General features: G+C 55.5%; 1 protein-coding gene across 1 annotated transcript; it reads right to left on the reverse strand.

The window, feature by feature from the left end:
- Positions 1–10,007: 10,007 nt before the first annotated feature.
- Positions 10,008–16,982, reverse strand: ASF1B (anti-silencing function 1B histone chaperone). The gene is made up of 4 exons (XM_032781417.2): positions 16,787–16,982; positions 13,255–13,370; positions 12,281–12,457; positions 10,008–11,616 (listed from the first exon to the last, which is right to left on the reverse strand). The coding sequence occupies exons 1-4, from the start codon at positions 16,893–16,895 to the stop codon at positions 11,419–11,421; spliced, it is 600 nt and encodes a 199-aa protein (XP_032637308.1). The 5' UTR covers positions 16,896–16,982; the 3' UTR covers positions 10,008–11,418.
- Positions 16,983–66,459: the final 49,477 nt, after the last annotated feature.

Below are 66,459 nucleotides of genomic sequence, written 5' to 3' on the forward strand. Positions count from 1 at the left end.
CGCCGCCGCCGCCAGCCGCCCGCGCGATCCCGGCGCCCATTGGCCGAGCAGGGCACCCCGCCCCACCATTGGCCGATTGCTGTGACGCGCGACGCTCCCCGCTGCTCCCTCGACGTAGCCCCGGCCATGACTGGGCCCGTTCGCCTCGGCCGGCCGCTTTCATTGGCCGACGGCCACGTTTAGCTCCGCCCCTCACCGCTGATTGGCCTCAGAGGGCTGAGGTCGCAGCGTTCTATATTTAGAACGTCGGGCGAGCCAGCGTTCGAAAGAATGTTCAACGTGAGGGGCGGGGCCGTGGGAGGAAAGGGGCGGGGCCTGGGAGCTAAACGGGAGGAGGGCAATGAGAGAGGGACAGAGATATAGACCCATAGGATGGCATGGGGCCAGGGGAAAGGGTCTAGGAACTACCTTGGGGTGGCATGGGGATGGGCAGCGGGTCAGGACGCATCCTGGGGTGGTATGGGGACAGGGAAGTGGGGCTAGGAGGCAGCGGGGGGGGTCATGAGGCCAGGGAGTGTAGGCGTGACAGAGCCATGTAAGACTGACAGGGAGCCAGCAGAGGAGAGGTCCACGGGGTGACCCATTTGTGGGGGTTGCCCAGGGGCACCCTGCTGGCCCCGCCTCCTTCACTCAGCCTTTCTTGGCGGGGGGTGAGCAGCTGACACCTTAGGTCTGGGAAGAGGAACTGCTGTTAGCTTTACCTGGCCTGCTGAGATCTGCTGCCCCTGGGATGTGCCTCCATGACCCTGCTGTTTTATTAAGCATCATTCCTCAAAGGACACACAACTGGGGGCCAGTCAGCATCTGGGCTTCTGCTGTGGTGCAGCCCCAGGATGAAGGGGGGGGCAAGGTTCTCCTCCCTGGACCTGTTTCCCCACCCTGTCTATTCAGGCTGTGAGCCCCTCACAGCAGCACCCAGCACACTGGGGCCCCAGTCTTGTCAGGGGCCCATAGATGCTATTCTAGTACAAATAAATAGTTTGGTGGGGCCTCAGTCCCAGACTCAGAGCCTCTACAATGTCTAAGTCTAAGTCCCACTAGGTGGGAGCTGCAACAGATTCTAACGCTCTGAGGATTGGATGCGGGGCAGGGGGAGAACCAACACCAGGAGTGGCTCCAGGCCCCAGCATGCCAAGCACGTGCTTGGGGCGGCAAGCCACGGGGGTGCTCTGCTGGCGCCGCGAGGGTAGCAGGCAGGCTGCCTTCAGTGGCTTGCCTGCCAAGGATCCGCTAGTCCCGCAGCTTCAGAGGACCTACCACAAAGATCCGCTGAAGCCGCGGGACCAGCAGACCCTCCGCAGGCAAGCCACTGAAGGCAGCCTACCTGCCGTGCTTGGGGCAGCAAAATGCCTAGAGCTGCCCCTGCCCAACACATAGAAAAGAGGGGCTCTCCATCCACACACCACAATGCACCATCAGGGTGATGATCTGGGGGGGCGGGGCAGGAGGAGGGGGAGATTTCCCTAGCCCTGTTCTCCCCGCCTGACTCTCAAATATGTCTACTGAGCAATTTGTCTGTCTTTCACATGATGTGGATGGCATCCACTGCCAGGTATTTCCCAGGGCAGGCTCACCCCCTTTGCCCAAATCCCCATTTCAGATCACACTAGACATATGCCCCCTATCCCATGAACCAAATATAAACTTAATTAACTTCATCAAGGAGCTTTTGCCCAGGAGCTGCTGCCACCTGTCTGTTTTGAGAAAGCATCTGTTTAAACAGAAATAGGATTTCCCGCTCTTGGACTCCCTGCCCCATCTTTGCAGTACACCCTCCCTGGCATGGAGATTTAACACACCCAAAGGAAAGAACACTTGTGAGATTCCCTTGATAAGACATTGGCAACATAGCAAATTGCTGGTCAAGCCACATAGATTTCACTGAGGTCAGAAATTTGCCCTGCTGATCCTGATCCAGCAAGCTGATGGCATGGGCAGAGCCTTACAGAGCAGCTGCTACAACTGAGATTGGGGCCCCATTGTGCCAGGTGCTGTACTTCCACATACACTCCAGAAAGCTCTATACAGGCTGCTGCTGGGAGCCACAATAGAATCCAGCTCCCCCTTTCCATCAAGAAAGGCTGATCCCATAGTTAAAACACTGGGCAGGGACTGTATGTTTCTCAGTGCCAGTGCAGCACCCCTGTTGATTCCAGCTGCAGCCGCTACTGCCATATTAAATTAATTGCTTAAGCTGTACTATTTTAGTGTCACCAACTCTTGTAATTTTAGCATGACAAGTGTAATTGATGTTTAAAGCCCCTGCTCATGGACTCATGGGATTATGCAAAAAGATCAGCGTTTAATTTCTAGCCTCCATTGCTGCACAGAGAAGGTTGAAAAACATGACCTCTAAAGCCTCAAAAAAAAAAAAAAAAAAAAAACAGTAGGAAAAATAATAAACATCACACTTTTTTTTAACGAAGCTCATGGTGGTAGTTGTTTTTTTAATGCTTGCAGTTAGCAATACTTTCCCCTTGACATTGCTTAGTGGTCCAGGCTTTCCTAAAAGCAACTCCTCCATTTAATAGAAGCTGCATCTTCCCAATCAGGGGGCTGGTCACTCTCCCACTCAGGAGAAAGGAAAGAGACAGGCACAAAATAATAATTGAAAAGCAAAGTCAGACCACCAAAACATTGTTCTTGATGGTAGACAGGACCTGCAGCCGGCAGCCGTGGTGAAGTTATGTCCACGTGGCTCTCTCCCTCACTCCTTCCCCTGCTCGGAGCCTGGGAAAACCGTGCCCTGATCTAAAGTAAAATTGATTGCACACAGAATGACCTACAAGGCAAATCGACTCTTAGATCAAGATAACAAACCGGAGCAGCTGCTGTAAGGCTGCATAGGTCCATTGACTTCAGCAGAGCTGCAGCAGTTGAAGATGTAAAAGTTACTGGTAGCCCCCCTTAATAGCTTACAAGCAGCCAGTAGGGGGAAGCAGAACAAAGATCTGGTCCAAAGGTTCCAGTGGAGCCATGTCTGATTTACAGCAGCCTGGGATTTGGCCCAGACTTTAATAGGAAATGAAGGTCGAAATTAGGTAGTTTAACCTCAAAAGGGGATTTTGCAAAAGCTCTGAATTGATTCAGTTTTGAAACATTAGATGGGTTTTTAGGAAGTCTGCTGGACTGAAAGCAAACTGGCTGGTTTCAGCTTATCCCTGCAGCCAAACAGCCTGGGCAGGGGGAAGGAAGCGAAACTGACAAGAAAGGGTGACCTTGTGGGGTAGGTCAAGGGACAAAAGAGTGTAGCAAACAGCACCACCTCTGAGAAGAAAGTTTGCTCTAAGAGACACAGGTGCGATTAGCTGAGGGCAAACCAGGAGGGTTTTAAAAAGAGGTGGGCTGCAGCACTTGAGGTACGTATTGGTTTTGCTTCGGGGCCCTAAATCTCCCTCTTCAACAGAGCTCTTCCCATCATTACCTGTAGTGGGGTAATGCCTAGGAGATTAGACACAAAAGACCATCCCTACCACTTGCAGCTTAGTCTAGTATTACCATCATACAAAATGACAACATTGATCCCCTTCTGCAAAAAAACAAAACAAAAACAATACAACAAATCACCTCCAAACAACCCCCTAGTCCTGAGTTTTGCCCCCACACTGGAGAACTAGAGCTCCCATGAAACCCACTAGGGACTTTACATGGAAGATGCTCAGAGCTTACGGGACTGGGTGGCTGTTTATGTGGTGAAAGATAGAGACGGTAATTTCCTGCAGTATCCTTGAGAAGTGTGTCTATTATTGTAGGCTGGGGTTGTATATAACCTCTCTGGGAACAGATGGGACAGAGATGAGACTGGGGAGTTCAAAGGACTATTAAAAATATGCCAGACAAATATGGACTGTTGGGACAATACATTTAAAGTGGATTTCCTGGAGAATCCCTAGAAGGGAACGTTAATGCAAATTTCCCCAACTCCAGTTACTCAAAAACCCAGCTTTGTATGGAAAAGGGCAGCGTCTGCTGATTACCTGTCAGAAGACCAAGAGCAAAGGCCAAAGCTGTGTAAAAAAATCAGCTCATCAGCCCACCCTGGGTTCCTGATCTAAGATGGATGAAGTTGTAACCACTGGAAAAAAAACTGTTGTGGGGCTTTGAAGGACTAAAACTTGCCAGAGCCCCATGGTAGAGTTGGGGAGACCTCTGGTGAGCTTTTTAGCATGTGTTTAGATGCTTTTATTGTTTTCTCTGTAATGCTTTTCTCTTAAGATTAAACATGCTTGCTTAGAAGGAGGTGAGTGGCAACTTGCACCTATGGGCAAGGCACTCATCTCAGACCTCAGAAAGCAAAGCAGAGGCACTGGCCATCTTGGGCTGTCTGTGTTGCTGAGGACCTCACAGCATAAGCAAGGGAGCTGTGAAGCCTTGAAACCTTGGGTCAGAAGGGAGATTGATGTGGGTGTCCTCCAAAGAGAGGTGATAGCTGGGAGCCAGAAACATAAAGCAGGGACCCTTGGTGGGCCATGAAGAGGGAATACAGGCGCAGTTGCCCTGAAACTATGACTTTGGTGTATGGAGGACTTGTTGGAATTACAAGCTGTCATTTTAATGGGGTGGGGTTCCTGGTCCTGCCTGCAGGGTTTAAGGCTCCAAAGGGAAGTGTGCAAGCAGTCAGTCTAGAATGAAGCAGCCTAGAACGAGGTGGGGTGAGTTATGCCTTGCTGCCTTGGGGAGCAGCCTGCTTCATCTCTCTGTTTGTAGAGTTCTGAATTCTAAGTCATGTTATGTTAGAACCTGGTTGCAAGACAATTTAGGTTTTTATCTAATCTGTGGGTAAGATAGGAACATAAATGTAAAACTTCAAAGGTAGATTCAGACATCTATCACCTAAATAAAATACCACCATCTAACTCTTATATAGCACCTTTCAGCCATACAGCTCAAAGCACTTTGCAAAGGAAGTTTTCCCCATTGTACAGATGGGAAAACTGAGACAGAGAAAGGCAGTGACTTGCCCAAGGTCACCCAGACAGCCAGCAGCAGTGCTGAGAATGGTAGCCAGATCTCCTGTGTGGTCAGAGCACCACCACACTGCTGGCTAAGAAGCAAGTCAGTTTCCATTATTCCTAAAATAAGATAGTCTGACACTGCAAGGTGATCTGTCATCAGGCTCACAGCACCCGCACAGCAGTGTCTGATTTTTGCAGGGCTGGAGCTGCTCAGTGTTTTCAGATTGATTCACTAACAGCGAGCTGCCTACCAGAAAGAGTGGGGTGCTCTTTCTTTACAATGGAGGAGGAAGTCTGAAAAGTTGGGATACCCAGACCCTGTTAAATGAGGGAGTTTTCCTGCTTGATTTTCTTCTTGGGAATATCATTAGTGATCCGGCAGGAACAGCTTGAGGCCTCAGCTGAGATCAGCACCTCATTGTGGTAGGTGCTGCGCATGCACCTAGTGAGGGAGAATCCGTCCCCAAAAGCTTCCCATCTAAATAGAAAGGGTAGAGGGCTGGTGGGGAACCAGGAACACAGAAATGACGTGACCAAGATCACACAACAAATCAGTATCAGAGCTGGGAACAATCCCCAGCTCTCCCCTTCTAGTGGCTGCTTGCTACTGCTGAGATAAGTTCTCCAGCGTGAGCATGGTGATTTCACAGCCTTTAATGGAACTGTGTATCGAATTCTAACAGAGACGTCTTTTTCTCCCAAGTGTCCATACGGCCATAGAATCAAAGAGGCATTACAAAGCAAGTGGGGAAAAGTCACTTCCTCTTCTAACTTGTCTGGTTGCCCTAGCATGGCTTCTGCTATCTGACATTCTTGGCAGTTCTCTAGTTGCCCATACAGCCTTTCAGGGAAAATACGTTAGAGAAAACCCACATTCCTCATGTAAAGAGAAAAAGATCCTTCTGGCTGTCTGATGATCAGGAAGCAAAAACAAAGTAGAAATAGAAGAGCCAGTAAACCCATTCACCCCTGCTGTATGGTTCACCTTTCGTGCAGCAAAGGGTGAGATTAAAACACCATGTTCTGTAGTACTGAAAGGGTGATAAGTTCAGAACTGATCAAAGGAAATACTCCATTCCTACCCACATGATCTGGGGAACTTACTGCCACCGGCTACTGAGCACAAGAGCTTAGCAGGATTATTATTACTTTAAAAATCAGACATTTATGTGACTAATGAGACCATCCAGAACAAGAACAAAAGAAGATTTAAGCAGCAAACAAGAGATTAAATCCTCCCAGGGTCATGAGCTAGCCTCTAAGTCTTGCAACTTCAGAGGATGCTTTGGTTCTGCCATCAGTGCAGGGTACGTCCACCTTCCTCTTAAACAGCTTGATGCTGGCCTGTCAAACAGGAAAATGGGCTGTATAGACCATGGGTCTGATCCCAAAAATGGAGTCAGGGAAGGAAGATATGGAAGCAGAGATCTTGCCAAGAAGGGGAAATGCACTTTCCCTGCCTTGCTGGGATTTCCTGGCTGCTGCTTGCCTGCCAAGGCACAGACAAAGGAAATTGCAGTGTTGGGGACTAGGCTTAGATTGGTAAATAAGCATCTGATTAAGGGCTCCGGCCACTCCTCCTGCGCTGGAGGGCTGGTTCGGCGCCACCGGCGTGATTCCCATTAGACAAGATCAAAACAAACCGCAAACACAACAAAAGGCAGCAATTTTCCTCCTCTGTCAGGGCTTGGTAGCTCCTGGCGGCTGCTCACTGAAGGCCTGATGCAAAACACAGTGGAGGGTGTTTGCTCCCCATGCTGCCATGAACTCGGGCCCTTTCTTCATTCGTGAACGTTCTAGGGGCCCGGCTCAAGTGAATGATTGGTGCAGGAGGGAGGGAGACAGAGATCGGTGAGTAGGGCAGGGTGCCCTGCCAGCCTACATCCCTCACAATCATGTGAAGCGAACCAAGCAGAGATTGGTGGCAAAGGATTTGCAGGCAGAGGCAGCCCGGCCACCTAGATCGGTGGTCCCCAACCTTTTTGTCTGGCATGAGCCAGACGAAGGACCTTGGCTGCAGTCGAGCATCTGCCAAAATGCTGCCGAATTTTGGCAGCACTGTCTCTGGCTGACGCCGCTTGTCAGCAGTGAGTGGCATCATCCAGAGGCGTCGCCGCCGAATTTCGGCAGCATTCTGGCAGATGCTCGACTGCCGGACAGGACGCGGGTGCATTTAGATGCCCCCGCAGGCACCACGTTGGAGACCCCTGACCTAGATCATCCCCCAACCTCAGCTGGGAGAACGACAGCCCAAGTTGCAGTCTCCCGAGCCATCAGCGTTCAAGTCTCCACTGGCCTTGGCAGAGTCCTCTGGCAAAGCAAGGAGCTGCTGTTTCACATTCCCGCCCCCACTCCCAGGGAACAAGAGGACAGGGGTATAATATGGTGCCTCCAGCAGAGAGGGCCTGTTAATACTTGCTTTCTCCTTTGCGATTCACCTTTCACTGTAAACTACACTGTGCCACGCTCAAAACTAGCTAGGAAGGAGGGTAGCCCCGTCCAGTGTCTTAACTGTTAGTCTATCCTTCCTCACTCCCCACACACACTTCCCTAGGACACCATCTGGGCAGGAGAATGCATACGTAGGATCAAGGCCTTCTTTTGGTTCACAGCAACTGTTTGTCATTAGCCAGAGTGATTTGTTAGTTCCTATAGTAGAGTAGATAATTAAGCCCATCTCAGCTCCTGCTGTGATATCAGATGCTTCAGAGGAAGCCGACTAACCTTTTTAATACACTCAGCTAGTGGTCTGTTGTTGCGTAGATGGTGGTATCAGTCCTCTCCCTTGCTGGAAAACAAGCTTGTTAATTGCAACAGGAAATCCCTGGGGGTGGGGGTGATTGGAAAGATGTGCAAGGAAAAAAAAAAAAAAAAAAAAAAAAAAAAAAAAGAATGGGAAAAATGGATGCTTGTCCCTAAATCCTCCCTTGGGCACCCAAAAACAGTTTCTTGTACAGCTTTGGGGCTAAAGCAAAGCATCAGAGAAAGTTCCAAAAATCCTCAAGCACAGAGTTTAGTCACGTTTACTGGACTCAGCCACAGCTTTAATACAAAGGTGACCTTGAAAGGATTCATATAAAATCAGGCGCATTTCTTTTTTTGATGGAGAAATCAGGCTTGAAAAGTTGGAAGTTTTACTGCTTGTTTTTTTTTTTTAAGCCTTAGAAATAATCAGAAACACTCAGCTGGGGCTTTCCCCTGTTTTGACTGAAGATTAGAGGAAAGTTTGTGACGGAGCCCCTTGAGGAGGCTTTAAAGAAGAATGCTTCCTCACTGGACGTGTCATTGATGTTCAGTAGGTGTTTACAAAACACCAAAAGGATCTGACACAGTTTAAGGTTTTGTCTAGGCTGGGATCATATATCCAGGATGGGCTGTTGTCTGACCATGCACTAGAAAGCTGCAGCTGTTTACTGCTCAATTGTGCCTGGTGCTGTACAAACACTGAACAAGATTTTAAGATGTTCAGACACAGACCATCTAGATTTAAAAGTGATCTGGTTAAACTGATGCAAACTCCTACTGTAGACAGGCTTAAATCAGTTTAAGCCTCACTCAGACAGATTTAGCCTACGCCGGAACGTTGGCAAATTAAGCCATGTGTTTCCATTAGGGGTATGCCCTGGTTTAACAAGAGTTCAAATCTCATTAAGCTGGTGCACCTTTCTAGCATGCACCTGGCAGTCATGTACATCAGCGTGAGCTGGGGACGGTCACTGCCATTTAGTGAGATAAGGTAAGTAGGTGAAGTAATATCTTGTAGTGGACCAACTTCTGTTAGAGAGACAAGCTTTCGAGCCACCGAGCTCTAGATGCCATGAGGCTCAAAGGCTTGTCTCTCTCACCAACAGTAGTTGATCTAATAAAATATATTACCACACCCACCTTGTCTCTCTGGTGTCCCTAGCCTCTGTTTGTCAGAGGATGGAGATGGATGGCAGGAGAGATGACTCGATCATTGCCTGTTAGGTTCACTTCCTCTGGGGCACCTGGCATTGACCACTGTTGGCAGACAGGATACCAGGCTAGATGGACCTTTGGTCTGACCCGGTGCAGCCGTTCTTATGTTCTAATATCCCAGGACCAATATGGCTATGCCACCACTGCATGTTAATTTAGTAGCATTTTTACACTCCCCGTGCACTAGCGACTGCACAAAGCACAGCTTTAAGGGAGAATCCACCCCCCCGCCCCGACATGATTTGCACAATGGCTTTAAACCCCTGGACTTGAGGTTTGCCCCGGTGGCAGCAACACCAGTGTGGACACAACTTGCCAGCTCACTGTTCTCTCTTGTGATGAGCCTTTCACCAGTTCTCCCACCTAGGCAGGACCTGAAACGTAACCTAGGAGACACAGGCAGAACACGCTTGGGAGCTGATGGCTAAAGCATCTAAGAGGGCACATGCCCAGGCCTCTTCAGGCTGCATTATTGAGGAGCCTCCAAGTCTCAACTGAGAGGCTGCACAGAGTGTGTGTGACAGCCCCTGCCCCATAGTGCTCACAGTCTAAATAGACAAAGAGTGGGAGGGGAAACTGAGGCACAGAGGGGTAAGGGACTTGCCGAAGTTTACAGAGTCAGTGGCAGGACTAGAAATAGACCCCGGGACTCGTGTCCCATCCACTACACCCATTTCTCAAACTTTGCAGGTTGGCAACCCCTTACCTGAAGTCAAAAATGTTCATGACTCCCTCCCTCTCTCATGTTGACTATAAAGAATAAAAAAGCTCTGGTGATGATAATGCTAAGCCTGCATGTGCGTGGAGAGGCTGGCAGGATACTCACCTTGAAGAGGACAAGTACACAGGTTGTCAGAGGGTGAGATTTTCTTTGCTTTAGATGGCAGTAAGATTTTTCAGTCTCAGGACCCCCACCCTCACGGTCACGACTCACTGGCTGACAAACCCATATCGGACCATGCTGCCTCTGAAGAACTGTCTGGGGGTTGTGCCAGCAGCGAAGCACCGTGACTATGAAGGAAGCGGGTGAGGCTGTGCTGCCAGGCCCCGCGCTGATGCCATGCAGTTTGCTCCAATGCACGAGACAGCAAATCGTTCCAAGAGCTTTATTCCTACGTTGACTTAAGACACTTTCAATAGTTAAAATAAAAAACAAACAAACAAAAAAACCATGTATGCAAAGAAGACTCCTACTACATCAGAGAAGGAAATGGACAAGGTCAGAACAGGGCACTTCAGAACAGAACTGAACTAGTGATTCCCCCAAATAATCTCTTTTCCCCCCATGGAGGCTGGTGGAGGGCTCAAGATCCCAGCTGGGTTTGTAACTGGCCATTTACTCTAGAGAGTGAATAGGATCTCCATCCCACAGCCGGCTAAGCAGGGGCATGCTCCATTCCGGATCAGGCTGCAGACGCTGCTCTAAGAGTGATGGATCGGTCTAGTAGAACAGAAGCAGGTTTCCTAGTGCAACACACCAGACCCAGTAGGCGTTGTCAGAGACTCTTCTTGAGGGTGAAGGAAAGAAGTGGATCCATCAGGAGGCTCTGATTCTAATGCACCCTAGTGCACATCAGACCCAGCTCTTTGCCACGCGGGGTGCACACCTCCACCCCTGAGGTCGAGCTATGTGATCACAAGGGCTCTGTACGTTGGTTCCCCTTCACCCCAGGAAGGGCTGTATATAGGAGAGGCCAGGAGAGAAGCTGGAGCAAGTCATACCCCAGAGGAGCTGGTAGAATCATGATGTGCCATAGCTAGGATGAAACGCTGTCTGATGCCCCCCGGAGGCGGGGGGGAGGGGAGGGCAGGGATACAATCCTCCAGCTGGAGGGAGCTGCTCTAGAGTTATTCAGATGTTCCCAGGAAGAGGACTCCCAGGCAGCAGCGCTGCAAAGCCAACGTGGGCAGCATGGGATGGAGGGGAGAGCATACGACTGCCCAGCTAGAGACAGCGAAGGAGGGGTCTGACGGGGAGTCTGGGATCCCAGGCAGGTGCATGCCATGGCTGCAGCAGCCCTGGAAGGAGCAGAACTGGGTCACCGCAGGGGTGGGGATGGTTCCCAAGGGAGCTGGCTCACATTCCCGGCAAGCCACCCAAGCCCCAGGGGCTCCCTGAGCTGATGGCCTCATGCAGGGTGGGTGGGACTAAGTGCTTGTCTAGGGTGATTCCTACGGAGCCAGCAGTGATTGGTGCAGAGACAGAGAAAGTGGGGGAGGAGCCAGCAGACCTACAGCTCCCATTGCTCCCTAGCCCAGCTGCAAAGCAGGTGCCCCCAGTCGCAGGCTAAAGGGAAGGGCCATAGTCAGACACCCCCTTGGTTAGGGAGAGGGATTAACCCTTTAGTTACCCCACTAGAACATGTCCAGGTTTCCCTGCTGATACTTGGTACCACTTTCCTGTAGTACTTGGATGCAGCCCCCGTGAAGCCAGTCAGATCCCCTTCCCCACGCAATGGCTGTATCCTTAGGTTCCCGTGTCCAGATCTGGCCGTGCCCTGGATCACATGCAGTCCATGGAGTTCTCAGGTAGGATGCCGAGGGCAGTGCCCGGCCCCTTGGCTGAGGTGCAGCTGGCAGACAGCACACCCTCAGGCTCCGGGTCCACGTTCTCAATGTCCTCCATCTGGTCGCTGGGGCCGTCCCAGTTGATGTGGAAGCGGGTGACGCGGGGGTTGGAGGCCAGAATGTTCCTCTGCAGCTAAGCAGGGGGAGGAGGAGTCAGACAGCTGCAGGGCTTGTTATACAGCAATCTGGGGCCTAGAGACACCTAGCAGACCCCAACCTGGGTAGGAGAAACCTATGGGGAGAGAGACGCTGGAGAATTTCCAGTCAACCAGCTGGATGCAGTGGCCCTTGCTGGGATTTCATGTTAAGGGGTAAGAAGTGGGGCCTTCCCCCACAGGGTGTAGGGGAGGGTAGGACAGCACTGGGATATAACCAGGAGTCAAGGCTTTTCTTCCTTAGCTTAGTAAAGGTCTAAAGTACCAGCAGCCTCGCTCTACAGAGGGGAAAACTGAGGCACAGCATAGCAGGGAAGAGACTTGGGCAAGAGCATACAAGTAAATCAGTGGCAGAGCCAGGAAGGGAACCCAGGTGCCCTGACTCCCAGTCCCCTAGCCAGGGACCTCGAGCCTCACCTTTTCCCTAGCCAGGCATGGACCAAGAGTTTGTAGTGCCGCTCTAGGGCTCAGAGTGTCAGAGAGCTCCCTGATCCCAGCCCCCCGACCCCGTGAGGAGCTGGGTCAGACCAGGGCTCTGCAGTGGTAAGAGCCTCCTTGCCCAGAAGGCCCGACTTGCCCCTTACAAAGACCCCATGGACAAGGCAGGGCGTGAGTCAAGAACCCCCTGTCAACCGCTCGTACCTGGGAGAAGTCTGGCTTGAGTGGGGGGTTCTCCCGCAGCTCAGGGTCCGTGTACTCGTTGTTGACGTAGTAGCCCACACGGATGAACTCCTGGCCCAGGTAGGTGCAGGTGATGAGCACCACAGTCACCCCCACTGCGTCGCTCTCAGGGATCAGGCTGGGGTTGGGGGCTTCGGCCTGGAAAGGAAGCGACATCCCCACCCCGAGGATAGATCAGAGAGCACGTCAGAGGGGGACCAGAGCCAGTCACATCAGTGAGTTTTTAAGGCCAGAAGGGACGACCAGATCACCCTGTATGACCTTCTCTCCATCACCAAGCCCAACTGCCCGGATCAGACCAAACTATGGGAGACCCAATGGTTGAAAGCCACAGGAAGAGAACAGGAGGGCCTGAGATGCCGGCGATGCCACGGCCCCTGCAATGACCAGGAACTGATTTAGTGAGATCTAACCAGATGACCTGAGGAGGGACCCCTGCTCCGCACTGAAGAGGAAGGCGAATAACCACCAAGGTCCCTGCCAATCTGCTGGGTGGGGAAGAGAGATTTCTTCCCAACCCCAAACTTGAAGATCAGTGCGACCCTGAGCATGGGAGCAAGACCGACCAGCCGAGCATCTGAGAAAGTGTTCTCTGTACCCTCTCAGCGTACCAGCCCACGCTGTCCACAGTCTGTCTCCAGCTGTGGTCAATCCCCGATGCTTAAGACAAATGGACAAAAATAACCCTGAATACTATGGGGAAAAAAATTTGCTTCCTGATTCCCACAGGTTAGCATTGCTCTCTGCAGATATCACACTCGGAAGGGTCTTCACCACCATAAGGTGTTGCCCATTTCCCCTGCCTCCCCACCCAAAAATACTGCCGCAGATTAAGGGTCCCCAGCTGCTTTGGTTGCATTTCATCCATCCAGTCACTTCCTAGCCCCAGACCAGGCCCTCTAGCCCCGCCCATGTCTCCTGCAGCTGCCTCTTACCTCAAACACAAACATGTGCCTCCCAGCTGGGACAGGCCCCACCAGAACAGAGTCGAGCACCTGGTCATACTCCTCGCTCTCCGCAGATCCCACGTAGATGATCTTCCACTCCAAGTCTGAAAGGGAAAGGAAGCACAGTGAGAATCAGCAGCAGCCCTTGAGTAATGCTGGGGAACTGATTCTGCTCTGGATTTATGCCAGCATAACTGAGCACAACACCCACATTTACACCGACATGATTGTCTGACCCCGACTCGTGTGTTCCCCATCGGTTCCCCATCCAGAACTTAATTATCAGTGTCCCACAACCACCTACGAACCCCAACCTCTTTGTGCTGGGCACTGCCCAGATACGATAGGACACCACCACAAAGCAGACAAGACAAAGGAAAGGTTATTATGACCTTTTACAGGGACACTGAGGCACAGTAAGCTTAAGTGACATGCCCAAGATCCAACAGTCTCTGTGGCATGGCCCAGAACCAAATTCTGATCTCCTAAATCCCCAGCAAACACCTCAAACATGAAACCATTCAGTGAGCTGCAAGCTCCTTCCCTTCCTTCTACCAACCCTTTTCTTCGAGAGATAGGGATCACAGGGTTAGATTCTGTAGATCACCAACAAGAAATGGGAGACCGTTTGGCAAGAGGTGAGACCAAAGCACCGACCAGCATCTTGGACAGGTGCAGCCCCACTGGGAAGGGAGCCAGACTCTGCTACGAAGAGCAGACTTTGCTCTTTAAAGTTTTAAAGCTCTTTAAAGCTCATGAGAGATTTCCTGATTATGACCCAAGGCATCTTCTTAAGTATTGTCTGCACTCAAGGCTGCACCAGTTATGGCCAGAATGGTTTCATTACAAGCCCCCATCTGCCTGTCCAGTCCATCTGCTGTTCCTTGTCCGATACTTAGATCGGAAGCTCTTTGGGGCTGGGGCTTCTTTTTTGTTGTTTGTACAGCGCCTGCCACAATGGGGTCCTGGGGTCCTAGGTCACATTACCTCCTGTGTGCTCTTAATTTCATTTACATTAATCTCAACTCTGGTTTTAAATCAAGTTAATAATCAGTGCTCCTTTGAATACAGGCACTAGGGTTGCCAAGCTGTCCATTCAAAGGGATGAGTTTCAGCTCCAAGCAGGATCTGCCTTCTTTTGCAGAAGCCTGATCCCAAACTTAAGAGGCGCTCAGGCGTGTCTAAGCCTGAGCCAATGCCAGGCCTATGCCCCCATGCACAGACATCAAGTGTGTATGGGGGTGGGTAGTTTCCATACCCGAGGGACGCGTGCCATGTAACATGTAAATACTTCCCAAGAGACTGGATCAGGGTGGCCTTTGCCAGGCAGAGTGATGCCACACAGCAGGGAAAGCTCGGATTAAGGGGAATACATAGTTTCTCAAAACAAATCAGAAACAGCAGCTTTTCACATACAGAAGATGTGTAATTTATAAGAGAGGAAATGTGTTAGCCAGAGATTACATAATAGGCTAGAGTAGCTCACTAAGGCAGGGAAGCCTTCCTTGAGGAACAAACTGCAGCATATACCCTCAAGCCCCTATGAGCTGTAGCCCTCTTCCCAGAATAGATAGTGGTAGGGGACGATCCCACACAAGTCCCCCCCAAGAGCAAGGAATTTCAGTCTGATAGAGACCTGATCCTTCCCTTTCCCCCAGTCCATTGGAAAGCTTAGCCGATTGATTCGGCAGACAGGTTTCCCAAAGCGGCACGGCCCTTCCTGTTTGGAGAAAGATCCCCCCACAGGGCAAGCCGCAGCGTAAGGCAGGCCATGCAGCGAATGGTGCTGCCCGTTTCTGGATGATAGCCTCAGATGGACGGTCCAACAGCTCTTCAGCGCTCCCGCTGCCCCCACTCAGCGGGGCTGTGCTCAGACTCTGCAAACAGCCTATTTTCAAACCGTAAAGCCAATGAGACATGCCAGTTTCTCAGCCCCAAAGACAGCAGAGAGATTTGGCTGCCGCCATTCTACAGCTTTGACACCCCCTGAAGTTAAGAGCCTCAAAGCTTAGGCCATAAAGGGCTTTGCAAGCTATGCTTTCGTGACAATACCGCTCTGCAGTCTGACGTCTCGCATTATCCTCGCACCCTTCGGAAAGTTTCTCTTTGACCCTGGGCTCCTTTCTTCAGGGAGAGGAGCCAGATTCCCAGAGATGCCTCAGAAGCACTCAGAGCTCCTAATACAATGGTTCTAAAACTGCAATCTAAGGGCCCTTTTCCTTGATGGGCTGTTTTAAGAAGAAGGGACAGAAGGGGGTTTAGGGTCTTTGGATGGGAAATTTTAGTGGAGGAGGGCACACAAAGACCTGGAAACATCACGGCCAATATTCTACCTTTCAGCGCCATTGCTTCACTGTGTTAAGTAATGTCTCATTCACATGTTTGTCACTAGCAAATATTCAACTCAGGAACATTGGGCCAAACTAGTTCTGGCTACACCATGATCTGCAAAACGCAGATGCTTCTGCCCCTAGGAGTCTCCACCCCAGAAGGATTCTGTAGCCACAGAATCAAGCCCTGTGTGGCCTGCTTTTCAGAAATGCTGGGCACATGTGATTCTCACCCATCAGCAGCACCGCTCCTAATCAAAGCATATTGTACCATTTAAGCCTTGATGTTTACACAAACTGGCACCAAGCAAACAGAAATTTGCAAGCAGAATTCCCTGAGGCAATCAGGTAACAGTCTCATCCTCACTGGTAAGGGGCATGGCTGTGCTGGCAGGGTTAACAGGATAGTTCGGCTAAGTTATTTTAACACCAAAGGGCTCTCTGCAGCCTGCTGAGTGCGGATCAGATGCAGGACGTGAGGGGTTTCCTTCACAAGCACCTGATTTCACCTCCCACTCACTTCCCCAGAGTAGCCGAATCTACTCTCCAGGCATTTACAACTTTTGAGGCCTCTGAGGGCCTGACCCAGGCTGGAACCCAGCAGCCTCCTGCCTTTTGATAATACCCAGCGTGTCTTGGCACTTCGAATACTGCCTGCGCTTTGCAGACAATAGATAGTTAATCCCCCAGGAGGGCTGGGCAAGCACAGCTCGCTCTCTGTTCGAGCTGGGGAAGGGACGCGCCCAGGAGCGCACAGCACTTCAGTAGCAGCGACAGAACCCAGGAGTCCCGGCTCCTGAACCAGGCGTATCTACCCCCCTCCCCGGGGCAGAGAGGCAGGCACGGCCCATAGCGGGGCGAACAGCCTCAACTCCTCAGCCAGGCGCCCTGGGATCTGACCCAACCCCACAGAGCAGGTCCCCTGCCATGGACCCCATCCCGGGGGGGGGGGGCGAGGAGTAAGGGCCCGCCCGGAAATACCCCCCAGCCAGCTGGGCAGACCCTGGCCCTTCACCCCTGCTCAGCATGCGCGGGGGGGTCTCACTACAGGCCCGGGCAGAGTGGGGGTGAGGGGCAGGGGCTATGGCGGGGGCTCGCAGGCCTCAGGGCCGGACTCGGAAGGTTCCCCGGGTGCCCCGTTGTCCGGGGCTGGGGGTCGCTGGGCCGTAGCCGGGGGCTCCCGGACTCACCGCGCGGCAGCGCCTCCCCGCACTCGAACTGCACCTGGAAGCGCAGCGGGCGGCCGAACGGGCTCGGGTTCTCCAGCACCGACACTCCCAGCACCGACACGCGGGACATGCCGCCGCCGGGCCCCGAACCCGCCGCCACTCGTCACAAAGCGGCCCCGCCGCCCGCGCGCGCTTAGCGGCTGCCGCGCGCATAGGCGGCCAATGAGCGCACGTCACCCGCCTGCCTCCGCCAATCCCCACCTCCGCCCCACACCGCGCCACCAATCAGCGCACTTCGCGCCGGGACCAATGCCCGCCCGGCCCGCTCACTTCCTGCCAATCGCCACACCCCTCCCTCATTCGCCAATCGGCGTTCCCCGCTGCACCCCTGCCGGGAGCCGGATGCGACCAATCCTCGTCCGCCTAACATTCCTCCCCACCAATCAGCGGGAGCGCCAATTTTTGGGACCCAACTAGCCAATAACCAGCCAGGTCGCTTGGACGAATGAGGCGGCAGCACGAGGAAAGGACGGACGGACGGACAGGGGGGTGTCTGGGGAAGGACAGAGGGGCACGGGGGGGTGTCTGGGGAAGGACGGACAGACACAGGGAGGGAGGACGGATGGACACGGGGTGTCTGGGGAAGGAAGGACAGACACAGGGAGGACGGATGGACACGGGGTGTCTGGGGAAGGACGGACGGACACAGGGGTGTTTGGGGAAGGAAGGACAGACACAGGGAGGGAGGACGGATGGACACGGGGTGTCTGGAGAAGGACAGACGGGCACGGGGGGGGAAGGACGGACGGACACGGGGGGGAGGGGGGAGGGACGGACGGACACAGGGAGGGAGGACGGATGGACACGGGGTGTCTGGGGAAGGACGGACGGACGGACACAGAGAGGGAGGACAGATAGACACGGGGGGGAAGGACGGACGGACACGGGGTGTCTGGGGAAGGACGGACAGACACAGGGAGGGAGGACGGATGGACACGGGGTGTCTGGGGAAGGACAGACGGGCACGGGGGGGAAGGACGGACGGACACAGCGGGTGTCTGGGGAAGGACGGACAGACACAGAGGGGTGGGGGCTGAGGCCGGACAGAGCAAGGGGTGCAGTGGGGGCGGTGGATGGGACGTCTCACAGCGACGGAGCAGATGGGACCTCCCAGCCCTGAGTTGCAGGCAGGGGAATGGATCGGAGGGGCAGGGGCAGGGGCGTCGTGCCTGGCCAGCACATCAGGCTCCTGCTGCCGCCTCACACCCTGCAGGCCCCCCCCCCCCCCAGCTGCTAAGGAGCCCAGGTGTGCACCAGCTGACCCACAGCGAGAGTGAGAAGGGGGAAGCCAAGCAAGGGCTGATCAGGAGAGGGGGATGTTGGGGTGAGGATTGGGAGAGGCCTTCCCCCACCCTGCACTAGCCGAGACCGACTCGTTCCCTGCACCAGTCCCAGAGAGCTCGGCCAGGGAGGTGGGCAGTGGGGCTTGCCCTGAGCCGGAGCTATGCTGGGAAGCAGGGCAGACCCCTGGTGACCCCAGAAAGCCTGCCTGGTCCAGTCACACCCAGGGGTCAGGGGACAGGGTAGAGCGGAGGAGGGGGCTCAGGAAGGGAGGCGGGGCCATAATCCAGACACCAGGGCCCTGCCTGAGTTTGGGCCCAGCGCCATGGAGCCACTGGTGCCATGGCAAACCTGGTACTGCCTGGGTGAGGCAGAGATCCAAGCAGAGGCAGAGGAGGGGGGTCCGTTGGGAGGGGCCCAGGGAGGGGTTGTGCTAGGCTGAGGGGAGGAGACCTTTGTAGGGCGGGAGGGATCGTGGAAGGAGGGAACCACTGGGAGCAGGGAGTGGTGAGGAATCATGGGAGAAGCGAGAGAGTAATTGGACTGAGCCTGGGGTGGGGGACAGGATCGGGGGTGGTCCTGGGTTGGGTAACTCCCCCCATTGCCGACACAGGGGCACTAGCAGCGCTTGGTGGCGACAGGGCAGGGCTAGCAGGGGGCTGCAGGTTGGGATTGAGAGGTACTGGCAGAGCTGGGCGGAGGCAGGCAGGGCTGGGCTAGCAGGAGACTACGGGTTGGGATTGAGGGGCACTGGCAGAGCTGGAGGGGGGTCAGGGCTAGCAGGGGGCTGCAGGTCAGGATTGAGGGGCACTAGTAGATCTGGGGGTGGGGGACTCTGGAAATTACCCTATAAAGGTGCCCTGAACGGTATGCCAGGGAAGGGTGCTGGGAGTGGGGCTGTGAAGCCAGAGCCCAGCTCGAGGGGTCTGGGCCCCATTGGGCTCTTGGAACTGGTAGGTGACGGGGGGCGGGGGGGCTGGCTTGGCTCTGGCTCCATGGGCCATTGGCTCCCAAGGGGTGGCACGTGCTGTCTCCAGGGTGAGGAGGGAACAAGCAGCCACAGCCTCCCAGACTCCACCACCTGCCATTAACAATCTCATCTTCATTGGACACCGTTACACTGTAATTATAGCACAGCCACCCCAGCTGAACAGTGCTTAGCGCCCCCCGAAACCTGCCCACTCCCTGCCACAGCGTGGGACACTACTATTGGGAAACAGCAGGGTGCTGCGCGTCAGGATTGAGGGGCACCAGTAGAGCTGTGGAGGGAAAGAGGTGGGCGGAGGGGGGCGTTGTGCGTCGGGATTGAGGGGCAGCGGCCGAGCTGTGGAGGGATGGGGGGGGGCTGCATGTTGAGATTGAGGGGCACCAGCAGAGCTGTGGAGGGAGGCGTGGGGGGGGTTGCATGTTGGGATTGAGGGGCACTGGCAGAGTTGTGGAGGGAGGGGAGGGGGGCTGCATGTCAGGATTGATCCCAAACTTAAGAGGCGCTCAGGCGCTGTGGAGGGAGGGGTGGGCGGGGCTGCGATGTTGGGATTCTGAGGGGCAACTGGCAGAGCTGCTGGAGGGAGCGCGGCTGGGGGCTGCCAATGTTTCGGGTTGAGGGGCACTGGCCCAGAGCCTGGGAGACAGGGGGGGCCTTGCGTGTTGGGACTTGAGGGGCACTGGCAGACGCCTGTGCGAGGGAGGGAACGGGGGGGGTGCAGGTTGGGATAAGATGAGGCAACGCAGCAGAGCTGGGCGGAGACGAGGGGCAGGGCTTGGGCTAATGCAGGCGGCACTGCGTGTTGGGATTGATGCGGAACTGGCAGAGCTGTGGAGGGAGGGGAGGAGGGGTGGGGGCTGCCCATGTCGGATTGAGGTGACCACATACCGGCCAAGAGCTTGCTGGAGGGAGAAGGGGTGGCGGGGCTGGATGTTGGGATTGAGGGGCACGGCACAGAGCTGCTGTGGACGGAGGAAAGCAGGGGGGCTGCGTGAACGGAATTTGAAGGGCACCGGCAGATGCTGTGGAGAGGAGCGGGAGAGGGGCTGTGGTGTCGGGATTCGAGGGGCACACCCGCAAAAGCTGTGGAGGGAGGGGTGGGGGGCGTGGCAGTTGGGATTCCGGAAGGGGCACCAGCAGAGCTGTGAAGGGAGGGTGGGGGAGGGGGGCTGCATGTCCGGGATTGGAGGGCACCGGCAGGAGCTCGTGGCAGGGAAGGGGAGAGGGGGGTCTGCCAGTGTGGGATTGAGGGGAGTTGGCGAGCTCGTGGAGGGAGGGAGAGGGGGCGCGGTCGGATGAGTAGGCAGACCGACAAAGCTGTGGAGGGAGGGCATGGGGCGTGCTTGCATGGCTTGGATTGGCGGGCACCGCACAGCTGTGGACAGGAGGGGGAGAGGGGGGCGCCGTGACGGGATTGAGGGCCCGCAGAGCTCGTGGAGGAGCGGAGAAGGGGGCCGCATGTCAGGCACTGAGAGGCAACCTAGCAAGAGGCTGTGGAGTGAGGATGGGGGGCTGCCATGTCTGGGATTGAGAGCCTGCAAGAGCCTGTGCAGTGGAGGGGAGTTGGTGGGGCTGCATGTTTGGGATTGAGGGGCAACCGGCAGAGCTGTGGAGGGAGGGGAGAGGGGGGCTGCATGTTGGGATTGAGAGGCAACTGGGCAGAGCTGCGTGGAGGGAGGGCGGAGTTGTGGGGCTGCCCATGTTGGGATGAGGGGCCCCGGCAGAGCTGCTGGAGGGAGGCGGAAGAGGGGGGCCGCTGCATGTTGGGATTGGAGGGGCACCGGCAGAGCTTGTGGAAGGAGAGGGAGGCGGGGGCTGCGTGTCAAAGGATTCGAGAGGCACTTAGCAGAGCTGTGACGAGGAGAGGGAGTGGGGGGCTGGCATGTTGGGATTGAGAGGCACATGGCAAGAGGCTGTGGAGGGAAGGGGAGTGGCGGGGGCTGCATCGAACGGGGATTGAAGGGCACTGGGCAGAGCTGTGGGAGGGAGGGGAGCTGGGGGGCTGTATGTCGCGGATTGAGGGGCACCAGCAGAGCTGTGGAGGGAGGGGCAGAGGGGGGCTGTGTGACCGGGACTGAGGGGGCCAGAGACACGAGCTGTAGAGGGAGGGCACGTGTGGGGGCTGCGTGGTTGGGATTGAGGGGCAACTGGGCAGAGACTGTGGAGGGAGGGGAGTGGGGGGCTGCCGTGTTGGGATTGAGGGGCACGAATTCTTTATTGCGTGTGAGCCAGTGTGCGGCCGAGCTGTGGGAGGGAGGGAAGAGGGGGGGTTGCATGTTTGGGATTGAGGCGGCACCGGCAGAGGCTATGGATGGCAAGGGAAGAGGGGGTGCTTGGATGTTCGGGATTGAGGGGCAGCCGCAGAGCTGTGGAGGGAGGGAAGAGGGGGCTGCATGTTGGGATTGAGGGGCCGGAAAGCTATGGAGGAAGGAAGAGGGGGTGCTGTGACTGTCGGAGATTGAGGGCACTGGGCAGAGCCTGTGGAAGAGGGAAGATGGGCTGGATGTCGGGATTGAGGGGCACCTGGCAGAGCTGTGGAGGGAGGGAAGAGGGGGGCTGGATGTTCGGGATTGAGGGCACGCGGCAGAGCTGTGGAGGGAGGGAAGAGGGGGGGCACGGAGTTGGGATTGAGGGGCACTGGCAGAGCTGTGTGAGGGAGGCAGGGGGGGCTACATGTCGGATTGAGAGGCACTGGCAGAGCTGGGGAGGGGGGGCTGCGTGTTGGGATTGAGGGGTGAAAGCCTTGGATCCAGTTCCCTGACCTCACCAGTGCCCGAGGTTGCAGGCAGGAGCCAGGGCCGGCTCCAGGGGTTTTGCGCGCCCCAAGCAGCCGGAATAAAAAAAAAGCTGCGATTTTTGATCTGCGAGCAATCGCGGCAGTCCTTGCGCTTCGAGCCAGGGAGTGAGGGACTTCTCCACCGAATTGCTGCCAAATACCTGAAAGTGCCGCCCCGCTCCGGAGTGGGCCGCCCAAGCATGTCTGCTTGATAAGCTGGTGCCTGGAGCCGATCCTGGCAGGAGCGCTGGCTGGGGGGAGCTCCCAGCTAGTCCAGCGCTGGCCTCTCCCAGCACGGGGGCGCTGTCGGGGTCTCCAGGAGTGGCCTGGTGGCAGAGCTGAGGTGGGCCTGGGCGGTGATGAGCCAAAGGGGCTTCTCCCTGGAGCCTGCCCAGTCACAGACTCGTGTGGTTCCCGTGTGGGCTTCCCCAGCCTGCGCTGCCCCATGTCCCTCCAGGGGGCTCCCTATGTCCTAGCCTGCAGCAAGTCACGCAGTGGAGTCCCTGCCCACCACGAATGGCATCATTCAGTCTGGGATGCCCACAGTGACCCCCTGCCCCGGGTCCTGGGCAGCCCGGCCGGGTGCAGCTCCTGACTTTGTCAGCAATCGCTGCCCGTTCGTCTGACCCCGGGCCAGGAAGGAGTCCTCAGAGCCACCTGCTCACGTGGCAGTAACCATGAGAAACACGCCAGGCCGGTGGGTGGGGGGCGACCCCTGGTACATGGGAGGGAGCGGGCGGAGGGATGGGTGGGGGTTTTAGTGTGGTGGGATGGGTACTTGGGGGATGATGGGGTGTGGGGAGGAGGGATGGGGATGTGTCGTATGTGGAAGTGGATGGAGGCATCGTGGAGGCAAGGAAGAGAAGGGTGGGCAGGTGTGGGGAGTGGGCAGTGGGATTGTGAGATGGGTGGGACGGGAATTCAGGGAAGGCAGCAGAGGTGGGGTCGTGTGGAGGGGTGGATTGGAGACGGGGGGGTGGGGAGGGAGGGGATGGGCAGCTGCTGGGGAGTGGGCAGATGGGATTCGTGAGATGGGGTGGCGGGGATTCAGGGAGGCTAGAGGTGGGTGTGGAGTGGAATGGAGAGCGGGGGTGGGGAGGGTGGGATTGTGGAAATGGGGTGGGGGGGATTTGGGGAGGGAGGCAAAGATGGGGTGTGTGGAGGTGGATGGAAGCATGGGGGACAGGAAGGGAGGGATGGGCAGGTGTGGGAGTGGGCAGTAGGATTGTGAGATGGGGGGGATTTGGGGAGGCAGAGCTGGGGTGTGTGGAGCTGGATGGAGATGGGGGGTGGGAGGGAGGGATGGGCGAGTGTGGGCAGTGGGATTGTGAGATGGGGGGGATTCGGGGAGGCAGAGGTGGGGTGTGGAGCTGGATGGAGGTGTGGGGGGGAGGGAGGCAGGAATGGGGTGTGTGGAGATGTTGATAATTCCCTTCCCCCTAGTGCAGAGGACAGAGCCCAGCTCTGCCGGTGCCCCTCAATCCCGACTCGCAGCCTCCTGCTAGCCCAGTCCTGGGCTGCCCCCAGCTCTGTCGGTGCCCTCCTCTTTCTCCAAAATGTGCCATCATAGTGGTATGTGGGCTCTCCCTCCACCCCCATCCAACTCGCCATGCCAGGCGTATGGGGGGTGGGGGAGCACACCAGGCCGAGGGGCCGGGAGCTCCTGCGTTCAACACAGTGAGACTAACTGGCAGGGCTGACAAGCTGTCAGGTGCACGGGGATCCCCGGCCTCAGCCCCTGCTCCCCCCTGGCCGGCTGGGGGCCAAAGGGGAGCTGGGAAGGGAGGCTGGTGATGGATCCAATCGATTGCGGCTGCCCCGGGGCTGCTCACTCTGACAGCTCCGTGCAGCTGGGGGGGATGTGTGTGTTCCCGCCCACATCCCGCAAGGCTGCAGGGTGCCTGCCTGTCAGTGGTGTGATAAGCTCTCCTTCTGCCCCCCCCCCCCATTTGTCCGGGGTTTGTTTCTGTCTGTCCATCTGGTTTGGGCAGCAGCCTCCTTGGGGGGCTGGGCGGGGGCTGTCTGGCTGGAGTGGGGGGTCACTGACGCTGGGGCTCCCCAGGCCTGATCCAAGCCCCGGACGTTGTCCTGGTCTGGGTTAGATGATGCCTGGTAGCAAAGTGTGTGCAGCTGTCTGCCCCTTTCCACAGCCCTGTGTCCATCCCTCCATCCACAGCCCTCTATCCATCCCATCCCTCCATCCACAGTCCTGTATCCATCCCTCCACCCTCCACAGCCCTCTGTCCATCCCTCCACCCTCCACAGCCCTCCATCCACAGCCCTCTGTCCATCCCCCCATCCACAGCCCTGTATCCATCCCATCCCTCCATCCACAGTCCTGTAGCCACCGTCCATCCCTGGCATCCACAGTCCTGTCATTCCATCCCTCCACCCTCTCACAGCCTCTGTCCATACCTCACCTTCCCCAGCAGTCCCTCCATCCACAGCCCTCCTGTCGGCATCCCCATCCACAGCCTGTATCCATCCATCCCTCCATCGCATCAGCCCTGTAGCCACGATCATCCTCCATCCACAGTCCTGTATCCATCCCTATCCCTCCATCCACAGCCCTCTGTCCATCCTCCACCCTCCCAGCCCTCCATCCACAGCCCTGTATCCATCCCTCCACCCTCCTCAAGCGACCTCCATCCACAGCCCTCTGTCCTCCCCCATCCACAGCCTGTATCCATCCCATCCCTACCATCCACAGCCCTCTGTCCATCCCATCGCCTCCATCCACAGCCCTGTATCCATTCCTCCATCCACAGCCCTCTGTCCATCCCATCCCTCCATCCACAGCCCTGTATTCTCCATCCTCCATGCCACAGCCCCTGTAGCCACCATCATCCTCCTAGGGATCTACAGTTCCTGTCATCCGTACCCATCGCCTCCATTCCACAGCCCTAATAAGCACACCATCCCTCCACTCACACAGCCCTGTACCCACCATCATCCCTCCATCTACAGTCCTGTATCCATCCATCCCTCATCCAAGCTGTGTCCATCCCTCCCTCCCACAGCCCTAGTAGCCACCATCCCTCCATCCACCATCCCTCTATCATCCCCCACCCTCCCATCCCTCCATCCACAGCGCGCTCTGCATCAATCCCTGCCATTCACAGCACCTGTATCCATCCCATCCACCTCGATCCATCTCCTCCATCCACAGCGCTCTATCCATCACTCCACTCTCCATGACTCACCTCCATCAAAGGCTCCAGGGTCGCAGTCTGGGCCCCTGTGAAATGTGATGTTCTTGTATGAGTGTGAATGGCAAAACCCTCCACAGCTCGCCAGTGCACTTACTGCTGCTCTTGACACCACAAGAACCTGGTCCCTGGTCTGACTTTTCGGATGAGAATTTGAGGGCCCCTTGAAGAATTTGGGGGGGGCGTGTCCCTTTGCACCCCCCAGGAGTTCCTGTATCACACCGGCCCCATGCCAGGCCACTGAGCCCAAGTTGGGATGATCTCCAACAAAATCAAGGTCCAAAGGAAATGGCTCGGGGTCTGGTCAGGCCTGGTGCATGGCTGTGGCACTGACATCAGAGGCTTGTGACCAAGGGGGAACGTCCGTGGGACTGGCTTGTAAAATGGTGGCAGTCTCTGATCTGCTCCCATGATTGGGGGAGGGGAAAATCAGTTGGATCTATGACTGCCCAGAGCTGGGTGAACTGTCCCCCGGAAGTGAAAGATTTCTGCCCTTCGCGCCTGATAAGCAGGAGCTGTCCTGGGACAAGGGCTTGGACCCCAGCCCAGCCATGTTCATGCAGCCTTTGGGGTAGGGCTGGCTTCTCGCTCAGTCTTGAGTCCTCATACCAGCACTGAGGTAGGGTGAACCAGGGGATGATCCCCCCCCCCCTTTCCCCCCCCTTCTTCTCTTTCTCCTACTTTTGCCCCTTTTCCCCCCACCCCCCCCCCCCCGTCCCGATTTTTCACACTTGCTGTCTGGTCACCCTATGCAGCCCTGGAGAGGGCAGTGGCTGGGGAAAGACTGATTGGGGAAGCAGCCACAGCTGAGGTCGTGCCCCAATCAGGCCACAGCAGGCCCTATAAAAGGGCTGTGAGGCAGGCACTTGAGCTGCTCGCTCTCTAGCCTTTGGAGTGGGAGGGACCTGGCTGTCTGGGAAGCTGAGGTGGGGACTTGGGGAAGGGCAGAGGGACCTGGGGGGCTGCAGCTGAGCAGAGTCCCTGGCTGCAGCCCAATGGAAAGGCCCACTAGAGAGTCCTAGGGCTGCAGAGGGGCAGCCCAGATACAGGCTAGAGGCAGCTGGTCCAAACCCCCCTTGCCAGTGATGAGTGGCAGTTATGCTGCAGTCCACCCCAGTGATTGGGGGCTAGATGGTGATTGGCAGTAGCCACAGACTGAGGTGAGGTGGGGACAAGGGGTTGGGGGTTCCCTAGTGCGGGGAGACCCAGAGAGACTGTGGGGTACTGCAGAGGCAGAACCCCTTATGTAAAGGGGCATGGGGTCTGGGAGGTACCCGGGGCCCCATGGCAGGCAAGACACCAGCCTGCAGAGGGTGCTCTGGAGGTGGAGAGCTAATTCCCAGCATGAGCAACAGGAGGTGCTGTGCCACAGCCCCACACAGCCTCGCTCTCAACTCCCGTGATCCCCCGGGACAGTCGTGCTAAGCGAAACCCCTCAGTGCTGGGAATGAGCCCCCCTCTCATCAGCTCTGGGCCTAAGGGGCTGAGATCTCTCTGACCTATCCTCTCGCTTCCCTTGCAGACCCCCAAGGCCACCCCCCAGCTGTCCCAGCCCAGCGTGCGGGAAGCAACTGCAGGACTGCCAGGCAGGGAAGGAGCCAGCGTGTCTGGCATTGATCAGCTTGGAGTTCATCCGCATGGGAAGCTTTTAAATCCTTGGTCATTTCCCTGTTTCAAGCAAAGTGGGGAGGGGTGAGGTTAAGGCTGGGGGCTGACCCAAGTGTAACAGAGACCAGAGCCCTGGAGGTGCCTCGCCCTGCAAACGGGAAAGAAAGAGGCAAAGAAAAAGCATGAAAAATGAAGGGAAGAAAGAATCCAAATCTCATAGGAGATCTGATGCCTGGGTCTGTCTTTTAACCCTGCCTGTGATTAAAGCAGCTCCCTCCGTCGCTAGGGGGTGCCAGTGCTGGACCCTTGCTCTAAGTCACCTCCACTTTTTCAACCAGTGGTCCAGACCCGGCAGCATTTGGGGCACTTGCTCAAGAATCCAGTGACCTTTTGGACTCATGTTCTAGCATCTGAGACTGCGTAGCTCATTGATCTAGGCTATTGGTCCAATAGCCCTCTAGAACCTAGATCTCAACAGTATTTTGGCATTGTTCTATCCCACATCATTTTAGTGTTGATCTAGAACACGCTGCGCTATTCTGGAGCCCGAATCTAGAACACAGCAGCATTTTGTTGTTTGTGTTTACAGTGGGGTGTGGTCAGGGATCACCTGGCACAGTACATATATGCAATAAAATGACACAGGAAATGACGGCTGTAGCATTTTGGAGGTTGGCTCTAGAAAGCAGCAGGGACAATGCAGCCCGGGGGCCAGTCCTGTGACTGAGAAGCCAACGGCTCTAGTCCTGAGTCTACCAGAGCCCTGGGCTGAATAAATGCCACTCCATAGCCCAGTTATTACCGTTTCAAAGACTGTCAGACAAGGGGGTTTCCATCTAAACCATCTCTCCACTGCCAGGAAAAGGGACCAGGGCTAGTGTGGAAACAAAAACCCAGCTTAATACTTCACATCTCAAATGCAGTCACTGGTTTCCCTTCTTTTCTTTTATCTTTACACCTTAGTTCCTGGCCAATGGGAGCTGCGGGGCCGATGCTTGGGACAGGGGCAGCGTGCAGAGCCTCCTGGCTGCCCTTATGTGTAGGAACCAGAGGGGGGACATGCCGCTGCTTCTGGGAGCCATGTGGAGTGGGGCAAGCCCTGGACTCAGCTGTCTGGTGGGAGCTGAAGGGCCAGATTAAAATGTCTGGAGGGCCGGATGTGGCCCCCAGGCCATAGTTTGCCCACCCCTGCTCTAGACCGCCACCATAAATGGGCTTGTGGCTCTAGAATGCCATCCAGGCCTATTTCTGTGACCCCCAGGGCTGGTGCAACCCATTAGGTGACCTAGGGCACTAACATTTGGGGGGAAGTGGTTGTCAATGGTTGTCAATGGTTTTTTGGGCGCAGGACCATCTGCTGCCTTTGTCAGGGACGCCATTTTGTGGGTGGGACCTTCCGCTGCCCAGGGCGCCCCTGGTGACTCCCATCGCCCTTTCCTGTCTCTGCCCTACAAACAGTTCCCACCTTGATTGTTCAATCCAGATTGGATGCTGTTCTAAGAGATCTGCTCCAGGAATGATTTGGGGGAAATTCTAGGGCTTGTGTTCTCCAGGAGGTCAGACCAGATGATCCTACCGGTCCCTTGGAAGCTCGGACTCTATTCTGTCCTGTTCTTACTATGCTGGCCTGTTCCACGCCCTTCTCTCCCCACCCTGCCTGACTGGTGCCCCAGAAGCCTGACTCTCCATTCACAGACCCTGGCCTGGCATACTGGGCTCTTTGATACCAATTTTAGTTCTCTGATTTCCTTTAAAGTGCTGTACATTGCTCCGAGGGTGACTCTTGGGGGAGCGCAGCAGCCAGGGCTCTCGGAAACAGGCAAAAGGGGAGGGGGAGGAATAGCTCCATTTAGAGGAGGAAAAATAATCACAGCTTCTGACAGATGATGTGTCAGTGACAGGCAGTGTGAGCAGGAAGGGGCCCCGGCCCTTTAAAATAGGGGGGCGGGGGGATCCATTTCCTACAGATGCTGGTGAAATTCTGGGCTTGATTTTTGGTGCCTAGCTACTGACACAAGCCTGGGCTGCACACCCACACAGTGAAGGAGGTGCCTGCATCTTGTCCAAATGGTTGAATGGAGTCATTCTGGATCAAGCCCCAGCCAGGACCGATGTGGTCCAGTGGGTAGCACCTGAGGTAGGAGTCAGGAGATTGGGGTTCTGGCTGGGCCTACCCTGGGCAAGCTACCGCCTTTCAATGTGCCTCAGTTTCCCCTCCCACAGGAGATTGTAAAATCTTTGGGGACAGAGGCCGTATCTCAGTATGTTTTTCTGCAGACAATGGGGCTCTGATCTCAGCTGGGGTCTGTGCAGCACCTGACACAATGGGGCCCTCCTGTGGGGCTTTCTGTACAACACTGGGGACAAGCAAGCCCTGATTTCAGCTAGGGCCTCTAGGTTCTGGTGCGTTATTAATAACTCACAGTTTGGGAACATGCGGCAGAGGGAGAATTATTCAGATGATGGTTTGGAATCCTGATTGGCTTTCTGTGCTCTAGTTCAACCATCAGATATGGGCTGGAGGCAGGACTAGCTGGGCGGATTCTCTGATGTATATAGTGGGTCAGCCTGGAAGGCCTGAAAATCTATTCTAGGAATCTATGAAAGTTGCCAACAGAAAGAGAAGGGAAATTCCTCCAAGACATTATTTGTTGCAAACTTTTGGCCCCGTTCTAGCAAGGATGCTGTTACCCCTCCCCCCTGACCGCCCCATTTCTGTGAGCAGGGCGTCAGTTTTACGATGCATATAGAAGGCAGCACTGCTATTCCATGTTAGGGCATTGGGGTCAGTGCTGACTGAGGGGGGAGAGGGCCCCCTGCTGAGCCCACACCCTGCTCCCTGCAGCACAGTGCCCCCTACTGCTGCACTGGGGCATTGGGGTCAGCACTAACAAAGAGGAGAGCGCCCCCTGCTGACCCCTCACCTCGCAGCACAGCACCTCCTCCCCCCTTCCTTTCTCTCTCTGTGCGTCCCCTGTAACCAGGCATCCCCCTGTGAAATGGCCAATCACACGGTGCTGGTGCCGTGGCTTGTTCGGTTCCCCTCCCCCACCCTTGTTCTGTCTCATTTTCCCTCTGTTTATTCTTTTTTCCCCTTTGAGAGAAAAAACGTTGCTCTCAGCACGAGAAAAAATAAATGGCAGTGAGCAGCATCTGAGACGGATGCAGGGAGCGGGGCGGCTGCAGAACATCCAGTGGAAGAGCTTAATGATATGATGCTTCCTCACTAATGAACTTCTCCTTGTGTTCACACGCAGCCTGCTTTTCTAGCTCCCCCTCCAGCCCCCGCAGCAAACAGCCAGCCCTGCAGGTTTGCCTAGTGGCTATGGGCCTGCTTGGAGATTTGCCTTTAGCTCCCAGCTCTACTGCCACCTCCCTGTGTCTCCTCAGGCATGTCACGGCCTCCCTTTGTGCCTCAGTTTCCCCAGCTGCATCATGGGGTTAAGGAGCCTCCTTGTGTCTGCTTAGCTCTTTGGGGCCCAGCCTGTCTCCTGCTATGGCCAGGTCTGCGCTAGGCACATTTTGTGGCTACACTCTAATGGAAAACTCCCCATGACAGGGTCAACCAGCCGCTGGTGCCTCCCTGTGGCCAGGCGTGGCATGGCAGCGCTCTCTCTCTCTACCTGGGTCTCCTGCTGCTGGCTGCTTCACCTCTGTGGAGCAGCTAATCGGTGCTGGCTGGAACCGGAGTCTAATGGTTAGTGGGTTGCATTTTCCTGAATGCAGAGGCAGGGTGGCGGAGGAGCCTGGGACCCCCCTACTTCACCGGGCAGCCCTCCCTGGGCCATGTCCTTCCCCCAGTGTGGTCAGCCCTCTCCTGAGCTGTCAGTTTCCCTTTAACAGCCACTTCCACCTGTGGTGGGGCAGGGTCATCTGGGGCCGGAGCTGCTCTTTAACCCCTTCAGTCCCACTGTGGGCTTAGTCACCCTGACACACTCCGCTGCTGGAGATGCAGAGAGCTCTTGTGCTGCTCTAGCTTATGCCAGAGATCCCAGGAAAGCCTAGAGGGCCAAGTTCCAGCTCTGAATCAAGCAGAGCAAGGAGCAGACCCGAGGTGAGTGCGCCAAGCGCTGGGTTGGGAGCGGACGCCGGTTTCCTGTGCTTTTGGATGAAATATTACTAAAGAGTCCAAACCTCCAGGCTTTGTTTTGTAAAATGGAATTCTTGTTTTCCAGCCAGGGTCTGTGCAGCGCCTGGCACAAGGGGTCCCTGATCTCGGCCGGGGTCTGTGCAGCGCCCGGCACAAGGGGGTCCTGATCTCGGTTGGGGTCTGTGCAGCACCTGGCACAAGGGGCCCCTGATCTCGGTTGGGGTCTGTGCCGCTCCCGGCACAAGGGGGCCCTGATCTCGGTCGGGGTCTATGCAGCGCCCAGCACAAGGGGGGCCCTGATCTTGGTCGGGGTCTCTTGGTGTAACTGTGATACAGCGAATAAAGTGATGCTTCCTTTTATTCACAAACACTCCCCCCTCCCTGGGGAGCCAATCATCTCTTTGCTCTGCACCTGTTGGAGTCACGGCTGGCAGCGCAAAGTGAGTGCAACCTGCTCTGAAATCAGTCTGATGAGAACTGACACCTCTTGTGCACTGGTGTGAATGACAGCACAAAGGGAGGAGTGTGGGGAGCCAGGGCTGGACCCACCCACAGACACACACACTGTACGCTGGGCTCACACACACACCTCTGTACACACACTGTACTCTGTGCTAACACACACAGCTCTACACACACACACTGTATGCTGGGCTCACACAGCTCTACACACACACACACTTTACACTGGGCTCACACACACAGCTCTACACACACACACTGTATGCTGGGCTCACACACACAGCTCTACATACACACTACGCTGAGCTCACACACAGCTCTACACACACACACTGTACTCTGTGCTAACACACAGCTCTACACACACATACTGTACTCTGTGCTAACACGCACACCTCTACACACACACTGTACTCTGTGCTAACACACACAGCTCTGTACACACACACACTGTACTCTGTGCTAACACACACAGCTCTACACACACTGTACGCTGGGCTCACACACACAGCTCTGTACACACACTGTACTCTGGGCTCACACACAGCTCTACACACACACACTGTGCGCTGGGCTCACACACAGCTCTACACACACACACTGTACGCTGGGCTCACACACAGCTCTACACACACACACTGTACGCTGGGCTCACACACACAGCTCTGTACACACACTGTACTCTGTGCTAACACACACAGCTCTACACACACACACTGTACGCTGGGCTCACACACACAGCTCTGTACACACACTGTACTCTGTGCTAACACACACAGCTCTACACACACACACTGTACTCTGGGCTCACACACACAGCTCTGTACACACACTGTACTCTGTGGTAACACACACAGCTCTACGCACACACACTGTACGCTGGGCTCACACACACAGCTCTACACACACACGCTGTGCTAACACACAACCCTGCATACATACGCTGTATGCTGTGCCTCCCAGGTGTACATACACAGTGCATGCTGTGTGTCCACATACAGCTCTGCAAAGACCCACACTGAGTTTATGGTGTGCTAACACACACAGCTCTGTGCACACACACACTGCATGCTGTGCTAACATACAACCCTCGACACACACACACACAGAGTACACTGTGCTAAAATACACCACTCTACACACACACAGTTAACACACCAGCTCTGTGTATGCACACACACTGTGCGTGATGCTAACACACGACCCCCCCCCACACAAACACAGTACGCTGTGCTAAGACACACCACACTACACACACACATACTGCATACTGTGCTAACACACAACCCTACACACACACACACACGCTGTGCTAACACACACAGCTCTACACACACAGTGGACCCCTGTGCACCTTGCCCTGGCTGTATTCCCTGGGCCGATCCCGACCCCTGCGCCTCTCTCCCAGCAGTGCCCAGCCCCCCACCAGTGCCCGGGGGGTGGGGGGTGGTTGTGCTGGCGCAGGGCCCGTGAATACTTGATGCCGCTCTCCGCTCTCATTGTTTTGCAGCTGAGGTGGAATTTGTCAAAGCTGGAATTTTAATATGAAAATAATAACCTGCAACGCAGCTAATTCATCCCTAATTAGGGGCTGCGGCTGTGGGCTGCTCCTCGCTTTGGAGCGGGAAGCTGGGCTCTGGCTGGGGGGGGCAGGGAGTGAACATCCCTGTCCCCCACCTCCCAGCCTGGACTTCGCCTGCCCAAGGCTGGGACGTCCCATCTCACCGGGCAGCTCCAGGCACTGACACCCCAGATCACCCTCCCCCGCAAGCCCCTAGGTTAGGATCCAGGGCCAAACAAGGCCAAGCTCACGGATCCTTGAGGGCCAGGTTTGGGATCAGGCTGTTCTATAACTGGGGCGGGGGGGGGGCAGGAGGAGGATGGGATGGGACCCAGGAGTCCTGGTGCTGGCTGGCATTCCTATGCCGAGAGAGGGCGGCCGCGTGGCCCCATATCCTGCAGCTGCTGCAGCCCCTCCAGCTCTGCGCTCACTCTTGGGCAGTGAGGAGCCTACTGGGGGGCACATCTCAGGGTCCTCGGCACCACTAACCACCCAAAGAATCCTTTCCCAGGGGATTGTGGGAGAACTCCGCTGCACGTGGGGGATTGTGGGAAGGCACTGGAGGACCAGCAGCACGTGTGAGGCTCTAGTCTGGGTCCACATTACAGAACAGCTGGTGGGTTGACTGACCCGTAGTTCACCCCCTCAGGTTGACCCACACTGGAGCTGTGTGTAGATGAGACCCAAATTCAGGGCAACACTCTAGGTAACTCCACAGCGAATCCACGCTCAGAAAGCAGGGTCAGAACCACCAACCTACAGCTGACAAAAACCCATGTTTCCTTCCCCAAACCACTGAGCATTCGCTCCAAGCATGGAGTGAATTTTCTGAGCCTTTACGAGTAAATCGGCTAATTAGTTTAGGAGCAAAAATTAATTCAAGATGAGTCCGGTAGGAAATCTAACACCATTGGTTTTGCTCCAAATGTTCTTAATAACGGAATGACTCAACCAGTGTAACTTTCCATGGAGTTAAAACTCACAGACAGCTCAGGGAGCCAGAGAAAGCATTTTAGAATGAAATGTCAGTGCAAGTTAAGGCACCCAAACAACCTTAATTGTGCCCTAACAACCTTAACTACCTTAAATTTACTCTGACAACCATAACTGTGCCTGACAACCATAAGTGATGCATAGAGGAGGCATGCAGGGTCAAGATCCTCACACCCATTTCTGCTTGGCCTGCTTGGGGGAGGGAGAAAGGCTCTGTCTTTCTCCCACTGAGCCTGCCCCCCTGCACGTTCAGCCCATGTCCCTGGCAGCTGGGAACGTGCAGGGGGTGGAAGGGGCAGAACGGAGCTGCTTCTCCCTCTGGCTGAGGATGGCTGCTCTGGGTTGCTGCTTTCTGCAGTATGGCAGCTGCCCTGAGAACCTGGCTAGGGAGGCAGCAGCAGCGACCCACCCCCTCTGCTCTCTACCTAGGCCCGGCTGCTGGGGCCAAGGTGCCAAGCAAGCTGGAGCACCTCCCGCCCAGGCATGTTTCCAGCTTCCTCAGCCCCTGTCCCCAGCAGCGGGGCTGGGTGGGAAGCAGAGGGGGTGGGCCGGCGCCATCTCCCCAGCTGGGCTCTCTTTAAGGTAGCTGCCGTGCTGCACAAAGGCAGTGACCTGGAGCTGCCACCCTCTGCCAGAGGGAGAAGCATCTCCATCCCGCTCCCCACCCAGGCCCGGCTGCCAGGGAGAGAACCGAGTGAGCTAGACATGTGCTGGGGGGTGGTGCAGTGCGAGAAGGACACCCCCCCGGCAGGTAAATCTGGTGGGGTGGGGAAAGCGCGATGGCCACAGGCTGGGTGCTGGGCAGGGGGTCACTGGGGAAGGTTCCCTGGCCTCTACTCAGACAGAGGTTGGGGCATTGCCCACGTTCTTCACCTCCCTTGCTGAGGTGTTCATTAGCTCTGGGAAGACACTGGTGCTGTGAGTCTCTCTGGGCCAGAGCTGGCTCCAGCCAGGCCCAGAAGCACATACTTCCCGCTCCTGTGGCCCCAATCCCCAGGAGCTGGTGGGATTGCCTGCCCTGGCCCAGGGAGGTGGGGCTGGAACTTCCTCCCAAAGGCGACGTGGTCATGTGTCCTCTCCTTTCCATTGTGCCTTGCTCCCAATATCAGGAAGCACGAGTTTTCTATGCTGACAACTTTAACAAGCTTAAATTTACTCTGACAACCTTAACTGTGCCCCAACCAATCTTAAATTGGTCCTCACCAGCCTTAACTCTGGAAACATTTGACTATGGCTTTAAAAGTCATACCCAGCTACCTCGGGCCCACAACAAGGTTAAGGTTGGTGAAGGGCAATGTCTGGGTACTGTATGGCACCACTAGTGGGCAGGTGGCACTCCTTGATCTATCCTTCCCCACTTGCGACCATGCCAGCACCATCAAGGCAGCCCAGCAGTTGGAGCTGCTCAGTGCCTGCATGCAGTACAGTGGGCTGAAGCTGAGCAAAACAGAGGTGATGGTGATGGACAAAGGAAAGTATTCAGGGGAGTTTGCAGCCATGGGGCAGCCTGGGTTCCTGTCCACAACTGGGCAATTAAGCCTATAGTCCAGGAGCACTCTCAGATTCCTCGCTGGTGCAGATCTCTCACATCACAACGGTCACGGGTGATGTTTTCTGCCGTCGCCGGCTGGCTCGCACATCCCACCCTGGCGGAGGATGGCCTGGCTCCAGTTACCTGTGCCTTCAGCTTGATTCCTGCAGTGGGATTGTGGCTCTGCTCCTGTCTTTTTCCACACAGACAAACGAGCCGGAGACCTGCAGGTGAAACACCCGGTGCTTTAATGACAAAGTTCGTTGCCTTTCTAGATGGTGCAGCCTTAGCGCTGCCCCTTTGCTCTCCCTGCGTCCCGCCTGTGCCTCGCACCCTTGGTGGTGAGGGGGTTTCCCTCTCACCAGCCTCCCCTCAATCGATCGGTTCAGCCCAGCTCCCATGCCCTGGTGCGCGTGGGGTGAGGAGCTGTATGTCACGGGGTGTGGGGGAGACAAGGCCCTGCACCCCCGGCTTCCTGCGATTCACCATGACTCTCAGCCAGCCAGTAAAACAGAAGGTTTATTAGAGGACAGGAACACAGTCCAAGACAGGTCTTGCTGGTACAGACAACAGGACCCCCTTTAGTTAGGTCCATCTGGGGACCCCAGGGAGGCCACAACCCTGTTGGTCGGGTTGCCCCTCTCCATTTCCCAGCCAGCTCCAAACTGAAACTCCCTCCATCCTCTCACTCAGCCTCCCCCCGGCTCCTCCCCCAGCCTTTGTGTCCTTTGTCCAGTGTCCGGGGCAGAGGTGTTACCTGGCTTCCAACCCCCTCCTGGGTTCTCATGTTACATGCTCAGGTATCCTCCCTTCCCCAATGCAGGCAGTCCCAGCACAACTCCCCTGCAACCTTCCCAGGTCAATACTCCCCACTCAGTATTCAAAGAACACATCAAGAACATTCCCACTTCGTCAGTCACACGTAGTAGCAGCGAGCGGAGCTCAGGATCAGCTGCTGGGCTCCAGAGTTTGAGCACAGCAACCGACCTGGGCACCACCTGCCCTGGGGGAGCACCAGCCAACGCGACTGCCATGGCGTGGCTCCTCCGCAGTGCTGACTTCCCTTCATCTGCGCCCTGCGCCGGCTGCCCAGTGAATTTCACACCCAGGAGAAGGGCTTGGGCACGATCGCCAAAGCCTCCATGGGCTAAAGCTCCGGGACAAAGGCCATGATCCTTGATAACGGCCCAGTAGGAGTCGCAACGACAAGAGTAAAGCTGGTCTGGGCAGGAGACCAACTTTCTCAAGGGCGGGGCCCAGGCTGGCGAATGAACCCCATCCCTCAACAACTAAGGATCATACCAAACCTCCCTGCTTCTTGCCTCCCCCAGAGTAATGTATTTGGTAGATGTATTTCATAAATGAACAGATACAAACCCCACGAAAACACGCTGCTCCACTGCCCAACACTTCTCCCTCTGGGGGGGAGGGTGCGGGAAGAAATGCCATGCGCCCAGCTGCGCTGACATGTTGCTTGCTGCCCGGCTGGATGGTGCTCAGATGCCATGGGGAGGAGCACGATGTGAAAAACCTCAGTGGACAGGACAGGCTGGAGTCCAGACCGTGCCCGAGCTGCATTTCCATAGCAGAATCTGGCTGGGTTTCGGTTTCATCTTGATGCTGAATTCCTGGGGTTTATAACACTTGGTTTCAGGGCTCATGATGACATCCCTGTGGGTCTGTTACCCCCGGGGTGCTCACAACCTTCACTTCACGTCAACATAGTTTGTAAATTGAGACTAGAACCGAGAAGTCCTGATGCCCATCCCTTTGCTCTAACCAGTAGACCCCACTCCCCTCCCAGAGCTAGAGATAGAACCCAGGAGGCCTGATTCCCAGCCATCTGCTCTAGCCACTAGAGCCCCCTCCCCTCCCCTCCACAATCTGGAGAAAGAACCCAGGAGTCCAGATGCCCATCCCCCTGCTTTAACCACTGGACCCCAGACACAGAGCTCTCCAGCCCAGCCAGGGGCAGCTCTCTGCCTCACAACTCCATCTCAGCCCTGCAAGTAACCTGCTCCTGCTCCTTCTCCTTGGCTCGGGTGGGTTCAGCACCAGGCCTCCTGACAGCTCTGCTCACACCCTGGCTTCTGACCTGTCCTAAATGTACCCCAGGAGAGGTGGGGGAACCCAGGACAACAGCGACCCCCTCCCTTCCCCACCAATCTGGCAGGCACCGACTCAGAGGGATCAAACCGAAGATATGGGTCAATGAAAACAGGGACTGGCTGGCTCAGAGAGGCGAGGAACAGGACATGGGGTCTCTCCCCTCTAGAGGGCACTGGCTCCAATCTGGCCCCAGGCAGGGGACAGGATGGCTCACGGTGTGGGGAATGGGAAACAGAGGCTGAATCCCCTCATTTACAGATGGGGAAACTGAGGCACAGAGGGGCACTGTGACTTGCCCATGGTCACATGCAGCACGGCTGGTGCTAAAACCCAGGTGTGCTGTATCACAGCATTGCACTGTACCCATTAGGCAATGCTGCCTCGGTGCCACACCAGCACTTTATCAATAACCCAGACGTAGCGGCAACCTTTCAGGAGCCTTCCAGATAGAACAAACTGGACAGAGCAAAGCATTCTGTGTTGAGATGCAACTGCCTCTGGGGTGGAAGCTGGTTATACAGGGGTCCTTCTCCTGGTGCTGAGATGCAGCCACCTCAGGGTGGGGCACATCAGGTGTTTATACAGGGCTCCCTTGCCTAGAATTGAGCTACAGCCGACTATGGGGTGGGACATGAGGGCTGTTCATACTGCAATCCCTTGTCCAGTGCTGAGGTGCAGTTGCCTCTGGGGTGGGACATGGGCTGTTAATACACAGATTGTTGCCCCAGTGCTGAGATGCAGCCGCCTCTGGGGTGGGTCCGGCCTGCCCATTAAGGAGCCAACCACCAAGAGATAAAATGACCCCCCCGTGCTCCGCCTTGCCAGGCTCCTTCTCAGGCCCTGCTGGGAAGTGACATGAGAGCCCTTGGTGGCAGGTGGGGAGAGGGCAGCCGAGCACATCCCATGCCCCCCCCCATCCCGGCTCATCCACTCTCCGGCCCCATGGGGGCCGCTCTGAATATTTCACAACCCTCCTGAATTATTAACCGCACATCACTGACTTAATAGACCAGGGAGCAGCCGGGGCCTCTGGAGGGTTGCAAAGGAGCTAATGGGGGGGAGCCTGGGACTAGGCAGATATGCACAAATAAAGGATGACAGCATGGTGCAGCGGGATGGGGGGGCAGGCAGGATCAGAGCTATTTAAAGCCTTCTTGTGTTTATTTGGTCCATGACTGGGGGTGGGGTGTTGAATATTTGAAGGGCTGGACTGGCGGCTGGGGAGAAGCTGGAGACGTCTGTCCTCTCGTTCAACTTTTGTACCTTGGTTCACCGTGCGGTCGCGCGCAGTCGGGGGGATGCGCCGCCCAGGTTCTGCTGAAGAGCAGCCCAGCTATGCAGCCTGGCTGGCTTTGTCCGTCTCACCACGTCCGGGGGTGTGTGTGTGTGTGTGAATTAAACCCTCCCCCTCCCTGGTGCGGGGCCTTGTCAGTTCATCCTTCCCCTGGCACTGAGATGCAGCTGCCTCTGGGGTGAGACATCAGAGCCCAAGTTCCCCAGAGCCAAAGGCTCATTAGGTCATTGGGTTAAGGCACATCAGTGGCCAAGCCAACTGTGGCCGAGGGAGTGAGGTGGCCAGGCTCATGTTCGACCTCCTTTAGCAGCCCTAACCCGATTGATCAGGTCCTCACTGTGCATCTGGGTGAACTGGGGTGGGGAGGGGGGGTTCAACCCTCACCCACCCTTTGGGACTGTAGCCAAGTGCTTTAACCACTCAGTCACCGCACCACAGGCATGTGATCATTGTATATCCAGGGATCTGTTGTCCGGTGCCATGATGCAGCTGCCTCTGGGGGAGGGGGCATGGCAGCTGTTTATACAGGTATTAGCCAGCCGATGCCGAGATGCAGCCGCCTCTGGGGTCGGTTGAGGGGGCTTTTTATACAGGGATCCCTCAGCCGGTGTTGAGATGCAGCTGCCTCTGGGGTGGGGAGTAGGAGCTTTGTCTATAGGGAGCCCCTCGCCTGGTGCTGAGATGCCATTGACTGTGAGGTGCAGAATGTTAATGGAAGGATTCCTTGCCTCTCACTGCCTGTTCACGGGCCAATCACCCTGAGAAACTCCTGTGCTATGAGGAAATAGAGGCACAGTGCAGGGAAGTGACTTGGCCAAGGTCACCCGACAGGGCCAGAAAGAGAACCCAGGCCTCCTGAGTCCCAATCACGTGCTCTCTCCACTCGGACACACTGCTGGGGAGGCCACAAGCTGATCACAGCCCAGCAGCATGGCTGGAATTCAGAGTCTCCTGCTACCAAATTGCCCACCACTGGAGCTAAAGGTAGCCTCCTGTGGCAGTGCAGGGCCTATGACACACAGATGAGCCGTTCAGTAGGGTTTTTGGAGCCTCAGAGTTGCTGTAGTTAATGCTCTGCTCCTGGTAACACCTGATGGGCCCTGTGGGGGAAGGGAATAGCCACAGCACAAGCCATCCCAGCCATGCCCCCCATCCACCCTCTGTGGGCCCCGGAGGGGCAGAGACTAGCCATAACATAGGGCACTGAAACCACATCTCCAATCTATGCTGTGGGCAGGGAGCACAGAGCAACACCAGCTGGGGAGGCCCAATGAGGGCCTGGGAGGGAACATTTTTACCCCATATATGCTGCCCGAGAAGCAGGGCTGATTGAATCATCAGAACGTGCCCCAGATACGACGTGTGGGGGCGGGGTGGGGGGGAGCATGGCTGCCTTTTCCATATGGCGCCTGGTTCTTCTCCTCCTTTCTCCCACTCCTTTCTTTCTGGCCTCGGTGGCCAGCTGTGGAGCAGCGCGGTGCAAGGACTGGAAAGACAGGGGTTAATGACAAGCCATCTCAGTAGCCTCCGAACAGGGAAAATTGGGTGGTTAATATGCAATAAAGCTGCCCTGGGAAACTTCATTAAAAGCTGGTTAAGACTGCAGCCCTGCGCTGGAGCAAGAGATCTCCAGGGAGCCAGCGTTCACGCACATTCACTCCATGCGCTCGGCTCTGTCAAAGGGCCCCAGATGCCCCCTCATCTCCACTGCCTCTGGGCCCTGGGTGTCTCCAGCCTCCGCCCAACGGAGCCTGAGCCCTGTGTGGCAAAGCGCGTCATCACCTGAGAGAGACGAATTCTTCTTGTTTGTATTATTGTAGCACCTGGATAGCCTGAGATCAAGGCCCTACTGGGCACTGCCCAGACCCTGACCGAGATCAGACCCCCACTGTGCCAGGCGCTGCACAGACCCCGACCGAGATCAGAGCCCAGTGGTGCCAGGCGCTGTCCAGACCCTGACTGAGATCAGAGCCAAGTGGTGCCAGGCGCAGCACAGACACCGACTGAGATCAGGGCCCCATTGTGCCAGACACTGCACAGACCCCGACCGAGATCAGAGCCCAGTGGTGCCAGGCACTGTCCAGACCCCGACCGAGATCAGGGCCCCATTGTGCCGGGCGCTGCACAGACCCCGACCGAGATCGGAGCCTAGTGGTGCCAGGCGCTACATAGACCCCGACCGAGATCAGAGCCCCATTGTGCCAGACACTGCACAGACCCCGACCGAGATCAGAGCCCAGTGGCACTTCCCAGACCCTGACTGAGATCAGAGCCCCATTGTGCTGGGCACTGTATAGACCCCGACCGAGATCAGAGCCCAGTGGTGCCAGGCGCTGCCCAGACCCCGACTGAGACCAGGGACCCTGTTGTGCTGGTCGCTGCCCAAACCCCAACTGAGATCAGGGCCCCATTGTGCCGGACGCTGCCCAGACCCCAACTGAGATCAGGACCCTGTTGTGCTCGGTGCTGCCCAGACCCCGACCGGGATCAGGGCCCCACATTGTGCCAGGAGCTGTCCAGATCCCAGCTGAGACCAGGGCCTCCATTGCACAAGAAGATCACAAAGGGTATCAATCTGGGGCACACCCAAGGGGTCACCGAAAGCATCCTCTGCAGAGGCCCTGTGGGGGTCACTCTAACCATCACCTGAGGGCAATGCGGCTCCTTGCTGGCGATGCTGCAGGGCAAGGGAACCCTGGGGGTGGAGACAGCTGAGAAATCTGAATCTCATTCCCTGTCCTGCCAGCTGGCCGGCTCCAAGCTGCAGCAGGCACGGGGGGTCCCCCGGTGCCATGCTCAGGGCAAAGGTACTTCAAGGCCCTCCCCCCACCCCAGGTTCCTTAGGGCAGTGGGGCCAGCGTCTTTGTGAGGAGACATCGGCTGCAGGTTGTGCTTTGCATTGGCACCAGGCTACTCTAGGGCCCTCCTGGGGCAGGGCACTGGGGGTGGGCGTCTGGGTGTGTCTGTACGGTGTCGGGAACCAGGGGGGCTGTGTGGGGCTGGGGTCTGCGGATGCTACTGTTGGGAAGCCGGGGAGAGGGCTCCCAGCCAGGAGGGAAGGGCCTGGGTGGAGGCACCGGCAGGTGGCTGAGGTGAGTGATGGGGCTGCTGGTATATGGAACACCAGGGCCCTAGGGGAGACTCGGGGTGGGTGTTCAAGGGGTAGGACAGGGGTAGTCAATTATTTTTTGTCATGGTCCAAATTTCTTGGTCAAGGTATAGTCAAGGTCCAGACTCCAGAGAAAAGAATAAAAAAGTAAGAACCGTAATGATACTAACAAGTAAATAGAAAGGTTGCGGGGTCCATTCAGATGCATCCGGCTGTCCGAATTTGGCCTGCGGTTCACCTACTGACTACCCCGGTGTAGGGGATACAGAACACGTGTGGGGGCACTTGGACGGCGTGTAGACCTCGCGTGTGGCTGATCGCAGCGCAGCTGAGCATGATGCGTGAATGGGAGCATCATGCCCAGGAGCTGAACGGGTCAAAGGGCAACCCCAAGGTTTCGCCAGCAGATCCAAGCCAAGCGGAAGGCACAGTGCGGCGGCTGGATGGGTCAGGGCAAGATAGCAGGATGGGGTCTGATGGGGCGGCCAGGCTGGGTCAGGCAGGACGGCAAGGCCGGGGCTGGCGAGGCGGCATGGTTGGGCCAAGTTGGGTAGGTCTGAGTAGCAAGGACCGGGCAGCAACTTGTGTTGTTGTTGCTCAGACAAGGCCAGAAAAGAAGCAGCAGGAAGTTTATATATAGTCACCAGCCAGTCGGGGCCAGGGCCATGTGGCCAATCAGGCAGCGGGTTGCAGAACCTAGGCCCACCCACGTCTGTAAATTTCCCAGTGATTATATGTGTTGGGGGCTCCCTGGCCAAGGCTGCTTCCCAAGAACCCCAGGGGCCTGCATTCAGGCCCAGGGTCCTCATGTCACACACCCTGCGGCGTGACCTCAGCGCCCAGAGATCTGGGCGTGCCCCATGGAAGGGGCTGACTTCTTCACAGGCATGTACATGGTAAACTGGCTCCCAGGTCCACCCCTTGGATCCATCCCCCAGGAGTCTACGATTGCATGGACAAGCCTGAGCTTGATACGTTTCTGGAGGGGATGAGGAGACAGCCTACAATGGCAGGAGCTGATCCATGACTGCTACCAGCAAATATCCCCAATGGCCAGAGATGGGACACTAGGGATGTGTGGGTGTGTGTATGTGTGTGTGGCTGCTAGGTCTTGCCCGCATGCTCAGGGTCTAACTGATCACCAGATTTGGGTTTGGGAAGGAAGTTTCCCCTTGGTCAAATTGACAGAGACCCTGGGGGGTTTCGCCTTCGTCTGCAGCATGGAGCATGGGGCACGCGCCGGTTTAAACTAATGTAAATCGTGGAATCTCTATGACTTGAAGTCTTTACACCACAATTTGAGGTCATCAGTAGCTCAGCCAGAGGTTCGGGGTCTATTCCAGGAGGGGATGGGTGAGGTTCTGTGGCCTGTGATATGCAGAAGGTCAGACTAACTAGAGGATCATGATGGTCCCTTCTGGCCTTAAAGTCTATGAGTTTAGGAGTCTTCTATCCTCTTGTCCCTGAAGCTGAGTTGGCGGGGGGTGAAGGGGTGGGGGGTTTGGTTAGGGAAGGGATTGTCAGAGAAGGGTTTAAGGAGACTCACAAAAGGAACAGGATGTGCCTTGAGGGATTGGTGAAGCCAAAGCTCGAAGGTTACTGGGTTGATTTCTTTGCAGATCTATAAGGACCTATATATTAATGGTCTAGTTTGCAGCTGGATTGGCCTGTCTTGAGGAGTTTGGCTGACAGCCACGCCTTCCATCCTGCTGCATATGCGGGACCTTGCTATCAGAGGGGGTCAGCAGAATGCCTGTACGCTGCCTTGGCCACATGATAATGTGCTTCATCTCCTCTTGGGTTTATTGGATGTGATGGGTCAGATTTGGCGCCCACGGGAAGTGCAGGATGAAACTGGGGATGAAACCCGTGCTGAGAAAAAAACGGGCTGATCTGGGTGGAAGCGTGGGCCGCGCCACTGCACACTAATGCTGCGGATGGAACTACTGGGGGCCAAACACCATGGTGGAAATTTGTGAAGCTCCTGGTTCACTTGTTCTGATTGGCTGTTTGTTTGCGGACGCTCGGCGGGGGTGTGGGGGGGATGGAACAGTGCCCTCCAAAACCAGGACTGAAATGAGAGTCCCTGGTCTGCCGTGATGTGGTCTGGGAGACCGTGGAGGTGGAAAACATGGATGATGTGGAGGAGGGCGGTGTCCTCAGAGGTGAGGATTTATGCACCGGGAATGAAATGCACCATCCGCGTAAGCTGCTCCGCCACTATCAGGATGGTATGGCAACTTTCAGACTTGGGGAGCTTGACAATGAAGTCCATGGTGATCCAGGCTCAGGGTCTGCAGGTGCCTCCTTGGGTATTTGTACAGGTGCAGGTATCACATGATCTGGTATAAGCCTGACCATAGTTTTGGCCACCAGAACGATCAGCATGCCTGGTGTGTGCTGCCTGGTCGAAGTGGCTCGCCAGTGGACATTACAGCACAGGTGTAAAGCTTCCAGATGAGGGATCCCATAAATACGCCTGGGGACTGTGCGTGACGTCTGCCTAGGGTTTGTTATCAGAGGTTAGGAGTTTCTGGGCCAAAGGGGCATCTCAAAGAGCAGAACGTTGCCATTAAATCTGATAGCAATGACCCTGCAAGGAAATGATGCCACAGGGTGGCTCTATCAGGTTCCCTAGGGTCTCTGGCATAGTCTTCTTTTGTGAAGACAGCGTCTGCCTTTCCATTGTTAGAGCCAGGGTGCTGGGGACCGGTAAAACTCAAACCTTGAGAAGAAGAGAGCCCAGGGCCATTGTTGTTGATTCAAGGTTTCAGCAGAGTGCCCGTGCTCCAGATTTTTAGGATATACCTGCATGGGGCATTTTGAAAGCCTCCAGGTTTCGAAAGCCACCTTGATGGCAAGCAGCTCCTTGTCCAAAATTTCATACTCATGCTTAGCAGGGAAGAGTTTTCACAAGAAATATGGGCAGGGGCGGAGCGCCTGGTTGAGACACTCTGTTTGGGACAAAACTGCTTCGATACCAACATTGGAGGCATTGAGTTCCTAGCTGAAGGGCAGACTTGGGTTGAGGTGCATGAGGATAGGCACGGTGGTGAACGTCTCTTTCAGGCCTTCGGAAGCACATTGGGTTTTTGATGGCCAGATGAATTTGGTGAGTTTGTGAAGCCAGGAGGCAATCGGAACCAGAATTTTAGACTAACCCTGTATAAAGTGCCTGTAAAAGTTTGCAAATCCAGTGCAGAGTTGTATTTCTCAAATAATTTGCTTCTACCTTATGGGGATCCACAGGGATCCCTTTGGGGACAGTATATACCTGAGGAAATCTATGGTGGGTTGTTCAAAGATACATTTTCCTGTTGGCAAAGCCTTCCCAATATGTTGTGCACATGCTGCTTGTGTGGGGGTTGATCCTCCGAACAGATCATGTTATGTAGTTAGGCGACTGCATAGTGCTCCAACATATCCCTCAAAACATCACTGAACAGGTGCTGAAAGGGGGCGGGTGCCTTGGTAAAGCCCAACGGCATCACATGGTATTCAACATGGCCATATCGTGTACGAAACGTGGTCTTCCAGTTGTCCTCTGGCTGGATCCTGACCAGACTGTAGGCCTCCTGCCCTGAGATCCTGCACAGTGAATATCTGAGCTGTTCTTTCTCAGTCTAGGAGCTCCAGGGTAGTGGGTATCAATTTCACATGATGTTTTTGTTTAGGTCACAGTAGTCCATGCATAGCCTCAAAGATCCTTCCTTCTTGTTAAGAAAGTGGATGGGGGCCCCAGCTGGAGAGGTGGACTGTCACATGAAACCTTTTTTTAGATCTTCCTTAGTACATTCCTTAACAGCCATCAGTTCAGACTCAGACCTGCAGTATAGTCACACAAGCTGCAAGTTGATTGGACTGTCACAGTCAGGATACGGGGCAAGGTGTATGCATTCCCTTTTACGAACATGTCTGCGAACTCTTGGTACCTCATGGGGAGAGACGCAGCTGACCCTAGAAGTAAGGGAGCCCATCCTGCCGCTGGACCCTGTGCACCCCGCACGGTACCAAGCTTGGGTGTGGAGTCTGGCTGGGAACTCTGTGAATTTAGGCAAGGCAGTTGGTTCAGCCATACTCTGTGCTACACGTCATGATGGGCCACTGCCGGGAGATACCTGGGTCATGCTTGGCCAGCTAAGTATTGCAGGAAAGCATGGGGACCAGATTAGGCTGAACCAAAGGAGCTCATGGTGTTCCCCAATTACTGCTTCCAGAACCATGGTTTCCTGACCGAGGGGAGCAGAGGCAAGCACTGAGCTGTCAACTGTCTCGGCTGGGTCAGGGGTGGCCTTGGCTGTATGGGGAGACCAAGTACTTGGCATCCATGAAATTATTCCATCTCCGGAGACAGTCAAAGCCCACTGGAATGGGAACAGCTTGTCCAGAGTCCTGAAGTTGGAGATGTAGGAGAGGGGGTGATTTTGAGAAGGTGGGTGGATCCCTGGAAGGGCTTGCCCAGTGGGGTTCAACTCCCTTATGGGGGCTGGGTGTATCTGCTGCCAGGTGTCGGAAGCAGTCCACATAGGACACTGATGATCCTGGGGCCTGATGGAGCCTCCATCAGGCTGTCTCCGAGGTGCAGGCCCAACATGAGTCATCGAAAATCGTTGCAAAAGTCCCCAGGGAGGAGTCCCAGCTAGCCATTGCAGGATGAACCTGTTCTAACAGAGCAGATACCTCGTCTAGGGCTTCACCAGTGAGAGGCTATGGTCTGTCACGTAGACATGAGGCCAAAATATAAATAGGCGTCTGCACAGATCTATGAAACCACAAAACTTGCTGCAAGTACCATCATAACGCTCCCGTAAAGGCACCATGGGCTTGGATACCGAGGGAGCTGTGGGTCATGGGACTGGGGAAGGTGGCTCTGTTTGCAGTCCCATAATCCATCCCTGAAGGTTGCGGGTTTCCATCTGGAGCCTGGCCACATTGGCCAGTAGGACTTGGTTTTCCACTTGTCCGAGGTGACCTGCTCCCGGGAAGTTGCTGTTCTTGAGGGCACCAGTGATGCTGCCCCTGCAGGTTCCATGCCCACTTCCTTGGAGCAGGGGCGAGGCCAGGAGGAGACCGAAGGGTGGTCTGAGCAAACCATAATGCCCAGGAGGCAGGCGAGCCAAAGGCCAGTTCTGGTCAGTGGTCAGAGTTCACGCAAGGGGGCTGATTGCCAGGCGATGCAGCCCAAGTGGGCGGTACAGCAAGTGAGGCAGCTGAAGGGATCAGGTGGGTTTGAGCAGCCACTAGCGGACAACAGCTCATTGCTCAGACAAAGCTAGAAGCGAGCAGGACTTTTATATATAGTCTCCAGCCAATCAGGGTCAAGGCCATGTGGCCAATCAGGAAGTGGGTTCGGAACCCTGGAAGCTGGCCCAGGCTCATCCATACCTTTAGTTCCCTGGGAATCGAGGCAGTGCGACCCGAAAACCCCGGGAGCCTGTCCTGACATGTGTGCGTGTCTGTGTGTGTGTAACCCCTGGAGGAGCCTGTCCTGACTCTGTGTGTGTCTGGGTGCAGAGAGTGCATATGTGAACATGTGTGTTGGAGCAGGTGTGTTGTGTGTGTATCCCTAAGCAGGGAGAATGCATGTGGATCTGAGGAAGGGGTGTGTGTGGGTGAGTGGGTATGAGTATGAATGGATGTGTGTGTGTTTAGTCTCTTGTTAGACCCTGATACTTACAATGCCCCCAGGTACTCCATGTTCCGCCAATCCCCCCAATTACTCCAGGTGATATGTATCATTACTCAGCCCAATACTCCCAATTATTCTACATAATACTCACTGTTACTTCACACAATACTCACCATTATTCAGCCAATACCCCTAGTTACTCCATGCAATACTCATAATTATCCGGCCAATCCTCCTAGTTACTACAGGTGATACTCCGCCAGTTCCCCCAGTCATTCCAGGCGATACTCAGCCAGTACCCCCAGTTACTCTATGCAATACTGATCGTTATTCAGCCAATTCCCTCAGTTACTCCAGGTGATATGTGCCATTACTCAGCCCAATACTCCCAGTTAGTCCACATAATACTCACTGTTCCTTCACACAATACTCACCATTATTCAGCCAATACCCCCAGTTATTCCATGAAGTACTCTACTAGTCCCCCCAGTTACTCCAGGTGATACTCCACCAGTCCCCCCAGTTACTCTATTCCAGGGGTAGGCAACCTATGGCACGGGTGCCGAAGGTGGCACGTGAGCTCGTTTTCAGTGGCACTCGTATTGCCCAGGTCCTGGCCACCGGTCCTGGGGGCTCGACATTTTAATTTAATTTTAAATGAATCTTCTTAAACATTTATTTACTTTACATACAACAATGGTTTAGTTATATATTATAGACTTATCACTGGCACACAAAACCTTAAATAAGAGTGAATAAATGAAGATTCGGCACAGCACTCTGAAAGGTTGCCGACCCCTGCTCTATGCAATACTCTGCCAATCCCCGCCCCCCGCGCCCAGTGATTGCAGGTGATGCTCAACCCAATATTCCCAGTCATTCAATGTGATACTCGCTGTTACTCCACACAATGCTCAGTGTTACTCAGCCAATCCCCCCAGTTACCCCACATGATACTCACCGTTACCCAGCGCCATACAAACACACCATGTAAATCAGCTCTGAAGGCAATGGAGTGACACTGATTTCCGCCCACGGGGGCCCCGCTTTCTGGCTTGGGCTGTCCCGTGTGCTCAACTTGCTGTGTCCTCAGAGGCTGATGGACAGGATCCCAAATGGCACAGGACAGAACAAGTCCCCGGGATGCCTGGCCACCTCCTCCCTCCAGGCCATCACCAGCCCAGCGCAACCAGGAGCTGCCCTGGCTCCCTTCCCACCCCGGCCTCTGGGTGGTGCCTTAGAGCCAAGGGACAGGGGGAAGATGTCAGACCCAGGCCAAAGCCAAGTATAATGCAGAGACAGGAATTCTCCCACAACCCCAGAGCCACCCCTCTTCTGCTATTGACATATTTATGAGGCTCACTCCAGCATGAGCTGCTTAACCCGCCATCGACCTCCCACAATGCACTGTCCTTTACCTTCCCTGGCTAGGCTGTAATGAGATATTCATGAGCCAGCCTCATCCCAGCCCGGTGCTGTTTGCTTAATTCTGTCTGGCATGGAGTGGATGTTTTATTAATGCTTCACATGGAGGGCACAGCCTGCCCTCCCAAACACATTAGATCTGAGAGCCAGAGCCAAACACACACACAGTGTGCGCCGACACTGAGGTGCACACAGCAGACAGACTCGCAACACACACCAATGCGCACAAACACACATATGCAGATCCATGTGAGCCAGCACATCAATGCACACAAACACGCACATCCACAGCCACACACACACATACACACACAATGTAAGGCAGCAGAAAACATCTCCTGCATTTGGACTGTTACCAAACACCGGCTCCCCTACCTGTAACCCTCGCCCTAAAGCGCTGTCTGAAGGTGTAATGTTGCCACATGTTAACTGCCACATGCTCAGGCCAAGGGTTCACCGAGCCGCGTCTAAACGGAGCTTTTCCAACGCTTCTTAGAAGGTGTTAGCTAAATCCCGGTATCGATTAGGTCTGACCCTGGCCCTGCATTTAACGTTGGTGGCAGCCTAGCACTAGCTCCAGCCCTCAGGTGATCCCGAACACCAGCTTTGGATAGCCAGCCCAGTCCCACAGCTCGGCTTTCGGCACTGAACTACGCTGGGACACCCCCTCTCATTGGCGCCCCCTGCTGGCTAGTGAAGGCAGCTCCCCGCTTAGTGTGCTGTCTTTTGTGGATCCTGTTCTCAGGTGCCGTCTCTCCCATTCAGGGTATTGGGAGCTCGGGTACCTAACTCAGCTTTGTGGCTTGCCATGATTTTCTGGGCACTGAGGGGCCTTGGTGGTTCTGTGCTTCGGTTTCCCCATCTGTCAAGTGGGTTTAATGACTCTTGCCCTCCTTTGTAAAGTGCTTTGAGATCTATAGGGGAAAAGCACTAGAGCAGGGTTTAATTTCAGTCTTAATAATAGCATTAATTAGTGCTAATTATTGATGCTATTGATTATTAATTACTCTTAATCTTATTGATTAGCATTAGTATCAATAATTATTGTTCTTAACAAATGTTATCATCAATTCTCAATGGCACGGCTCATAATTAATGAGAACAGTTAGTAATTATCGCAATGGGTGTGAATATTTATGAGCAGTGCTAGTAATTATAATTATTATTAATCATTGTTATTATTGGTTCTTGTTATGGATTATGTTAATTAATTAGGGGCGTTAGTAGCAAGCATTGCCATTGATATGGATATTTATTGTCAGTATCAGTAATTACTGTCATGATTGTTAATCATTTGTAACCTCAATTAATTACTCATTAGTATCAGGACCTTCTGATTGTTCATTCTAATTATTACTATCCTCATTATTATTTGACGTAATTATAATTATTACCATCCTTGTAATTAGTCATCATAGGGATTAGCATATATATTATCGTTCCTTGCCATTTCAATGATTAGCAATATTATTATTTGCTTTCATTCTAATTATTAGCCTCTTTATTATTATAATTCTTGCTAATTATAATTATTTGCCTCCTTATTATTAGAATCCTTATTGTTCATTATATTTACCAGCCTTCTTATTTCTTAAAATTCTAATGACTGACATCATTAGTCATTATGATTAGCATCATTATAATAATTCTTTCTAATTATAATTATTCACACCTTTTATTTGTTATTGTTTGAACTTTTCATTTAATATTATTAATTGTTATTCTTTAGTATCAATTATCATAAGTGGCAGCATTATTATTCTCTATTATTCTTATTAACAATAATTTTTATAAATATTAGCCTTATTATTCATTATATTCTTGTATCAGTATTAGTCATTATGCTGCTAGTTATTAGAATCATAATAATTATTCTAACTATAATTATTTGCATCCTTAATAATAATTCTAATGATCAGCACCATTATTTTTATCCTGTTTGATATAATTATTCTTTATTACAATTATAATTATGAGCATTGTTATTGTGTACCCTAATTATGTGGGTCCTTATAATTTATTATAATGACTATTATTAGCATTTTTATTTTACTGGTTGTTAACATCATAATTATTAGCATCATTATTATTTGTTAGCATCATAATTATTGGCACCCTAATTAGCAATGATTGCCGCTGCTATCCATTATTAGGACCAATTGTTTCACTCCTATATTGCTGTTAATTGTGATTATGGACAATTAATAACAACCCCACAGCTGCCTGTTCTAGCGCTGCCTTTGGGGATTGCTTGGTGAGTTGAAACCCCTCAGTCAAAACTCTGAGTTCTTTTTCTAGATTCTGGGGTTTTCCAGCGGATTTGGGGTTCCTCCCAAGTGTTTGATTGGCTTCTGGGCCATAACGAGGTCCTGGGGGGGCGTGGTCATTTCCCAAGCAAAGCAGCACCCGGTCAGATCCAATCCAGTGCTGGTTAAAACAGGGGCTCACCTGGAAGGGTGGTGCAGTGGCCCTGGGTAGCCAAGGTTCACCCTCGCTCTACCCTCTGTGTCCCTGGCCAAGTCACTCAGGCCCCGATTGTCAAAGGGATTTAGGTGCGCAGCTCCCATCAGTGAAGCCTATGGGAGTTAGGTGTCTCTTGGAGGAGCTGGACTGTGTGACTCAACCAGGGAGGTCCCATTTTAGCAGTGATTTCGGCCCTGGTATTTAAAGGTGTTCAGGGTCCAACGATGGGCGAGGAGCCTAGTGGGATTTCCTCGTTCCTGCTGAAATCAGTGGGAGTTAGGCACATTGGAAACACCCACTAGGCACCTATTTGCCTCTTTAGGCACCTAATCTGGGCCTTTGTCTTGCTGGGCTTCAGTTTCCCCATCTGTGCAATGGGGATAATATTGGTGCCCTGGTTGGGAGGCAAAATATGTTAGGGCTTGTGTGGTGCAGGTAGAAATGCCATGGGTGTGACGGTGCTGCCCGTGGGAGCCAGCTGAGGTCACTCAATCAGGGTGAACTGCAAACAAAACGGGGCAGACAAACCCCAAACGCTGGTGGTTATTCCAATACTTAGATTTACCAACCAGCACAAAACAGCTTTTATAGCACCTCACCGGTTACTTAGAAGTCCAAACCATGCAGTTCCCTTAAAGTACCCAGCCTTAGGCCTCCGTCCAGACACACCTGTCAGATATGATGATGATTCCTGAAAATCTTATTTCATCATATAAAAGAAAAGGTTCTTCCAATCCCAAAGGATCAGCCACATACTCAGGTCCAATTATAACTTAGATCTTACCCAAAATACACGCTATAGCCAATTCTTATTAACTAAGCTAAAATTTATTAAAACAGAAAAGAGAGAGAGTGTTGGTTAAAAGATCAATATACAGACAGACTTGAATTCAATTCTTGAGGTTCAGATACATTGCAGAGATGAGCTTGTAGCTGCCAAAAGTCCTTTTAGAAATAGTCCATAGGTTACAGTCCAATGTCCATATTCAGGGTGGCTCCAGTCAATGACTGGGGATCTCAATCCTTGTGGCTTAAGGTTTCCCCCTCTTGAAACCCAAAGCAGATCTGAGATGAAGCAGGATCATGTCCCAGGTTCTTATACATTTCCAGCAGCCTTTTGGCCTGAGAAAACAATAGGCTTAACTCTCTTCAAACATCATGGCAATTAGCATAGGTAATTTTATCCATCAAAAAGTTCGCTTACAGCGTTCACAACCTTCAAAGAGAACCGGAGATTCTTTTTAATACTATTTCATCACGTTCTTCTCTAAATGCTAATATTCTCTTTTTGATCGTTGATACAAACTTTGTCTGTAGCAATGACAAGACTTGGCTTGCTTACATCACACAGACCTGACAAACTCTGTCCATACTTACCTCTAACAGTTGCAGGCTGCACGTTTCCAAACTCTAGTTCACTTTACCGATCTCTAACAGTTCTTAGGGTCAGGTCAGTCCTGTGAAGGTTATTACTTTTCTGGCCTTATCAATGAGATGTTATACTTACACTACATACGTCACAATAGGGCTGGGTGCTCAGTAACCTGCCCTGAGAGAGCCAGCGCCGGCTCCCCTTGCCTGTCCCCACCCAGCGCCTGGGACTCTTCTTTGTGGCAGGGACCATCTCTGTCTGTGGTCTGTACAACAGGGTCCAAGAGAGGCCATGGCTCGGGCTCGCTAGATGCCTACCGATACACCTAATAAATAATGTCAAACCAAATAACAGCACCCTAGGCACAATGGCTCCTAGTGCTACATAAATACACCTAGTATCAATATGTACAGCCACCTCACGCACAATGGGGAGCTCCTAAGTGCTCCATAATACACGCTCGTTCACCAAGTAACGCAGCTAGCACATGGGCTCCTAACTGGCTACCTTAATACCCTAGGTATATAATGTACACGCACGCCAGCACAATGGGCTCCTAGCTGATACATCATCTACACCTACGTTATTAAGACGTACAGCAATCTAGCACAATCGGGCTCCTAGTGCTACCATAATTACAAGCCTAGTATATATAACCGTACAGCACCTAGCACAAATGAGGGTTGTGTGGAGCAATGTGGCTGGGGCTCTAGTGCACCGTAACACAGATCCAGCATGGTGGTTTTGACTTTCCAGGAGGCTCCTGGGGTGAGAGCTCGTCCCCGGCTCTGGCTGGGAGGTCGGAAGTGACTCAGCACGAAGGCCAGAGGGAGCCCCTTGGGGGAGTTTGGGCACCAACTGTCACCTGCCGCGTACAGGGGGAAACCCCGCCTGGCAGTACCCATGTGAGCAGCACACGCCTTTTGTTGTGGCTGAGATCCTGCAGGGTGAACGGCAGGGTCCGCAGCATTACTGTGAGAATTCCTCTCTACAGTGCAGCCCCAGCTAAGCCCGCAGCTCAGCTCTGCCCCAGGGAAATCCTTTGTGATACCCCGTTACACACCCCTCCACTCCATCCATCTTCCCATGTCTCCTATTACCACCCCGTTCATCCATCCATTCCATGCATCCCTATTCCACCCCGATTCCGAGTCCATCATCCATTTTCAATTCCTCATTCCATCCACGTTCCATCCATCCACCCTGGTTTCCACCACCCCACCACCCATTCCATCCATCATCCTCTATCCACCCCGTTTCCATCGCAAAAATCCATCCTATGCATGCATCCCTATTCCACCCCGTTCCAAATCCCTCCCATCCATGATCCCTATCCGCCCCATTCCAATCCATCCATTCCGTATCCATCCCCGTTCCATCATCCATCCATTTTCCACCCTGTGTCACCACACCACACACCCATCCGTCCATCCCATTCCACCCCGTTCCACCCATCCATCCATCCCATTCCATCCCGTTCCATCCATCTACCCCCCCATCCATCCATTCATGCATCCCTATCCACTCCGTTCCATCCATCCATCCCGTTCCACCCTGTTCCACCCACCCAGCCACCCATCCATCCATCCCTATCCACCCTGTTCCATCCATCCATCCATCCATCCATCCCTATCCACCCCGTTCCATCCATCCATCCCATTCCACCCTGTTCCACCCATCCATCCATCCATCCCTATCCACCCCGTTCCATCCATCCGTCCATGCATCCCTATTCACCCTGTTCCATCCATCCGTTCATCTGTCCCCATCCATCCATCCATCCATCCATCCATCCCCATCCATTCCTTCTGTTCATCCATCTGTCCACGCCCTCTGTCCATCCATCTGTCCCCATCTACCACCTCCACCCACCCATTCATCCATCCCCATCCACCCATCCCTGCCTTCCCATCCACCCCCTACCATCTATCCATCTCTATTCATCCCCTCAATCCATCTGTCTATATGTTGCCCATTAAGTCCATCCACTTCTCCGCCCCCACCCCCTCTGTCCCCTGTCCCCACCGCGCCCGTAGGACTGGGGCTCTGGTGATGCCCCACTGGCAGTGCCCATCCCCACCGTCAGGGCAGGGGTGTTTGCTGGAGGTAATTTCAGCTGTGACACTAATTCCCCCTGCCTTGCGCACCTTCCTCCTCCTCTTCTTTTCTCTCCTTCACTTCCCCCATGTCGTCCTCATCCCCTCTTCCCTCCCTTTCATCCTGCTCCCGGGGGGCAGGTAGAAGGGGTCCTCCCTCCCACCAGCAGGGCCCGGCCTGTCCCCCTCTCTGCTCCGCTCCCTTCCTGTCTCTTGCCCAGCTCAGCAGAAATGGGGGGATGCTGCCAGGAGAGGCCCTCAGGTGGCTCTGCCCTGTGTTCCCCTAACCAGCCCTGCCCCCATGGGGTCCTTCTCTCTTCCCAGGTCCTAATGGTGGGAAGCCTGCAGGTCTGGGATGAACAAGGGCAGGAACCCCTGGCTGATTCCCCTGGTTGATTCCCCCGGCTACCCCTGCCCTGCGCTCCACCCACTCCGCAGCTCTGCGGATGCCCCTCAATCCCGACTTGCAGTCCCCTGCTAGCCCAGCACTAGAGGGGACAAGCTGTGTGTGTGAAGGGGGTGAAGGTGGAGCCTGCGCAGCTCCAGGGAAAGCAGGACCAGGTGTCCCCCTGCTGTTCACCCCTCTTGGCCCCCGGTGTCACCCTTGCTTCATGCACACCAGGCCCATCCCCAGCAGGGGATCCCCAGCCACAAGGGACCTTTAAAGGGTTTGCAGGAGGGAGGGTTTCTCAGTAGGCAGCAGGATGAGAGGGGCACTTAGAAAACACCCCATCTCTGCAGATTCCCTGCCCCCCAGCCTGGGCAGCTTCACCAGCTGATACCCACTGCAAACTGCCTCCCCGCTCATGTGCTTCCCCACGATGCACCTCAGCGTCCAGACCCCACGTCCAAACACTGTCCAGGGTTCTAGCCCAGCTCTGGGAGGGGAGTGGGGTCTAGTGGTTAAAGCAGCAGGGTTGGGACGGGGAAGGGTAGTGAGCCTGCCTGCCTTGGAGGATCCTGGCTGGTGAGCACATGAGAAGAGCCACAGTTTTAATAACTCCCCTCCACCAGCCACCCCCTTAGGCCCCAACTCCCTTCACATCAGCACCCCCACTGTGCCCTTCCCCCCACCCCAGGCGCTTGCAGCTGGGTCGAAGCCACATGGCTGCTGGGCCTGGCCATGGGGGGCTGGAGGAGATTTAGACCTTGGCCCGCAGCCCAGAAAATCCCTCCCCCCGCAGAATGCCCCCGCACGGTCCCCAGCCAGGGCTGCGGATCGGGGCCGTGGGCGGGGGGGTGACTCAGGGGTGCAGATGGCCTCAGGAATCACATGCTGCCAATGATCTACCTCCTCCCCTGCATGTGTGCGCACACACACACACACACACACACACACACATGTGCTGGGGGGGGCGGGGCTGGTGGTGACTCAGCAGAAGGACCATAGGAGGGGGTGGGCCCGATTTGGGATGGGGAGTCGGGGGAGGGGGATATGAGGGAGGGGCTGATCTTGGCAGCGGGAAGAGACTCTCTATCTGCTGCTCTGCCCTTGCTGTGGCTGCACCCATAGTGAACGCCCAGTCCCTTGCCAAAAGCCCCAGCTCCTGGAGTCATGGGACTGCAGCAGGATCACAGCTCTCGTTAAAGAGGAAGGAGAAACCCAGCCCTATGTTTCTGGCCCTGGTGGGTGGGGAGAAGCCCCTGATGACACGAGCTGCCCTGCCAAGTCTTGTGATCTTGGACACATTGCTTCAAGCCCCAGCTCCCGGAGTCAAGGTATTCAGTGGAGAATCCTGGCTTCTGCTACAAAAGAAAAGCAAAGGTTTCTAGCCATGGCGAGTTCACAGAAAAGCTGGACAATGTGACCCTAAAAGGGCTGGATCCCAGAAGGTGAATCAACCAAACCCCAGGAGTTGTGAGTTATTAAAATCCCCAGGATTTAGGGGGACTGAGTCAGGATTTTTGAATGTTAGTGTGGGTAAGACTGCGAGTATCACTGGGGCAGCAACACTGCCTGGGTCTGCCAAGCGTCCATCGTGCTGTGGGAGGAGCTGCCTCGTGATCTCAATGTCGGGTGAAGTTCGAGCCCCACTGCACTGTGGGGGCCAGCCAGCTCCCTCCAGCAGGCGGCTCTGTGTAGTGAACGGGAGAGAGCACGGCAGGGCCCCCATCTGACACTGTCTGCTAGGGGAGGTGTTGCCCTCCCTCCTCCCAGAAAAGGGACACGTGCTCCTGCCTCTCTGGGAGGGGAGGGTCTAGGTGAGGGGGTGGGGATTTGGGGCAGGAGCAGCACTCTGGGGGTGAAGCCACAGGGGCTCACCTCCCACGTCCACTCCAGGACGGGGGGCAGGGCCATGGTAAAGGGGCAGGGCCAGAGAGGGGGCACCTGGATCATGGGGGGGGTGATCGGAAACCTAGGAGGTGGGGGGGAACAGAGGTGGGGGCACTTGGGTCACGGGGAAGGGTATTCGGGGGCCTAAAGGGGGGGGCCTGGGTCACAGGGTGGGGTGATCAGGAACCTGCAGGTGGGGCAGGGGTAGGGGGGCTTAGATCATGGGGTGGGGTGATCAGGAGCCTACAAGGTGATGATGCCAGGGATGGGGGACCTGGGTCACAGGGCGGGGTGATTGGGGGCCTAGGGGGTGCCAGGATCAGGGATGGGGGGTCTGGGTAATGGGGGGTGATCAGGGGCCTAGAGGTGGTGGGGTTAGGGGTGGATTGGTCAGAGTGCTGGGGTCTAGTAGGTGGAGGGACCAGTGCAGTGCTCCAGGCATGGGGGCAGGGGGGCTGGGGGACATGGAGTGGGGACCTGAGAGTGGGGTAGTTGGGGGTCTAAGGGTGGGGAGAGGCCTAGTTGGACCCAGTTACTTGGTTGCCTGGGGGTGGGGAGGAGCCATTTCAGGGCAGCTTGTAACTGGGAGGGGAAGGTTGAGTCAGAAATAGGGGCACAGCTGAGGTGGAACAGGAGAGAGCGAGCGATGGGGGGAGAGTCCAACCCCCAGACAGGTGGCAGGAAGGAGGAGGGTTCCTCTGTTGGCCTCTCCCTCCTCAAGGGGCCTACTGCTGAGTCTCCCCTTCCTGTCCCCCATCCCATCCCCACTTGGGCCTCAGAGATTTGCCCAGGCCCACTTCCCCCATCCCCTAGTGGGGCCTCGGGATTCCCCGGGGAGGGTCCCAGTGTGTTGAGAAGCCCTGGGATCAGACGCCGCCCACCCGAAGATTAGTGACCATCACTCTTAGTGCTGGGACAGACTGACCCTCAGCATGACAGACCTTTCACGGAGGCACTCATTGGGGAAACTGAGGCACAGAGTGGGGCAGAGTCCATCTCTCTCTCTCTTAATCCTTCTCTCACCTCTCTTTCCATCCACACACACCTGTATCATCTATCTATCCCCATACACCCCCCACCAGTCTATCCCCATACACCCCCATCTATCCATCCCCATAGAGCCCCCATCTGTCTATCCTCATACACCCCCATCTGTCCATCTCCACACACCCCATCTGTCCATCCCCATAGAGCCCCCATCTGTCTATCCTCATATACCCGCATCTGTCCATCCCCATAGAGCCCCCATCTGTCTATCACCATACACCCCCACCAGTCTATCCCCATACACCCCCATCTGTCCATCCACATAGAGCCCCATGTGTCTTTCCTTATACACCCCCATCTTTCCATCCCCATACACCCCATCTGTCCACCCACATAGAGCCTTATGTGTCTATCCTCATACACCCCCATCTGTCCACCCCATCTATCTATCCTCATACACCCACACCAGTCTATCCCCACACACCCTCATCTATCCATCCACATAGAGTCCCATCTATCTATCCTCATACACCTCCATCTGTCCACCCCATCTATCTATCCCCATACACCCTATCTAACTATCCCCATAGAGCCCCCATCTGTCTATCCCCATACACTCCATCTATCTATCTCCATACACCCCCCACCAGTCTATCCCCATACACCCCCCATCTCTCATAGACTTTAGACTTTAAGTCAGAAGGGACCATTATGATTGTCTAGTCTGACCTCCTGCACAACGCAGGCTACAGAATCTCACCCACCCACTCCTGTAACAACCCCCTAACCTCTGTCTGAGCCATTGAAGTCCTCAAATTGTGGTTTAAAGACTTCAAGGTGCAGAGAATCCCCCAGCAAGTGACCCATGCCCCATGCTGCAGAGGAAGGCGAAAAACCTCCAGGGCCTCTGCCAACCTCCCCTGGAGGAAAATTTCTTCCCGACCCCAAATATGGTGATCAGCTAAACCCTGAGCATGTGGGCAAGACTCACCAGCCAGCACCCAGGAAAGAATTCTCTGTAGTAACTCAGAACCCACCCCATATAATATCCCATCACAGGCCACTGGGTACATTTACTGCTAATAGTCAATGATCCATTAATTGCCAAAATGAGGCCGTCCCATCATACCATCCCCTCCATAAACGTATCAAGCTTAGTCTTGAAACCAGATTTGTCTCTTGCCCCCACTGCTCCCCTTGGAAGGCTGTTCCAGAACTTCACTTCTCTCTCTCTCCTCCATCCCCCTCTCTCTGTCCCCTCACCCTCTCTACCTCACCCCCAAAGCCCTGTACAAGCCCCTCGCTGGCAGTGCCCGGCCGACCCAGTGCTGCGGGGCATGTGCCCTCCCTGCTCTCAGCTCCGCATCCCTGGGCCGGGGCTGGTCAGGGAGCAGAGAAGCCAAAGGCTGGTAAATGTCACAGGATGGGGGCAGCGGTGGGAGTGGATGAAAGGTGCTGAGAGCATCACAGCCCCCCATGGGTTAATGCCCCTGATCCCTGCCCCCCCAAGGGATGGGCACTGACCCTCCAGCTGGGCTAATCCCCCCAAAGAGCCTCAAAGTCTCCAAGGCTGTGAGTGTCGGGGGGAGGGGGCAGAAGAGTGATGGGGGATGGCACTGGGGCTGTGCCACGGATTCTGCCATGGCTGGTGGGTGTCGGTGTCCCTCCCCGGGCAGGCAGACCCAGAACCGGGTGTGGGGGGGTCACACCATGTGACAAAGGGCAACTGAGACTTGAAGCAGGGCCGGGACACTCCCCAGGGCACATGGTGCATTAGTGGGAAGCCTGGGATAGAACCCAGGCGTCCTGGCTCCCAGCCCCTGCTCCCCCTCCTCCCAGCTTTAACCACAAACCTCCTCTCCTCTCCCAGAACTGAGATAGAACCCAGGAGTCCTGACTCTGAGCACCGCCCCCCCTGCTCTAACCACTAGACACCCCACACAGAGCAGGGTTCATCCCCTCCAGCAGGGGGCAGAAAGGACACACATATGGGTGCGTGTGCACACACACTCATGCACACTCACACACTGTATTGTGACAAGGACCATGCAGAACTGCCAGTGTGCCCTGTATGCCAGGCCGGGCAGAGCTGCCCATGTCTCAAGTGCTGGGCCATGTGGAGCTGCCTGTGTCCTATGTGCCAAGCCATGCAGAGCTGCCTGTCACTCTATGCCAGGAGCTGCCCATGCCCTGGGTGCCGGGCTGCAGGGAGCTGCCCATGCCCCATGTGCTAGGCTGCAGGGAGCTGCCCATGCCCCATGTGCTAGGCTGCAGGGAGCTGCCCATGCCCCATGTGCCAGGCCATGTGGAGCTGTCCATATCCTATGTGCCAGGCTGCACAGAGCTGCACATGGCCCATGTGCCAGATTGCATGGAGTTGTCTGTGCCCCATGTGCCAGGCTGTGCAGATCTGCCAGTGCCCCATGTTCTAGGCCATGTGGAGCTGCCCGTGCCCTATGTACCAGGCCGTGCGGAGCTGCCCATGCCCCACGTGCCAGGTCGTGCAGAGCTGCAAATGCCCCAAGTGCCAGGCCATGCGGAGCTGCCTGTGGCCATGCAGGCAGATCAGGGCTGGTGTGTCAGAGTCATTTGCTGGAAGTGTCATCTGGGCGCGTGCCGTGCCAACTCCCCTGGAGGAAAGGCTGCTGCCAGCTGCCCAGGCTGCCCGTGTGCTGCAGGTCAGGGCAGCCGAGCAGCTGCGGGGTGCCTGGGGCCAGCTGAGAACGGGATGTGGGGAGGGCGAGCAGCCAGGGTGCAGCCTGGCCCCATGGGGGAGAGGATGGACAAGCCCCTGCTCACTTGCTGTCCCCGGGAAAGGGGCTGCAGAGGTCCAGCTGGGCCTGGTTGTTCCGACTGAGGAAGAACCGACCTGGATCCCCCCAGATCCAGGCCCCAGCCCTTGAGTTGAGTTTTCGGGTGAGTTCGTTCCCAGCCTGGCTCTAGCTCAGGGCAGGGCAGAGTGTGTGCGAGGGGCCAGGGGAGTCAGGACGCCTGGGTTCTTGCTCCAGCTGTGGGAGGGGAGTGGTGTCCAGTGGTTAGAGTGGGGCGGGGGCGGAGCTGGGGGCTGGGAGTCCCAGCTCCCTGGTGCTCTGCCGTGAACATCTTTCTGAGACCCTGAGGGAAGTAATCCCCCCAACCCCTGGTGGAGGCGGCTGGACCGGGCTGCGGGGAAGGGGCTGATTGTCACAAGCTGCTGGGCCCCACGGAGCAGGAACAGACCGAGCTAGTGGGCTGGAAAATTGCAGTTTATAGCTTGATCTGCCTGAGGTTCCAACACAGGCTCTGGGGGGTGTCCCCCCACCTCAGCCAGCTCCTTGCCCAGCCCCCCAGAGTCCTTTTGTCCCCCCCCTCCCCGCCATTAGCTTGTCAAACCAGCAGGAACACCCTACTGACCCTCCCTAGGGCTCAGCTTCATTATCCACCCCCCAGTCCAGGGGCTGGAGCACATGGCAGCTGTGTCCCCTCCAGCTCCAGCAGTGTTAGAGTGCCCAGGGGCTGGGTCCTGTCTCCACCCTCATGATGTAGCTCCAGCTGCAGGGATCAAACCTGTGGCCTCCCCTTTGCCACGGAGCCCCACAAAACCCTGAGCTGTCGGCACAGCTTTGCTGGGCTCTAGAGCTGCGTACGTGGCCTGGCTGCTGGGGTGTGTGTGGGGGACACAGCTGGGCTGTGCGGGCATGTGGGTGGCACATAGAGCACTCTATCGCTGTCCTATTGTGACCACTGCCCCCCCACCAACCCCCGCCTCCTCCAGAGTGTCCCTTCGCCAAGCAGGAGTGGGGGGCAGAGACTGATGGGCGCGGCTGGGTGAGCCCACACTGGTGCCCAGGCTGAGGCCCGAGGCCAGGGTGACAGGTTTTGCGGGGGGAGTGTCTCGGGTTACCATGGCGCCACGCACCACTTGCTGGTTTGCTGCCCCACAGCACCCCCCGTGGGTACCTATAGACTGGAACTGAGTCACCCCCAACCTTCTCTGTTAAACTAACAGCCCAAGCCCCTGGAGTCTCTGTATCCGGCCCCTTTTCCAGCCCTTTCCCCATTCTCATGTCTCTCCCATGACCCCTCCCCAGCTGAGCGACTTGCGCCAGGCACTGTACAGACCTACTGCACAGAAATCACATGGCTGGCCCTGGGGCTGCAGGAAGAGGTGGAAAATGCAGCTGGGCTATGCCCCAAAAGGCTCAGCCCCCCAGAGGCCAAGGATCCTGTTAAATGTCTGGAGTTTCCCCTTAGTGACGCCCAAATGCCCCTGCCTCAGTGACCCCTGAAGTGCAGATCCCCCACTCCCCCAAACTATCTTCCCATCAGGCGGCAGACTCAGCATCATGCTTCATGGTGTGTGTGCATCTGCCCGGGCCCAAGGGTTACAAGGTGGACCCCCTACCCCTGCAAGTCATGGTGCAGCAAGCCCAGTGTATGGGCGGGGGGGGAGAGGCAGTCCTGGGCCCAAATCCCACTGGGACTAGGCAGGTCTCAGCACTCCCAATGACTCAGTTATTTTTACTTCATCCTGTCCAGGCCCAACCCCAACCCGGAGCGAGTCGAACGCTCCTGAGCTCTTGGGAGCGGGGCTGAATGATCATAATTAATAGCTGATAGTTAATAGCCCCGCCCCGGGGTGGGGCTGGTCAGGACTGGGCCATACAGCCAATGATTCTGTAATTAACACCCAACAATTGATCTTTGCTCGTTCACAAGACTCCCCCAAGAAGCTGGCAGCATTTGGGCCTGTTGGCTGGGCAATAAGAGCACTAATTATTAATTAATAACCAATCATCACAATAATTAACAGCCCATCATTGATAAACTCGTCGCCCCACAACTCAAGAGCCTCTGGCTCGGTCTGCTGGGCGTTTGGTAATAAGGAAGCCCGTTAATCATAAGTGATCACCAACAATTAGCATAATTAACACCCTCTAATCTGCAGGGTGTGGTCCCTGGGTCTGACCCTTGTGTTCAGGCCATTCACTCCGGACCCCATAGGGGTCCTCCCCGGGGGTTGGAGGGACAGTCACTGTTCTCTGGCTGCCGAAGTCAGTGGGCAGGGGTTGTGTGCTGAGGGAGGGGTTAGGCACCAGGCTGAGAGCTGGCAAACTCATTTCACTCAACAGCTTGCAACACGCTCACCCAAAGGTCACACCAGAGGGCTGAGAACTGAACCCCAAGCTCCTGAAGCCCAGCCTGGGATGGCAGCTGGGGAACCCCCAGAAGTTTGGGGGTTCATTGAGGCTCCCGCAGATCTGGGCTGCTCCCCCAAACCGGGAGCCGGGTCCCTCCCTCCGGTACAGACGTGCCATCCATCCATCCTCTGGGGAATCCTCCCACTCCAGCCCCCCCAGCAGCACTATGGTCCCCCCCTCCGGGCGGGGGGAGGGAGGTTGGGGTGCTTGGGTCTACATGGCTCTTTTCAGGGGCAGCAGCAGGCTGTGCCTGCCTGCCAAGGCCGAGCCTCTTGCAATGCCGCCTATGGGTGAGCAACGCCGGGATCCACCCGTCACGGATCGAACAGGGATTCCCCATCCAGGCTGATGGGCTCAGACAAATCCCGTGGTCCCCATGGTCTGCGCAGCCTGTGGTTCTGGGTATCACCACTAGGGGGCTCCCTAAGTCACTCTGGTCTCCGTAGCCATGGGCGGGGCCTTAGATTGCATTGCCCCTTCCCCTCCCCAGTGCCCTGCCTGCCCCCAGGGATTATGGGAAGACATTATGTGATGCACTCACTGGGGGTGGATATTCCCCTCTCCATTTTTCTCCCAGCCTGGGGCGTGTTTTGCATTTTGTCCCTGAGCATTTGCCGATTGCCTCTCATGGCCTTTGAGAGGTTGGAAGTCTTCGATCCTGGGGGCCCTTCACTCTGCACTGAAATGCAGCCACCTCTGGGGTGAGGTGCAGGCATTCCCTTGCCTGGCACTGAAATGCAGCTGCTGTTGGGGTGGGGTGTGCTAGCTGCTTAGCAGCCACCCGGTCCTTCTGCTCAGCAGCTCAGGGCAGGAAGTCCCACGTCTATGTGAAACTGCAGAGAGGACTGCATGCCGTGTCCCTCAGACAGCACACAGATGCAGCCGCCTCTGGGGTGGGGCAGGGCAGCTGTTTATACAGGGATCCCTCGGCTGGTACTGAGATTCACACGTGCAGAGATTCATAGGTTTAAAGGCCAGGAGCGGCCACTGGATCACCGTTATCTGGCCTCTGGTATAACCCAGGCCGGAGAATTCACCCAGTTCCCCCTGCACTGAGCCCAGTAACTTGGGCTTGGCTAGAGCCTAGACAGAGCCTCTGCCAGGGAGGCAGCCAGGCCGGATTTGAAGCCATCAAGAACTGGCGAATCCATCCCTTCCCTTGGGAGCTTGTTTCAGTGCTGTCGCCCTGCTGGTAACCATCTGGGTCAGCTTTCCAATCCGAACGTGTCTGGTTTCAGCTGCCAGCCGCACTCCCTTTGGCCTCTCTCCGCTAGACCACAGTGCCCAGCAGCACCCGCTGGTTCTCCCTGAGAAGGTCCTTCCATGCTGGGAGCAGGGCTCCTCTCCAGCTCCGCTAACCAGACTGAAGTCGTTAAGTCTCTCTCAGCCAGGCCCTTGTTCCAGCTCTCGAGTCTCATCTCTGCACCCTGCCCAATCTGTCAGCAGGCTCATCGGGGCGTGGACACCAGAACTGGCTGCAGTCCTCCCGGCTCAGCCTCGCCGGCGCTGTCTGCAGAGGGACAATCTCCTTCCTGCTCCTGATCCCAGCTCCCCCGTTTACACATGGAGCCCACTAGCCCGTTTGGCCACAACCTCGCACGGGGCGCTCATGTGCTGATGCTTGGCCACTATAGCCCCAGCCCCCAGATCCTTTTCAGAGTCACTGCTTTCCCTGAGACAGCTGCCTCTTTAATGAGGGCTGCTTAGATGGGCTGTATGGGGCTAGATAGATAGATAGATAGAAGGGGTGGATGGAGATAGATAGATAGATAGATAGATAGAAGAGGTGGATGAGGATGGATAGATAGATAGATAGAAATATAGGTAGATAGGTGGGGTGGGGATGGATCAATAGCTTAGGCTTAGAGTAAGGCCCTTGGTGCAGGGGGAGGCATTTCGTGCAATCAGGATACAGGTGGATCTGCCATATTCAGTCCCTGCTCTGGCACCTTGAATGTTAATCCTGCCCCCGCCCCCAACCCCAGTGATCATTAAGGCCATCCCTGAGTGCACGTTCCTGGATGCTGGACTCAGGCAGCGCCTGTGTGCGAACCCCTCGCACACGCACGCACACACATGTGCACGCACATACACACGCACACACACGCACTCTGCGAGAGTGGCAGCTGTAGCTGAGCTGTCCCCACTCCAGTTCTTCCAGCACCCCAGTGCTGGGGGTTGGGGGCTGCAGGTGTCTAGGGCCAGCCCTGAGCGAGGCTGCAGCCAGGTTCCGGGGAGCTGGGGGACTTGGGGAATCAGGAGCCCTAGACCTCGTGGGGACCCAAGGGTCAGGGGGGCTGCAGGAGCGCACACAACCTGCTTTCCATCCCCCTCCCAGCCAGCAGGATCCCCCCTTCCTGGGGCCCGATCAGAGCTGGCAGCCCCTGGAGTGGAAGGGCCCATGGCTCATTCCCAGCCCCCTAGCAGGGCGCTCAAGGGGGAGTGGCCATGCACAGGGGCCTCGCCTGCCCCCGACACCCAGTATTGTTCCCCCGACTCCATCAGCCTCCAGCAGGCTCCTCTCTGGGCCAGCCCCATGCACGACCCCCATTGACGCTGGCCAGTGTAATCTGCTCAACAGCGGGGGCAAGTGGGGGGGAGTTGGATATGGGACCAGTCCCCTCCATCCCCCGCTCTGGGAGGGGAGTGGGTTCTAGTTGTTGGGGGGCCGTGGAGAGAATCTCTCCTCTATCCGGGAAGGGAACCCTGGAGTCCGGATCCCCCCCCCATACCTAACCCTGGGCTCCCCCACACTCCCGACAGCTCTGCTGGTGCTCCTCAGTCCTGACCCGCAGCCCCTGCCGTCTCAGCCCTGGGCTCCCCCCCGCCCAGCTCGGGCAGTGCCCCCCAGCACCCCGGTAACGAGTGTGTCAGTTCCTAGCTAATGGGATGTCAGGACTGACTCCGCACCCAGCAGGGAGGACATGCAGGGTGGGGAGGACCAGGGCTGAGGTCCATGCAGGGAGGGGAGGACAGCACTGCCATGATCAGCCCCCTCCCTGCCCTGCGGCCCCTCCTCTTCCTCCCCTGCCCCATCGCTCGCCCCCCCCCTTCCAGCACCTCCCTTCTCGCCTGTCTCGCTCGCTCCCCAGCCCCTTCCCTCCTTCTCGCCTGCCTCCCTTGCTTCCCCCCACTTCCAGCACCTCCTTCTCGCCTGTCTCCCTTGCTCCCCCACACTTCCAGCACCTCCTTCTCGCCT

This window comes from Chelonoidis abingdonii, chromosome 26, assembly GCF_003597395.2.
Source record: "Chelonoidis abingdonii isolate Lonesome George chromosome 26, CheloAbing_2.0, whole genome shotgun sequence".
NCBI lineage: Eukaryota > Metazoa > Chordata > Testudines > Testudinidae > Chelonoidis > Chelonoidis abingdonii.

Excerpts from the sequence above, each read along its gene's own strand:
- ASF1B (XM_032781417.2), bottom strand. The coding sequence starts at position 16,895 with ATGTCCCGCGTGTCGGTGCTGGGAGTGTCGGTGCTGGAGAACCCGAGC. Across the intron at positions 13,371-16,786 it reads CGGGGAGGCGCTGCCGCGCG|ACTTGGAGTGGAAGATCATC; the intron begins GTGAGTCCGGGA and ends TTTCCCTTTCAG. Across the intron at positions 12,458-13,254 it reads GGCACATGTTTGTGTTTGAG|GCCGAAGCCCCCAACCCCAG; the intron begins GTAAGAGGCAGC and ends CTTCCTTTCCAG.